Source organism: Erinaceus europaeus, chromosome 5, assembly GCF_950295315.1.
Source record: "Erinaceus europaeus chromosome 5, mEriEur2.1, whole genome shotgun sequence".
NCBI lineage: Eukaryota > Metazoa > Chordata > Mammalia > Eulipotyphla > Erinaceidae > Erinaceus > Erinaceus europaeus.
Genome location: NC_080166.1, coordinates 132,236,836 through 132,308,924, shown reverse-complemented (window position 1 = coordinate 132,308,924; position 72,089 = coordinate 132,236,836). Strand labels below are relative to the sequence as shown.

The window sequence follows — 72,089 nt, the reverse complement described above, 5'->3', positions numbered from 1 at the left end:
GGGTTTCACTGTCCTGAACCAACTTTTTCCAGATAGAAAAGACTTCTTCTTCTTCTAGCGTTTGCCCTTCTTCCGTAGCCAGGCTTTGAAAGTGACTGGTATCCATGTGGATTCAGTCGGCTAGGAAGGATCGTCAGTTTCCCCAATGAATGGGTACTCATGGGATGCACCACGGGAAGGTCGATCCAATGCATCCCGAAAAGACTAAAGGCCAGAGTCAGAGGAGGCAAGATACCACAGTGATGAAGCTTCCTCCATTTTGAAGGGGCCAGCTCAGCCCTGCGTCACATGCCTAGTAAAGTAGACACACTTCCAGGTGTGGTCCTGTCAGCCCATATTGGCTAATCTGTGAAATCCACTACAATTACGATAATGGGACCAACACAAAGCTTCAATGACTTTTCTTTTCTTATCATCTTTTTTCAGTTGAAGGACTCATAGTGGATCTGGATCTGGATGGAAAAATAATTTGTCAGTTTTCAATCTTCTAACCTTTCCTATTAATGAAGTAATCCTTGAGCCAAGTGACACATGTGGATTTTGATGAAATGGTATTGAATTCCCTTTCTGGAACAACTTCACATTCTTGAGTTTTCAAGTTTTTTTTTTAATATTTATTTATTTATTTATTTTCCCTTTTGTTTCCCTTGTTATTTTATTGTTGTAGTCATCATTGGATAGGACAGAGAAAAATGGAGAGAGGAGGGGGAGACAGAGAAGGGAGAGAAAGACAGACACCTGCAGACCTGCTTCACTGTTTGTGAAGCGACTCCCCTGCAGGTAGGGAGCCGGGGGCTCGAACTGGGATCCCTGAGCCGAGTTTTCAAGTTTGTCACCTCTTTTGCCTTTTGATCTGACCAACAAAGTGGAAAGAGGAAATGTCAGGACAACTAAAGAAACAAAAATATAGTCTAAACTGGCCTGAGTATTTCCCCATCCCCTCTAAATTTCTGTTTTTATCTAATAAATAAATAATTAAATCAAATATTTTTAAAGAAATCTGAAAAAGAAAGAAAGGAAAGGAAAAGACCTCAGTTATCCTCACCACGAGACAGTGGTCTCGTTAATCAACAGGTTGCTTCAGCAACTACACCAGACAAGAAGAAGAAAGGATAGGAATATAGACTTCTTCCTTTTGAAAACTCTGCCAAAAGATAGCTCTGCTGCTTCCACTAACACTCTTTTGACCAGAACTAAATTATAATACCAGCCATGAAAATGATCAGTGGACTTATTTTCTATCCTGAGTGTACGTGTGCCTCGCTAGCATTTGGAAGAATGGCGATCAGACAATGAGGGGAGACTTTCATTATCTGTAAGAGAGTTAATTGGATGAATGATTTGAATGATTTCATGACATATGAAATATGGCTGCTTCAGCTTCTAATACCCAGTCCATCCTCACTTCAGTAAGACTTGATTAATTCTTTAGCCCTAAAATAAAAATGCAACAAATATGCAATTGTAAGAAAAATCAATTTGCATTAAAATTCAACAGCACTGAAAAATGCAAATATGGTTGTGGAAGTTATCCCATTGGGTACAGGATATTAATTTATCATAGGTATGGTTGCACTGGAAAAATCATGTCATATCACATTATGCTTAGAATTTCACATAAAAGGGTAGGGGTAGATAGCATACTGGTTATGCAAAGAGACTCTAAAGCTTGAGGCCCTAAAGCCCCAATTTCAGTTCCCTGAACCACCATAAGCCAGAGTTGATCAGAGAAGAAGAAGGAGGAGAAGGATGAGGAAGAGAAGAAGGAGAAGAATAAGAAGGAGAAGGAGAAGGGGAAGGAGAAGGAGAAGGAGTGGAGAAGGAAAAGGAGAAGGAGTGGAGAAGGAGAAGGAGTGGAGAAGGAGAAGGAGTGGAGAAGAAGGAGAAGAGGAAGAGGAGGAGGAAGAAGAAGAAGAAGAAGAAGAAGAAGAAGAAGAAGAAGAAGAAGAAGAAGAAGAAGAAGGGGAGTTGGAGAAGGAATAGAAGGAGGAGGAAGAAGAGGAGAAGGAGAAGGACAAGAAGCAGAGGAAGAGAAAGAAGAAGAGGAGAAGGAAGAAGAGGAGGAGGAATTTCACATAAAAAAACTAATGTGGGTGACTGGGCAGTGGCACACCTGGTTGAGTGCACATGTTACAATGCACAAGGACTCAGGTTCAAGGCCCCAGTCCCCAACTTCAGAGGTTAGGTTTAGCAAGAGATGAAGCAGTACTGAAGATGTCTCTCTCTCTTTCCTTTAAATTTCTCTCTGTCTGTCTCTATCTGGTAAATGAAATGAAATGAAACTGAAGTGTATACTCAAGTTCATGAAAACCAGGCTAGGATTATACACAGTGGTAGTTCAGGACAATTTCATGTCTGCAGCTCAGAGCGCCCCGGTTCAACCCCCAGCACTGCTGTAAGCCAAATTGGAGCAGTACTCTGATCTCTCTCTGTGTCACTATCTCTGTCTCATGAAAACAATCACATATCACATATTTTTAAAGCTCACAAAAGCTGACTGCTAACCCATGAAAATGTGCACCCTGTCTTAACTGCACTTCACCATCAACTGAAGAGTTTGTCTTATTGGCACTGCTATTATTTGCTTTGTTTATCATACATATATATGTATATATATATATACATATATATATGAAATATTGACAATACTATAGGATAAGAGGAGTACATTTTCACACAGTGCCCACCCACAGAGTTACATATCCAATCCCCTCCCTTGATAGCTTCCCTATTTTTTATCCCTCTGGGAGTATGGACCCAGAATCATTTTGGGGTGCAGAAAGTGAGACTTGCTAGCTTTGTTATCTTTTGATAATCCCATTAGCATACACCCAAGGAAAATAACCCAGAAGCTAGAGGTCGTCAAGATGGAAAGGGGGAATCCAGATCTTTCCATCCTTCAAAATCACAGAACCTGACCATAATTATTGCTAATGAAGTCAAAGCATCCAAGCATTCAGCAGCACAGGGCAAGGGCTTTTAATTGCACTCAAGAGTAACGTGCAATTAAGGGAATCTTTGAGGTGATTGATCTTTCTGTATGTGGAAGACTTTCATGCTAAATAAATTCACTCAGGTGAATTAAACACATTTCTGACTTTACTTTAAGAGCAGACACATTTATTTCTTCTGGGTTAATTATATAAAGCAATTGGAAGGATGGAGTGAGCAGTAGCAAAGTACCTTTTCTTTAAGCACAGAAGGAGAGATTAAGGTAACCAAATGATGGGAAATGCAACAAGATGTGGGTAAGATCTTTTATTGGCTTCTTAAAGCTTTCTTTTCTATCTGTGTCTACTGACTAGCTAGATGTTTTAGAGGTACCCACTGCTCTGCTGGCTAGGCAAACTTTTTGGTGAAGACAAATAGGGGCAGAGAGATAAAGCATTTCCCTGGAAAGATAATGAATGTAGAGGTGACATCCTATTATGAGCTAGACTTGAACTCAAATCTATGCCTACCCCTGATCATCACAAGGATTTCCCATAACTCACTCTCCCTATTTAAGCTGCAGGTCTGGGTCTTCTTTCAGCTTCAGAAACCTCACTTTCTGCCTAAGCAGCCATCTGAATTGGAGAGAAAATTACAGATTCAGATTTCCCATCCAAATAATTGCATCAGCCCTTCCCTGACCACGGGTCATACAATATCGCAGAAATAACTAGAGGGGAAATCTTCCATTTGGGCCTCTCCAGTTCCCTTGATGATTCGAACACATTCAGCGCAGGGAAAGTGGTGAGAGAGCAGTCAGGGTTGATGCACATGATACAGAAAACACCTGGCACAAGTTCCTCCTTCTGGGGCCTCAGAGGAGGACCACTGCATTGAGGTCTTGAAACTTTCCAAGAGTATTTATAGATCATGGGATGTAGAAGTCTCCAATGGTCAAAGAAGAAAACCAACTTCAGGATGGGAGGAAGAAGTGTTGAGCTTCCAAGGGGGATAACTTTTACAGGAATCTAGATGCAGAGGGTCGGGGTGGAAAAGAGGACTGGAAAACCAGGAGACAGACTCACGAGTATGAGAAAAATCTGGAATGCATCTCAGTTTCTAGAAAGAGGAGCCAAGGATGCAGTGAGGTTGCCACAACAAGCAGTCCTGGAGATGGACTCAATACACGGGGGGCAGGGGGGTGATTCTGATGAGGGTTACCCACAAACAGGTAAGTGCTTTTGAAAAGAGAAAGCCTGGGGGTTGGGTGGTGGTGCACCCAAATAAGCACTCATAGTACAAAAAGCAAGGATAAGGAACCCGGGTTCAAACCCTCAGCTCCCCACCCACAGGGGACATGCTTCACAGATGGTGAAGTGCTGGGCTAGTGTGAGGGTGTTTCTTCCCGGGCATGTGCTCTCTGCATTGGAGAGAATTCGACTGGAGCCCACCTGGGCTGCTGTTTACTCAGCGATGCAGGAAAAAAAAACCAGGAACTCGTGGCACAGCAGGAACGGAATGTGTCTTTATTGATCAGAGACAACGCTTTCATATATTTTGAACCAGAAGTGGCAAGTTGGAAAAGGAAATGGCTAGGAAAGGGGGTGGAGAAAAAAAGAAAGAGTGGGAATAAAGCTTCCATAGCAACTGTTTCAAAGGTTTTACCAGGTGGGATTAATTAATACCCTGCAGGTAGGGTGGGTCTCAGGCAAAACAATGATTATGTAAATAGACCATAGTATCAGCAATGGAGGATGGAGCATGTGAGGGGGGTGGCTTAGAGCCCCACAGTGAAGCAGGTCTGAAGGTGTCTCTCTTTCTCTCTCCCTCTCTATATTTCCCTCCCCTCTCAATTTCTTTCTGTCCTATCCAATAAACTGGAAAAAAATGGCCACTAGGCATAGTGGATTCATAATGCAGGCACCAATCCCCAGCTATAACCCTGGAGGAAAAGAAAAAGAAAAGAGAAAGTCTGAACTGTAACTCTGGTGACAATAAATAAGAGTAACAACAATAGAAACTTAGTAGCATCCCAGGTTTCTGCCATATTCAGCAATTGGAAAGTAGGAAAATCCTGTGCAATGGGACTTATCTTCTTCAATATCTGCTCTTAGGAACCAACCAAACACCTCTTGTTGATAATACTAATCTCCTTTGTCATAAAAAAGTGAATAAATAAAATAATATATTTCCCAGATAAATTTACAACTTTCAGATACTTGTGAGCATGTTCTTTCTGAGCACAGAGAGGCAACTTCCTCTTCTTTAAACAATGGGAGATAGATACAAAGAGACCAAAATTAGAATGGAGCCAGAGCCCTGACATTTGAGACGCTATCTAAACCACAAAGTGGCACTTAGAAGCAATGAGATACTCTCAGGAGCCAAGCACATCTGCCTCCTGAAGCTGATTAAAGTCTGAAAGGCAGAATTAAGACTCAGCAGTTCCAGATAATGCCTAAAGAATCTCAGATTAGTTGAAGAGAGACAAATAAGAAAATATGATTTTTTTTCCTAGTACAAGAAGCAGCATTGAGGGCCAAACACCTGGTTGTTGGAATAAATGAAAGTCTTGGGGATGTCTTGCAAAGGCTGTGTGAGAGGGGTACATTGACCCCCCTGGTAGGACCAGCTAGAGAAACTCAGCATCATGGCATCCAGCCTTGCACACTGTCACTGTGAGCCTGCTGGAGGGGCAGCAGCAGAAGTGATTTCTCGCACCCCAGAGTAATTTTCATGAAGAAATCCAAAAGCCTTCAGAAGAGCTTCAACACAAGACACCCACCCACTGGGCTTTCAAATCTGTTTTCTTCAAGATGATATGGCAAAGTGGGCTCTCCTCTCTCTATGCCCAGGGGCATGACTCTGACCCATCATAGACCCAAGTGGTCATTAGTTCTAGTGAAGAGCAATTACCAAGTCTGACCATTGCCTCAGCAACACTGGCTTTGGACAGACCAGCAGAGCAAGCACGGCCTCTGAGAGCCGTGATAGTGCAGACAGCAGTGCATAGAGTCACAAGGCAGCCACTAGCAGAGATGTGAAACTATACCACTGCAACAATAACAATCCTATAAATCAGGGGTTGTGGTAGAACACCAGGTTAAGAGCATACATTGCAGTATGCAAGGACCCAGGTTCAAGTCTGAGGTCCCCACTTTCAAGAAGAAAAGTTCAGGAGCAATGAAACATGACTGTAAGTCTCTCTCTCTCTCTCCCTCTACCTCTCTCTCCCTCCCTCCCTCCACCTCCCCTCTCAATTCCTCTCTGTCTCTATTCAGTAATAAATATATAAAAAAATAAAGAAACTAACTTATTTTAAAATCCTATAAATCAACATTCCCTCAGTGATTTTTAAAAAGTTACAAGATCATTGGATTTCAACGGAGTAGACTATAATGAGCTCAATAATAACTGTTCTCTCCCCCACTCTACGCCAGCATTGAAATTCACTGGGAAAACACCACCACCTGTCTACTTATTACAACTTGGTGTAGAGTCACAGACTATTCACAACAATCATTAATGGCTCTGAAACACTGTCCCACTTTCCAAATCCATATCTGTATGATCCATATCTGTGATCTTCAGCTAAAATACTATATCACAGTAGATTCAAAGCAGAACTAAATATGAGGCTCAGTTGTCTTCTATGGAACCAGATAGTAAGAAGATTTGGAAAACATACCAAGTAATGTTGATTTCTTCACTAAAACTTGTCTTAGGAGCCACAGTTATTTCAAATTTAAAAAAAAAATGTTGTTCACATTAATAATAAATAAGTTTATTCTGGGCATTTTAAATGAACCAGTAAAAATGATGTTTTACATTTGATTTTAATTTCTAATGCAGTAAGTATCTATAGCTATAACTTACATTAAAAAAAGAAACTCTTTGGAAAGTAAGAATGTAGTAAAGACCTAACATTAAAAAGCATAACAATTACTGTCTGAGGCTGGAAGTATGGACCAACCTGCCAACATCCATGCTCAGTGAAGAAGCAATTACAGAAGCCAGAACTTCCACCTTCTGCACTCCATAAAGAATTTTGATCCATACTCCCAGAGAGATATAAAATGGAGAGGATGGGACATATAACTCTGGTGATGGAAATGGTAAGTTACTGTACAATCTTGTTGATCATTATTAAGTCACTAATAAAATATTTTTAAAAGAATAAAAATATCTACCATCTGAAATTTAAAAAGGAAAGGAGTAGCATTTGTTAAGGGAGGACTTTTGGTCTTTTCAAAGAATTATCTGAGATTTTCAGAGTACTAAGCAAAATAATACCCCCTAAAAATGTTCAAGTCCTACTTCCGGGAAATGGAGGCACTGTTACTTTTGGTACTAAAGTGGGACTGAGGTTGTAGATGCAATGTTTGCAAATCAGACAATTTTAAAATAGGAGACTAAGCTGCATTATTTATGTAAATAGTTGAGACTAAAGTTCTATTTCTCTCCTACCTCTCCATTTCCCTGGACTCTGATGTACTCGATCAGACCCCTCATAACACCCATGCAAAAAGTTCCCTCGAAAGAATAGGTAGAACATTCTTTAATCTACAGGCTCATAGTTACATCCTCTCCTCTGTTCTGCCTAGCTTTACTCACTGCTCCATGTAAGACCCTAGAAATGTAGCTCATCAATGCAAATAATGATAACCAAAAGATACCACTTCACTCCTGTGTGAATGTTATATATCAGAAATGATAGCAACAACAAATGCTAGAGAGGTTGTGGGGACAAAGGAACCCTCCCACACTGCTGGTGGGAATGCAAATTAGTTCAACTCCTGTGGAAAGCAGTCTGGAGAACTTTCAGAAGGCTAGAAGTAGACCTACTCTATGACCCTGCAATTCCTCTCCTGGGGATATATCCTAAGGAACCCAACACACCATCCAATAACACCTATGTTCACAACAGCACAATTTGTAATAGCCAAAAGCTGGTGTCCAGGGGCAGATGAGTGGCTGACAAAGTTCTGTGATATATGCACAATGGAGTACTACTCGGCTATTAAGAATGATGAATTCACTTTCTTCATCTCATTTTGGATGGAGCTTGAAGGAATCATGTTCAGCGAGGTAAGTCAGAAAGAGAAGGATGAATATGGCAGGATCTCACTCACAGGCGGAAGTTGAAAGACAAGACAAGAACAAAAGGGAAAACACAAAGCAGACTTGGTGTCTTGTACCAAAATAAAGGACTCTGGGGTGCAGGATGGGGGCGGGAGTTGGAGGAGACTGTTCTGGTCCTGGAACATGATGACAGAGGAGGGCCTAGATGAGGGAGGGAGCTTTAGAGTTATGTGGAAAACTGAGAAATGTTACACATGTACCAAATATTATATTTTACTATTGACTGTAAACCATTAATCCCTTCAATAAAGGGGGAAAGAAGAACATACATTTTTCATCTTGCAGGTCTCATGGCCAGAGAGTTATTCCTACTGCCATAGTCTCTTCTCCTCTCCTGCAATAACCCTTCCAAACAAAGCATCTTTTTACCTGACCTAGAGTTGATATTTGATCCCCAACCAAGATGTCTGTTATTTGTGGCAACATGAGTAGAAAGACACTGGCCCCAGCTGACTCTGCTAACAGCCACATCCTACCCTACATCATGTTGGGAGAAGGAAAAGCAAATCCAGAGCTAAACATGCTGTCTTAATTTCCCACTCAAATGGAATTCCCAGCCCAGGATGGTGCTCCTACAAAGATGGGAAGATTTGAGATCAAAGGAGGTCAATGAAAGGAGGATCCTGATCCATAAAAATAAATGATTCTTCAGGGAGTCGGGCGGGTGGAAGCACAGCGGGTTAAGCGCAGGTGGCGCAAAGCTCAAGGACCAGGACCGTGTAAGGATCCTGGTTCAAGCTCCCAGCTCCCGACCTGCAGGGGAGTCACTTCGCAAGTGATGAGGCAGGTCTACTGGTGTCTATCCTTCTCTCCCCCTCTCTATCTTCCCCTCCTCTCTCCACTTCTTTCTGGCCTATCCAACAACGATGACGACAATAATAACCACAACAATAAAACAACAAGGGCAACAAAAGGGAACAAATAAATATTTTTTTTAAAAGTCTTTAAAAAAAAATCAATGATTCTTCCATCTCAAGTGACCTAGCAGAAAGTCTCAAAGAAGAATCTCAAAGTGCTTAGTGAATGGCCCAGAGCCCAGATTTTCATTAAGGAGGTCAGGGTGTGGGGGGGGAAGGTGTGGGTTGGAGGGGTCCTTGACACACGTTTTAAGTTTTTTATTAGCAACTTAATGATTGACAAGACTACAAGATCACAGGGGTACAATTTCATAGTGTTCCTATCATCAGAGTTCCTTATTCCATCCTCTCCACTGGAAGCTTCCCTGTTCTTTCTCCCTCTGGGAGTGTGGACCAAAGATCTTTATGGGATGCAGAAGGTGGAAGGCCTGGCTTCTGTAATCATTTCTCCACTGGACATGGACATTGGCAAGTCAATCCTCTTTCTATCTTTCCATAGTGGGGCCGGGCTCTGGAGAGGTGAGACTTTGGGACACATTGATGAGGTCATCTAGCCAGGGAAATCAGGATGGAATCCTAGTAGCACCTGCAACTTGGTGGCTGAAAGGCAGTCCAAAATGTCTAATAAACAGGAACCTAAAGGTAGGAATAGAGCAGATGAAATTAGGGGTCTTCAGGTGGGAAGAAGTTAGAAAGACTATTTTAGGTATGTTCCAAGGAGCTCATGACTAGTAATTTTTTCAGGACACATTTATTTCCATAACTTCCTACTTCATTTAAAAAGGAAATAAAGGAGGTCAGGCGGTAGCACAGCGGGTTAAGCGCAGGTGGCACAAAGTGCAAGGACTGGCTTGCGAATCGCAGTTAGAGCCCCCCAGCTCCCCACCTACAGGGAAGTCGCTTCACAAACAGTGAAGCAGGTCTGCAGGTGTCTATCTTTCTTTCCCCCTCTTTCTGTCTTCCCTTCCTCTCTCCATTTCTCTCTGTCCTATCCAACAATGAACGACATCAACAACAATAATAACCTCAACAAGGATACAACAACAAGAGCAACAAAAGGGGGAGAAAATGGCCTCCAGGAGCAGTGGATTCATGGTGCAGGCACTGAGCCTCAGCGATAACCCTGGAGGCAAAAAAGAAAAAAGAAAAAAGAAAAAGAAAGAAAGAGGGGAAACGTGGACAATGAAAACCAATCATCCCACCGCGGGGCACGAGAGCACGGGGCAGGGGAGAATATGTAACATGGCGTCTTCTCTCAACCGTAATCCATGGAAGCCTAGAGCAGGGCCCGAGCCTTATAGCACACACTGAGCTGGCCAGGGTGCGCTTTCCACGGCAAAGATTTTGTTTTCCTGACGGTGCGATTTGGAGCAGGGCTGATCGGCTGACATTTTGAAGTTATAAAGTGAGACCCTTTTGCTCTTCAGAAAGAAGCTTTTCTCTCCCAAAAGTCATTCCGATGAGGCAGATGTGGGTGAGATGCCAGGTGCTATTTTAATGTCTGAACTCTTCATTCTTTTTTTAGCTTCAAAGACTTGAAGATGAAGAAGGCAAAAGACCTCACCGGGTTTCCTTAGCAACAGGCAGAACCAAGCTGAGGCATTTCACACACACACACACACACACACACACACACACACACACACACACACAGAGAGAGAGAGAGAAACACTGTGTCCTATCACTCCAAGGCACCCTCCTCCACACCTCCTCAATCTCAAAGACTTTATCTTCCTGGCACACACAGTGCCATCCCTGCAACCGTCCCTGAGGTAATGACACCTGGCACAGGTAACCCCCCTTAGCCATCCCCAACTCTTAGCTTTCATTCCCAAATCTCCAGTTCACCAGTAGGCAGAACTGGAGATTGCAGGCTTATCATCCTATGAAACAAACAGCCGGCAATTTGGGGTATCTCGTAAAAGAAAAAAAAAAAAGTGGAAGTGGGGGAAATCTGCCCGCAGCTGCACTCCTGGTTAGATTTATTAGGACCTGCCTTCCTCCCTGGAGCCTGCAACTGGTCTGCATTCTGTCCCACCCCCAGGCAGGAAATCTCCACGCTGCCTCCCCCAGATGAATGGCCTGGGGCAGGGCCATGGCCCCTCTCCAAGGAGCTCAGCTACAAGGCACACACCACAGGTGCTCTTTGTAACAAGCCACAGACATCCCCCCCCCAAATGTCCCCATGGGGGTGGGAGGACTTGAGGTCTGCAGCATGGAGTGAGAAGAAGCAAAGAGAGAAAGAAAATAAAAGTAGTTTGTGTCTGAGTTGAACTAAGCATGTGTACAGTCTCCCAGGAGGGCTGCACCTCTGATTACTGAGTAGGCAAAGGGTCCCCTGGTCCCCAAGTCCCCAGTGCATTTGGGGGACAGAGGTAACTTCCTATTTGTTAGATGAACAACCGTCTCAGACACATATCTGAGTCCTGTGCCCTCTCACAATAGTTCAGAGGCATCTCAGAGAAACACAGGTGCGGGGCCAGGCAGTGGTGCACCTGACTGAGCACACACACTGCAGCGCACAAAGATCCAGGTTCAAGTCCCCAGCCCCCATGTGCAGGGGAAGGTTTCACGAGTGATAAGGTAGTGCTGCAAGTGTCTCTCTGTCTCTCTCTCTCTCTCTGTGTGTCTCCCCCTCACCTCTCAATTTCTCTCTGTCTTTATCCGGTAATAAATAAATTTAAAATTATATTTCACCAATATGTCCTGGAGCTCTGCTTCCCCAGAGCCCTGACCCACTAGGGAACAAGAGAGGCAGGCTGGGAATACGGATCGACCTGTCAATGCCCATGTTCAGTAGGGAAGCAATTAGAGAAGCTGGACCTTCCGCCTTCTGCACCCCATAATGACCCTGGGTCCATACTCTCAAGGGGTTAAAGAATAGGAAAGATGGGAGGAGGGCGGTAGGGCAGTGGGTTAAAGGCACATGGTGCAAAGCACAAAGAATGGCTCCCCACCTGCAGGGAAGTCGCTTCACAAGTGGTGAGGCAGGTCTGCAGGTATCTGTCTTTCTCTCCCCCTCTCTGTCTTCCCCTCCTCTCTCCATTTCTCTCTGTCCTATCCAACAACAATGACAACAGTAATAACTACAACAATAAAACAACAAGGGCAACAAAAGGGAATAAATAAATAGATATTCAAAAAAAGAATAAGAAAGCTTTCGGGGAGGGGATGGGATACAGAGCTCTGGTGGTGGGAATTGTGGAAATGTAACCCTCTCATCCTATGGTTTTGTTAGTGTTTCCATTTTATAAATAAATAAAATAAAAATATATTATAAAAAAGAAACATAGGTGCATATCACACTCATGTCTAAAGAGGACTGAATTACTTGATATATGTATATGTATATGTATATGTATAATTTACATTCACATGAACATTAATCTGAAAACTTGTGGGTTGGCTAGAGGAATCACATGGAAAGGATGGAAATGCAGTGTGAGGTGAGAACAAATGGAGCCCCCCAACATTAACACAAGGAGACAGGGCACTGTCTTTCCTTCCATCCTGCTGAATTTCTATGGCAGGCCCAGGAGGCAAGACACGTACTCAGTCCTACCTCAAGACTTCATTTAAAACATCTTCTTCTTCTTCTTTCTTTTCTTTCTTTCTTTCTTTCTTTTTTTTTTTTACCAAATAGATCTCAGTAAAAAATGTTTCATATTATGAATTGGTTTCTTTGGGGTCTCCCTCGGCAGAATAGCAGCATTAGAAAGGACATGAATAACTTCTCCGCTAATGGGTTTTCCACGTCTCCAAAGACTCGCCTTACACATTCTAACTTCCTCCCACTTGCCCCCCTGGCTAAATTTCAGTGCCCTTGTAAGACACCTTCAGGGTGCAGTGCTTAAGAAAAAGCCAGGCCTTTAGAGAGATGCCTTCCCCATTCTCCCACAACTGTGCTCACACTGGGGAGAGCTGTCTTTCCAGTGTCATTTTTACAGTCGTCTCACATAATAACTCTCAGTGCCCAGAAAGCCAGAGGGACTCTGACTGCGGGAATTTCTCTTTTTATTGTCCTTGGCCAAGACCCTCTCTAGTCACCTCCATCAGTCTTCAGGGCCAGAGTGTTCAGGGACTCTGTGTACAGCTTTGAATCCTTCAGAAGAAGGAAAGACTCCATCTCGTCGCAGCCCCCTAAGTGTTTTGTTTATAGCTGCAAATAGTTGGTGAGTGTGCCGCTGAGAGAGTGGTAAGCCAGAGACGAGCAGGGTGATCACGAGAGATGATAAAGATCTAGGTGGAATAGTAGATAAGAACATAGATAGAAAATAATCTCACCTGGTCCGGTGTGCACCTTGCCATAAACTAAGCCCTGATTTTTAAACCTGGTACCGCCTGTGAGCACCACAATACAGGAGAGAACTCAACAGATGGTAAGTCAGGACTGTGGTGTCTCTCTCCATCTCTCTCTCCATCTCTCTATCTCTGTCTCTCTCTAACCAGAGCACTGATCAGCTCTGGCTTATGGTGCTGCCAGGGTTCAAAGTGGGTCCTCAGTGCTTTAGGTGTGGGTGTGTCATATGTAAGCCACTATGTCAGCTCTTCTGATCCTCTCTATTTGACATAAAAATGAATGGGAAAAAAAATCAACCTGGCGGGGGGGGGGGGGCGGGCAGGTGGTTGAGTGCACTTGCTATAATGTGCAACGACCCGGGTTCAAGTCCCCGGTCCCCACCTGCAGGGGGAAAGCTTTGCGAGTAGTGAATCCCCACCTGCAGGGGGAAAGCTTTGCAAGTAGTGAAGCAGTGCTGTAGGTATCTCTGTCTCTTCCTCTCTATCACCCCCTTCACTCTAGATTCCTGGATATCTCTATCAAATAAAATAAAAATAATAAAAAAAAACTTTTTTAAACTCAACCTGGGAGTTGTGGGACCACACATGTCCAAAGCCCCAGTGGCATGGGAAAAAAAATAATGTATATAAAACTAGAGATGGGAATAGGATATAGATAATACAGGTTAAATAGATAAAGATCACAAGGATACAGATTAGATAATATGGATCTAGAGAAAGATGGATGAGGCGGGCCAGGTGGTTGAGTACACATGTCACAATGTACAAGGACCCGGGTTCAAGCCCCTGGTCCCCACCTGCAGGGGAAAAGCTTTTGGAGAGTAGTGAAGCAGGTTGTCTCTCTTTCCCCCTTTCTGTCTCCCTCTACCCTCTTGATTTCTGGTTATCTCTATCCAATAAATAAAGATAATTTAAAGAGAGAGAGATGATGTGGACTTAGAGATAAAGAGGTGTGGATATGACATAGGTATACCTGAAACTGATCAATATACATATTTCTATGTTTATATGAACCATATGAGAACACAAATAACATTCTATACATGCAGTACTTACCTAATAACATCAAAACTATTAAAGTCAGACTCTGAATGACCTCAAAAACTGTGACAGCACACAACGTCACCACAAGGGGGCAGGCACCAGCTGGCTCTAATGTGTTACTGGTCTAGTCTGGAAATGCTGGCCCTTTCTGGTTCCAACAGAAGTGAGCCTATGTCTCCACAGCTAGGAAGCAGACTAGTGATTGCGGTCAACCCTCGGAGCTGGCAAGGGGAAATCGAATGCAGATATGAGGAGCAAGGAAGCTTCTGAAGAGACCGGGAGTGACTTACGCACTTGGCAGAATCCACATTACTATCCACAGGGACCTAGGTTTAAGCCCCTGGCTACCCTACAGGAGTCCCTGAAGAGGGGGAAGCTTCATGGGTGGTAGAGAATTGCTGAAGTGTTTCTCATCTCTCCTCTATCTCTATGTCTGACTCTGTGTGTCTGTCTCCCTCTCTATCTTCCTTTCTGTCTCACACCCTCTACTAAATACACACACACACACACACACACACACACACACACATGATTCTTGAAAATGTCATGACACATTTTTGCATAGAAAAATACATCATGGAGCCAGGTGGTAGCACACTCAGTCAAACACACATTAAAATACACAAAGACCCAGGTTCAAGTCCCAGGCCCCTGCCTGCAGTGGGAAAGCTTCACAGTCACTGAAGCAAGTACTAAAAGTGTCTCTCTTTCTCTTTCCCTATATCTAACTCTTCAAAGTTGGTTTCACTCTGAATCTATGCAATAAATGAATAAGTAAATAGTGTGTGTGTGTGATTTAATAATAATCGACAAGATTGTAGGATAAGAGGTATAATACCTTACAGTTCCTACCACCAGAGTCCTATATCCCATCCCCTTCACTGGAAGTTTCCCTATTCTTTATCCCTCTGGGAATATGGACCCAGGATCACTATAGGGTACAGAAGGAGGGAGTTCTGATTTCTGTAATTGCTTCTCCATTAAACATAGACATTTGGCATGTCAATCCATACCCATAGCCTGTTTCTATCTTTCCCTGAGGGGGTAGGACTCTGGGGAGGTGGGGCTCCAGGACATATTGGTGAGGTGGTCTGCCCAGGGAAGTCAGGATGGTGTCATAGTAAATCTGCGACTTGGTAGCAGTAAAATATTTTTTAATAATTTTTAATTTTTTATTATCTTTATTTATTTATTGGATAGAGACAGCCAGAAGTGGAGAGGAAGGGGGCGACAGAGAGGGAAAGAGACAGAGCACCACTTCACCACTTGCAAAGCTTTCCCACTGCAAGTGGGGACCGGGGGCTCAAACCTGGATCCTTGAGCATTGTAACATGTGTGTTCAACCAGGTGCGCCACCACTTGGTCCCAGTAAAAAATTGTTAATGAAATATTTTTAAAAAGAAAAATAGATCATAACATTTCTGTTAGCCTAATATTTTGCACTGACACAAGGTAAACTTTATAAAAGTAGCCACTCATAAAAGATGTTTATGCCCCTTGTTTGGTTTCTATGTACAGCCAACTTTTAATAGTGTGTACTAATAGGTAACAGCATAATTGAAATTAGTGATCCCGTAATGCCATTCTGTTTTCTAAACACTTTGCCTTTTCTCCTTCCCACAGCATCCACCACACTTAGATAACTTAAGTTTTTTCTTAGTGCCCATGTTTATAGATGAAGTACTAATAAGCAGAAAGGAGTCAAAATAGGTCAGCTAGCAGAAAAGAGATGTGTGATGCCCCCCAAATAAATATTCATTCCTCAAATAAAAAAGAATCAAATGCTCTCCCTATTACAAGGATAGAGTAGGAGAAAAAAAATTCACATAGAGCAATTAAAGCAAAATGCCGTCAGATGAAGAAGTAAGAGTCTCTCACAAGGTCAATGAGTCGTTTTAAATTCACGCACTGACTTCGATGGAAGGTGTGTGGGGCTAAGTCACTGTGCTGCAAGGGCTCCAGAAGTGAGGACACAGGCAAGGTCAGTGGTGGGGATGCCCACCCTGTCTAGGCTTTGGGGACTAGCACTATTCACTGTTATGCCCAGAAGTACGAGTCCCGATCTCACGCAAAGAAGACCAGAATCACATGCAACAGCAAGAGCCTTTACTGGGAAGCTTAAACTTCGGCCGCCGACACCCTTCCAAGCAAAGGGAGACTCTGCGACCTCGATCACTTCTCGTCCCACCTTTTTATAGTTATCACAGGGTGGGCACAGGTGGAAACATCCACACGCAACAAGGAACAATTGGCCTTGGGCCAACAACTGCTCTCAATATTTGGGGCCCCTCTCCAACCCCACATTCACCACAAAACACTTCAGTCCTTTACTAACCATCACGCTCAGCTTGTCTTAGAGACAAGCAGAACTTCCATCTCTGGAAAGCAGATTATCACTTACCATCCATGCCCTGCTGCCCAGTTCCACGGACCTGGTGCATGCTGGGGTCTCTCTTTCTCCCTCTCAGAGGAGGACAGCAGGGGTGGGTGAAGCCACACAGAAAGCTGTCCTGGGGAGGAACTTCCAGAAGATGGCCGCTACAAGGTTCCGGAGTTTGTCTCCCTCCTAACGTACTAAATACACATCCTCTGAGAAGGAACTGCCCCCTGAACAGCCCACCCTCATCAAAAGGTAGAAAGGAGACATTTGCCTGGGCAGAAGAAGAAGCAGAGATGCTTGCTATCCGAGATCCCCACCCTCAGAGCAGGGACTCACAGACACTAGCAAGGCCTTACCTACTCCCCTGGGGAGTGAGGGGCCTGAGTTCCACTGAAAAAGGCTCCAGACCTTGGAAGTTGCACCCATTGCAAACTGCCAGGTTTTAAAAAGCAAGGACTGAATAGCTCAGGAGGTGGTGCTGTGGCTATAAAGCACTGGACTCTCAAGCATGAGGTTCTGAGTTTGATCCCCAGTGTCACCTCACCAGAATGGCCTGTGTTCTTTCTGTCTGTCTGTCTATCTCTATCTTTTTCTCAATAATAAATTAAAGACATAAACGGGGAGGCAGACCAGGAGGAGGCTGAATAGTGAAGTTTTGAACTTTCAAGTATGAAGTCACAAATGTGATGTCTATGCACTGCATAGACCAGAGTGCTTCTTGGTTTCTCTCTCTTTCCCTCTCTCTCTCTCTCTCTCTCTCTCTCCTCACTGTAATGAAGTAAGTAAAATAAGTAAAAAAAAAAAAAAAAAACAGCGCCTTAATGAGATGTAGCTCAGCTGGTAGAGTGTATAGCTTACCAAGTGTCGGACCATGGGTAATAGGGGAGCATCATGGATGTGTCATGGGTGTTAGATTGGATGGTACTCAGCTACTTCTCCCTTTTGAAATTTTCTATTAGTGATTTAATAATGATTAACAAGACTGCAAGATAACAGGGGCACGGTTGCACACAGTTCCCTACATTTGACTTCCATGTTCCATCCCCTCCACTGAAAACTTCCCTGTTCTTTTTCTTATTTATTTATTTACTTATTCATGAAAAAGACAGGTGGAGAAAGAGAAAGAACCAGCCATCACCCTGGTACATGTGCTGCCCGGGATTGAACTCAGGATCTCATGGTTGAGAATTCAATGTTTTATCCACTGCGCCACCTCCCGGACCACGCTTCCCTTTTCTTTATCCCTCTGGCAGTATAGAACCAGGATCATTATGGGGAGCAGAAGGTGGGAGTTCTGGCTTCTGTAATTGATTCTCTGCTGGACGTGGGCATTGGCAAGTCAATCCAGACCCCCAGCCTGGAAAAAGAAAAAAATCAGTCCCAGTGGCCGTTTGGTGTTATCAAGCATGCGATTCATGGCCGTTTGTGGTTCCACACAAATTTTTGGACAACTTGATCCAATTTGCTTGGAAAATGCCATTGGGATTTTATAGGGATTGCATTATGACTGTAGATTGGTTTTGGTAGAATGGTCATTTTAATAATGCTTATTCTTCCCAATCAGGAACAAGGAATCCTTCTTTCTTTCAGCAATGTCCTGTAATTTTCACTGTAAAGGTCTTTCACCTCCTTCGTGAGATTCACTCCAAGGTATTTGATTGGGGAGAGGGAAGGGGCTACTGTAAATGGAATTGAGTCTTTTACCTCCCTTTCCTCTGACTCCTTATTCGTATGCGGAAATACCATGGATTTATATGTATTGATTTTTGTATCCTGCCATTCTACTGAATTTATGAAGGACAAAGGGGCAAGAGACAGCTCAGTTGGTAGAACACAAGGTCACAGGTTCAAGCCCCAGAAGGGCCCCTGCTCTCCAGTGCTCTTCCAGCCACCACGTTAAGTCTGTGACTAGGTCCTAAGCACCCATAACACACCCCTCTAAGGATGCAGTGTTTGCTCTCCTCCCACGATCACTCCCACTAGTGATCTCTCCACCAAAAAGTGTGTTCCCCATTCCTTGCCAGTGCTGCTTATCTTATTCACCATAACAAATCCCACTTCCTCTCTGGCCACTACCTCCACATCCTTCCACGCTTGCCTGCATAACATCTAATCTCTTTCCCATCAAACCTGCCTTACAGCCATGGGTCTGTCTCTCTGTGGACCCTCAGCCCATCCGCCTCTACATTCCAATCACCTGCAGATTGAATTTCTCTCCTGCCACCACCCAGTGGAACTAACCTCGAGGGTGAAGGCCACGGTGTCATAGTACCCGCCATGCCTGAAGCTGAGCTTGGCACGCTCAAAACCACTGAGTAAACATTTCTGACATTGAATTGAAGATCGCAGTATGGATAAGCATCCTTTGCTTTTCTAGCTCTTGGAATTTATTTGATTTTGTAAACATTACTGACTCTATCAACTTGATAATTTCTTTTCTCTTATGTTCCTACTACTAGAAATGTATAATGATCGCAGTAGACTGCATACTGAAAGCCAAAAAAAAAGGAAAGGAGAGAGGAAGAGAAAGAAGCTGATATTGCAACTTCATGCTTCATATTTGTAGATCAAATTCCACTAGCACTGAACATTTTCAAATCACCTGCTCTCTGCACTAGTGTAAGGCACCTTGAAGCAAAATAAAATGTAAAAAGCTAGGATATGCTATTATTTCTTGAAACCGCACTTCTCAACATTCCTTTGGTTTATCTCTAACTAGTCTTTCATCCTCATGCAACCTGATGTTCTCTCTTCTTTTATCTTGGAAACAATTCACAAACAGAGAATAATGAAATTAGGTTGCATAATAAGAAAGTCATGAATGCTTATCAAAAGTAAATCACATCCCTTTTACTCCTCCCCCGTTCTTTGCTTCTTGGTCTCTGTGATTTCTGCCTTCTGGATCTGTGCCTTGCAGTGCCTTCAGCTCTAAAAGTTGAGAGTTGAAAAAGAGGAGTAGCCCTTTGGCTAATGAAGACAGCTGGGTATTGTGACTTTGCACTCAATATTTTAAGGACAGAGCTAAAGATGGCTAACTCACAAATTAGCTCAAATAGTTCAAGTATGAACAAGTACATCTGAAAAACAAAAAAGTACTAGTTTTGCTCAAAACCATTTTCACAAGGTCCATCATAGAATGGCATTCATTAGGATGAACACTAAATATTTAGTACAGATCATATGAAAAAATGGATTTTGAAAACTGCCCAAAGTTCTTTTGTTTCCAGATCCTTTAAAGGTAGTGAATTGCTAAACCAAACCAATGAAGATGGGGGGAAAGATCAGAAGAAAGGGAAGGAGACCAGGGGGGATAAAGGTAGGGAGGAAAGATGGAAGGGAAGGAGAGAGAGAGGGAGAGGGAGGGAGGGAGGGAAAAAGGGAGAAAAAAAAGGAGAAAGGGAGAGAGGGTGGGAGAGAGAGAGAGAGAAGGAAAGGGAAAGGCAAGGACAATGCTGGCACTGGAGAGTAAGCACACGCAGTCTTTTGTCAAAAATGGAAAGAGCAAAGCTAACATACACAACAACTGTCAAAGTCCAGGTTTGAGTCCAAAGGAAACAATACAGTCAGCTTCTGTGTTAAAGAGCCCCCAGTAAAATCATTCAAAATGTCTAAATGTGTCTTTATTGTGACTCACGTCTTTCCTGAACCTGGAGTCCTCTCTCTACTCCTCTGTTATACAGCCTGTGACATTCAAGGAGCCTTGCAGGCTCAATGACCGAAAGGCTTAACATCTTAGAAACTCTCTGCCTTGTCTTCTCTACTGCTTCTGTGTTGCAGTCGAGCTAACAAAATGGGCTGAAACATGCTCAGAAACTGGAATCCACCTCTTCATAGAAAACCAACAAGAAAGCAGGGTTATGTTAGTATCACCTACTGCCTTGATTTGCCTTTCCAGCATTCCTACTGACTGATAGCCTTAAATGTTCTTAAAAGCAAAATACAACCATAGTTCGCTCTTTACATTGGACTAAACTCCCTTTGCTTTACTACTCCTCTTACTAAGACTGCCAAATTTAGCAAATAAAAATTCAGAATATCCACTTAGGTTTGACTCTCAGGTAAATAATGATTATTTTCATTGGTGTAAAATCCAATATTAGGAAACCCTAACTAAACAGCAACAAAAAATCCCATTGCTTGTCTTGAATTCAAATGAATTGAACGATAAATCATTGTTAAGTATAAGTATATTCCAAATATTGCATTGGAGATGCTTGTACTGAAAAACTATTTTTTTTGTCTGAAATTCTCCTGTCTGTAGAGGTGGGAGGTAGGAACCGCATTTTGGTTTGCTTCACTTTAACCCGAGTAAGATACCACATGGATTAAATTTAAATTTCCACTGCATGAAAAGTGACTTACATCATTCTGTATGCTTCTCATAGTCACTTAGTCTTCGTACAGTCTCAAAGAATGCCTATGTGCAACTCATTTTATAGCAAACAGAAGGCACAAAATAGTTCAGCAATTTGTCCCACAATCCTTGAATCATAAAGGTAGAATCAATCTTCAAGCCTAAGTACCCTGGCTCCAGAATTCTTTGTTGCCACCCTATAGAGAAGGTGATTTCGCAAACCAAATTGGAATAAGCCCCTGGAATGGCTTTTATATATTTTTATTTTTACTTTTTTTTTAATGTATCTGTTGAATAGAAACTGAGATCAAAAGGGGGAGGGAGGGAGAGAGAGAGAGAGAGACAGAGAAAAAAATGCAGTCCTGGTTTACTGCTCACAAAAACTCCCCTCTGCAGGTTTTTTTTTTCTTCTTTCTTTCTCTCTTTCTTTCTTACTTTCTTTCTTTTTAAGAACCATCCTTTTTAAAATTTTTGTGAGTAAGAGACCACTGCTCTGTCATATGTGGTGCCATGAAAAGGAACTCAGATTCTCCAACAAGCAAGACCTGGCTTTTGACAGATGAGTCACCTTCCTTGTGTTTCTAATTATCCACAAAGGAATTAGCTTCTGAGGAAAGTGACAAAGCAGTAAGAAGATGGATACCTATAACTTACCAGAAGGGGAAGGGATGGGGAAAGGAGACTGATTGGATGGCATGAATAGGAAGGAGTTTAGAGTGTTCTTGAAAAGATTTTCTTATTTAAATATTTTCTTTTTTATTATTTGTTATTTCTATTTATAAAAAGGAAACAAACGCTGACAAAAAAAACATAGGATAAAAGCGGTACAACTCAACACAATTCCCTCCACCAGAACTCCAAATCCCATCCCCTCCCCTGATAGTATTCCTATTCTTTCTTTATCTCTCTGGGAGTATGGACCCAGGGTCATTATGGATGCAGAAGGTGGAAGGACTGGCTTCTGTAATTGCTTCCCCACTGAAAATTAGCATTGACAAGTTGATCCATACTCCCAGCCTGTCTCTCTCTTTCCCTGGTGGGGCAGGGCTCCAGGACACATTGGTGGGGTCATCTACCCAGGGAAGTCCAGCTGGCATCACAGTAGCATCTGGAACCTTGTGGCTGAAAGAAGAGTTAACATATAAAACCAAACAAATTGTTGACTAACCATGACCCTAAAGGCTGGAATATTGCAGATGAAGATTTGGGCGGGGGGTCTCCATTTTGTAGATAGTTAGTAGGCCTACTTTAGTTATATTCCAAAGGGCCCATGACTATACTAGTGTTTGTTTGTTTGTTTGTTTGTTTGTTTTTTGAGCCTGACATCTGATATGCAGGAGAACCCAAGTTATTGTCTGTGTCATGGCTGGAAAAAGGACCAGATATTTTCATGAGAGTGGTAGAATGCCCAGAGTACTGCTCAGCTCTGACTATGGTAGAACCAGAGATTACATCTGAGACTATGGGGCTTTGGGCATGCAAGTCTGCTGCTCTGCTGCTTAACATATCTCTGGCCCCAAAGCTAAGACTTAATTAGTAACTTTGAAGTCTTTTTAACACCTTCAAAGTCAGAAGACAGCTCATAAGTAGGGAATTATGCAAAGGCATGGAACAGTTATATAAATCAAAAATTTCAAAATCACAATTACATCTCGAGTCCCCTTACTCTGGGTAATTTCCCAACATATAAATTAGTATGAACTTCATACATAATGGATAGTAGGATGGCATTTAGAGAAATACAAAATGTCAGCACAGACATCTCCAGTAAACATGTCACAAAAGCCTGTGTTTCTAACAATGCAAGACAAATAGACAGGGGTGGGGGCGAATAATAGAATCTCAGAGGTTGAAAGAACTGTAAAGGTTATCTAGTTGACTCACCACAACTTCTAATATATTTTCTACTATCTAGGCAGTTCCATTATGGTGATGAGTGATTGAACACCATCACCCAGGAGTTCCTGGCCTGTGTCCATGCAAAGTTCATCTCTAAAACCAACTTACTGATCAAGGACAAAGAAACAGGACCAAGATTAAGAAGGGATTTAGGAAGCACTGACTGCCTTTCTCTCCCATAATGTGTACATCTTTACTCTCTTCTATCCACTTCTTCTTGCAGCCTTTAGCAAGAGAATGAGGGTCCTCCGGGAAGCAAGGCTGAGAAAGGAAAAAGCTGGACAGAAGATGTGATACCAATGAGAATCAGGCCAATAGCATGTGCGACTCAGTGGTTAGGAGAACTTCACGCAGCTTTGCCTTGACTGGATCTGGAGAAAGACTAACAATTCATGACTTTTCTTATTTAAATTAAAAATGCGATCACACATATACACAATTCTTCTTCTTCTAGCATTTGCCCTTCTTCCATATACACAATGAAGAGTAGAAACAGGACTGCACAGGATGAAAGACCACATTGGAAAAGGACACAGTATTGAAAATCAAGACAGCCAATAGAGACAAAATAATTGAGAGAATTGGAGGCCACGTTGGGTGAACTGGAAAGAAAGCACAGAGTGAATCAGAGTGCATACATGTTTGACGTTCTTCAGCACATGCCTCCTGTCTCCTGCCTGCCCTCTCCACCCCATGATGTTACCTTTCTTCTTCGCCGCTTTTACGTGCTAATCTCAGACATCAGTAACAACAGTCATGGATGGCTCCATGTGAATTTCATCTACTCAGTAGACTCCTAGCTTCACTCACCTGCTAACAGTCATGTTCAAAGATGAGTCCTCCACCAAGTTGCCATGACTCCATCCTGACCTCCCTGGGCCGATGAACTCGCTAATATGTCTCAGGATCTCACCTTTCCGGAGCCCTGCCCCAGTAGGGAAAGATAGAAACAGGCTGGGGGGCAACACTTCATCTCCACTATTCCAACCTTTGGGTCCATGATTGCTCAACAATTTGTTTGGCTTTGTATGTTAACTTTCTTTTCAGTCACCAGGTTCCAGATGCCATCAGAATGCCGGCCAGGCTTCCCTGGACTGAAGACCCCACCAATGCGTCCTGGAGCTCCGCTTCCCCAGAGACTCACCCTACTAGAGAAAGAGAGAGGCAGACTGGGAGTATGGACCAACCAGTCAACGCCCATGTTCAGTGGGGAAGCAATTCCAGAAGCCAGACCTTCCACCTTCTGCAACCCACAACGACCCTGGGTCCATCCTCCCAGAGGGATAGAGAATGGGAAAGCTATTGGGGAGGAGATGGGATATGGAGACTGGGTGGTGGGAATTGTGTGGAGTTGTACCCCTCCTATCCTATGGTTTTGTTAATGTCTCCTTTCTTAAATAAAAAAAAAAAGAAAGAAAAGAAAAAAAGAAACAGGCTGGGGGTATAGATCGACCTGCCAACCCATGTGCAGTGGAAAAGCAATTACAGAAGACAGACCTTCCACTTTTTGCATCCCAAAAACAATCTCCATACTCCTAGAGAGATAAAGATTAGGGAAGTTTCCAATAAGGGGATGGGGCACAAAACTCTGGTGGTAAGAACTGTGTGAAAGTATACCCTTTTTATCTTAAAATCTTGCAAATCATTACTAAATCGCTAGTAAATAAAATTTAAAAAATATGAGACATGGGGAGTGATCACACAGGTATATGAGTGGTCAGATGGAAGGACTAGTCCTCTAAGGCGATCAGGTCTGGCAGGCCAAGATCAGCTAGGTGGAGTTCAAAATCAGAAAGTAGGCGAGTCAGTGTGTGTGATACCCAATTCTGACCTCTGACTGGGTTTAGTGAATTGTGTAGGTTTTATTTTGTTGTAGTATTTGCAGTTTTTCCTTTGTCAATCATTTTGGTGGCCCTAAGATAAATGACACGCCCCCTAAAAAAAGGGGGAAAGCACAGATAAGATATGGATGCCCAGGCTTCTCAACTCTAGTTTGATCATTAAGTTATAGTAGTACCTTAAGGAGGAAATTGAAATAGGAAGGCAGTAATCTTGTACCCCTCTGAGTTCTTCAGGGGATGGACACATAAGATAGATTTCTACCTCCAAGGAGGACCAAGCCAGTTCCCTGAACAAAACTCAAGTATGCACAAAATGATACTGTACATCTTTTAATGCTGTGTTCTAAGATCTTAACCTAAAACAGCTTGCTCTGTTTATTCAGCCTTGCTTCTATTTGCTCCTAGTTGAACCGCTGACCTTTGTATTCTTGACAAAGGTAGAGAAGAATGTTTTAAGGGGTATCCGGCGATAGCGCAGCGGGTTAAGCGCACGTGGCGCAAAGCACAAGGATCAGCATAAGGATCCCGGTTCGAGCCCCAGGCTCCCCACCAGCAGGGGAGTTGCTTCACAGGCAGTGAAGCAGGTTTGCAGGTGTCTGTCTTTCTCTCCCCCTCTCTGTCTTCCCCCCCTCTCTCCATTTCTCTGTCCTATCTAACAATGATGACATCAGTAACTACAACAACAATGAAAAACAACAAGGGCAACAAAAGGGAAAATAAATATAAAAAAAATTTTAAAAAGAATATTTTAAGGGAGCAGAAAATTGCTACCAACAAGAATATACCTTTGCTTTTAAAAGGTTCAACTGAGGGGCAAGGCCCTGAAGGCAGAACAGACATGACCTTTGAGCAATATTGACTTGTAAATGTCTCTCAACAAAACTGGGAGGGGGTGGGCACCAGGACAGAATGCTAATAAATTGTGGTCAGTTTCAGAAGACCCAAACACTCAAAAAGAGGAGTTGAGAGGGGGCTGAAAGGAGGTAGGGACCCAGTGCCCTGTGATAGAGGGAAATGACAATTTGGTGGTGGGTTAAGAGAGCTGGCACATTTCTAGGGAAAAGATTTGATTATTATTATTTTGTTTTTACCAGAGAACTGCATGGCTCTGACTTATGGTAGTGTCGGGGATTGAACATGCAGCCTCAGTGTCATGAGAGTCTATTTATTTATTTATTTATTTTGATAACCATTATGTTCTTTTCCCCAGCCCTTCCAGGGGACTTATAAAAATATCCCCTTTAAGGTTAGTGAGTGATGTACCCAGTTTAGTGCACATGTTTAACATGTGCAAGGGCCTAGGTTCAATTCCAAATCCCCACTGCAAGGGGAAGTTTCACAAGTGGTGAAGCAAGGCTGCAGATGTCTCGCTGTCTCTTTCCCTTTCTATCTCCCTCACCCCTCTTGATTTCTCTCTGTCTCTATCCAATATATATGAATAAATACCTTTTTAAAATGTGTTCTTGTGGGGAAAAAAGTCAAGTAAATCCGAATCTCCTCAATAAAGTGGGAATATATGTTATCGTAAAGAGAAAATATCTAATCCCTTATCTCTCATCTCTTAGCAGGATAAAGAAGATGCAACTTAAATCCACAAGATTTTATCTTACTAGGGATTTGATTTGTTTTTGCTGACTTCCATAACTGATCTTCCCTTTCTTTTTCCCATTGCCCTAAATCACTTGAAAATGAAGTCTAAGGTTTCATGCTGAGTGACTCAGGTTCTATTCATGTCTACCAGAGATGCAGTGGTATTAGTAAATGTGTTTTCACTCTCCCTCTTCTTAAACTATTTGCTGCTGCTTTGTTTACTCGTGCCCTTAAGAAATCAGAGGAGGGGCCAGGCAGTGGTGTACCTGGTTGAGAACACACATTACAGTGTGCAAGAATACAGATTCAAACCCTTGATCCCCACCTACGGGAGGGACACTTCACAAGTGTTGATGCAGGTCTTCAGGTGTCTCTCTGTCACTCTATCTCTCTACCTCCCCAACCCCTCTCAATTTTTCTCTATTGCTGTTCAGTAATAAATAAATAATATAACTCAGATGAGTGATTTATTTTTTGTCACAACAATGACCTCCAAGAAAATGCATCCTGAAAGAAAGGATTGTTGATCTAATACCAGTTTTGAGAAAACAAGATAAAAGCTGAGTTGTAGGCAAAAACTGGCTCAGACTGTTCTTGTCCCACTTCCTCTCCTTACACCATTACTGTGATTTCTGCAAATCAATGCAGGATTTATAGAGACCTCAAGACTGACTCACTGCTTGACAGAATGATGGAACTCATATAGATGTGTGTGTGCATGCAAACCCATCCTATCATATGTGAAACAAGAATTTAAAAGGCATTGTCAATAGTTGTCTGATATTAAGGCTAATCCTCAGTGAACCCAGTGGAGTACATTACAGTGAACTCTGTAGACTCTTAAGATATCTACTGGGGCTACAGTAACTTTCTTGAGAGTACCAAATTCCATAGGTATGTATGTTCCTCTAGAGATGGCAGATGTTTTTCTTAAAGTTCTTACCACATCTAAAAGTCCTTTCTGTAGGTCCTCAAGAGTCAGAGAGGGCATTCTGATGAACAATTTCCAAATGAATGAGATTTCCTTCTAATTTATGGAAACAAGATACCCCGTAGGAAAATGAAACCCATCTGTGAGTAAACTGTGGTGCCTCCCATCTCTCTGTGGGATTGGACATCCATTGATTGTTGAAAGTATGTGTTTTACCAAAATTCAAGAATGTCTCTAAACAAAAGTTTTTTCACACAATATCCTCAACTTCAGCCACTCTGTAATTAAATTCAATTAACATGCCCCCAGATGCCAGAAGGGTTGACAATAGTGGCAACATTGAGTACAGCTCATGCACCAAAATTACAGCGTTTGCTTTCCATCGAATTGAATTACCTATCATATTTCTCTTTACATCTCTCGTGTCTCTTCTTGGGAAATTTGAGAATTTAATCTTCTTGTGGTGTATCATACACATCAATATATTTTCAAGCCAAGTTTACTATAGACTGCAGAGTATGCAGATAGGATAAAAGCAAGCAGTTCCCATATCCCAAACACTCTTTCCTGTCAACAACATCAAGTAAATTGGATTTCACAGAAGGGATCTTTGTTGAGGGTCAGATCAGTGTGGGTTGCAAAGAGATCTCTCAAGGCAGGTAATAGCAGCCTCCATGTCTATCAAAGATTATTTAAGTAAAATTAAGAACAGCCATGCAGTTACTATTTGGTGACAAGATGAAGTTGAAGTAAAATACAGTGAAAGGTGAAAGACAGAAGGCAGACAGCAATAAACCATAGTGTGCGGCTGGAGATTGTACTTGACTGGTTTAACATCCTGTTGCTTTTTTTTTTTTAAGGTTTGCACATAAATTGCCAGTTTCAAAGTGACTGATTCAGTGCCAGAAATAAATTTCCACATAGCTATTAGTTGATGACAGAGAAAGACAAAAGGGAGGGAAACTAAAGAAACATTGAATGATGCTTCACTAACATAAAATGGCCAAAGTTAACACAGTAACAGCTTTGCTCAACATCTCAAAGAGATGAAAATAGGTGTAATTTTTTTTCATTCTGCATGGCTTTGTTTTTTAATTTTTATTTATAAAAAGGAAACACTGACACAAAACAGGATAAGAGGGGCACAACTCCACACAATTCCCACCACCAGAACTCCTTATCTCATCCTTTCCCCTGATAGCTTTCCTATTCTTTATCCCTTTGGGAGTATGGACCCAGGGTCATTATGGGATGCAGAAGGTGGAAGGACTGGCTTCTGTAATTGCTTCCCTGCTGAACATGGGTGTTGGCAGGTCAATCCATACTCCCAGCTAGCCTCTCTCTTTCCCTAGTGGAACGGGGTTCTGGGAAAGCAGGGCTCCAGGACACATTGGTGGGGTCGTCTGCCCAAAGCTAACCTTATCAAAGTAAGGACTGCAAAAGCAGAATAAGGGCAAAAGACTGGCATACTTTAACAATGACTCTTTAGTCACTATCAGGCCACCCCATCAGCTGGGGCCCTAGTCAGGGAGTCCTGAGATTCCCAAACAGACATGATGGGCCTAGACCTTGAATAGTTCCCTCTCTCCATTGTTACCAGTCATCTCTATCAGTAACAATACAATAGACTCCCTTGTGGGCCCCCATAGGACCTTGCCCTCAACTTGGATCAACAATGGTAGAGAATGTTCCATCCTCTGAAGGAAGGCTGGACAACATACTCTATGTTACACCTGAGGAAGACAGGTCCTAAAATTGGGGCGGCTTGGAACATTCCTACTCATGACCACAGAATGTGAGCTCAGACCTACAGGGATGCAGAGGTCACATAGGCTCCTAAGCTGAATATGGGCCCCAAATCAGGTCAAATCGATGGGGTTTATAGTCAACAGTATTTATATACCTTTCCCATATTTGGGAGCTACTTTCTTCACTGATCCAGTTTTCTGGTCCTTTTTCCAGCCATGACATCATCTCCCCAGACAATAACTTGGATCCACCTGCATATCAGATTTCAGGCTCTGGAAAAAAGAAAAAAAAAAACAAAAACTAGTATATCATAGGCTTTTTGGAATATAACTAGAAGAGTACTACCAACTATAGAAAATGGAGGCACTCCAACTCTTCATCTGAACTATTCCAACCTTTAGGTTCATGATTAGTCAACAATTTATTTGGATTTATATGTTAACTCTTTTTTTTCAGCCACCAGGTTCCAGATGCTACCATGATGCCAACTGGACTTCCCTGGGAAGACGACCCCAACAATGTGTATACTTTTTTTTTTCATTTATCTGCTTAGAGATCTGAGAACTCATAGGAGGAATTGAAGTAATACAAAGAATTTAAATAAGTATGAGAGGATTTTTTTCCTCTGGAACCTACTCTACTTTATGGATTTTTTTTTTTTTTTTTTTTTTTTTTTTTAGTATATCCACAGTTATACAGTTACTGCTCCAGTCAGTTCTAGGATGCTTTTTTTTTTTTTTTTTCCTCCAGGGTTATTGCTGGGCTCTGGTGCCTGCACCATGAATCCACCGCTCCTGGAGGCCATTTTTTCCTCCTTTTTGTTGCCCTAGTTGTTGCAGCCTCGTTGCGGTTATTATTGCCATTGTTGACGTTGCTTTGTTGTTGGATAGGACAGAGAGAAATGGAGAGAGGAGGGGAAGACAGAGAGAGAGGGGAGAGAAAGATAGACACCTGCAGACCTGCTTCACCGCCCGTGAAGCGACTCCCCTGCAGGTGGGGAGCCGGACGCTCAAACCGGGATCCTTACGCAGGTCCTTGCGCTTTGCGCCACGTGCGCTTAACCCACTGCGCCACCGCCCGACTCCCACTACTTTATGGATTTTCAAGAAGAGTCTAATCTTGCCTCACTCACACACCTCAAGTGTCTATGCCCTGTTATCACAGCAGCTGGGAAACAGATTTCTAAATCCTGATGTACAGAAACTACTCTTTTTCTAATCCTGGTTTCTACATGGAAAATTATTTTAATGATATATTTATTACTTTATTTACTAGATAGAGATGGAGAGGAAAGGGGAAAATAAAGAGGGAAAGATACAGAGAGACATCTGCAGCCCTACTTCACCACTTGTGAAGCTGTCTCCCCACAGGTGGGGACCAGGGTCTTGAACCTGGGTCCTTCTGCACTATAATACATATGCTTAACCAGATATGCCACCACCTGGCCTCATGGCAAAATTCTTAATTTTTTGCACACCGTGCTTACTTTGGCTTAGATAATTTCTGATTTTGTTTATTTGCTATATTATCATCATATTGATCTTCATTATTTTATTTTTTTAATTTGTTTTATTGGGGAGAGGGCTAGCGGCTTCCAGTAAAGTAGTTGACACATAGATTTCCCATTTCCATGTGAAAGGGGTTTTCAAAAAACTTTCACTCCCAATTTTTTTCCATCATCATTCACCAGGACCCCAAAATGCCCCCTTTCCCAGCCCCCAGCCCCAGAGTCCTTTACTTTGGTGCAATACATGAAAACCAGTCCAAGGTTCACTTTGTATTTTTGGTGCCTGTCATTGTTTCTTACGTTCTTCATACGAGTGTGATCATCAGGCATTCATCCTTGTCTTTTGCTTTATCTCACTTTAACATTATTCCTTCAAGTTCCATCCAAGATGTGGCAAAGGAGATAACTTCATCATTCTTAACAGCTGAGTGGTATTCCACTGTGCATTGAGATGGCCACTTTCTTAGCCACCCATCTTTCCCTGAACACCTGGATTACCTCCGAGTTCTCTTGATTCTCCTGTAAATTCCACTAGTGTAATTGTCTGTCCATTTCACTTGCTGACATAGCCCATGTCCTAGGCCATGCCTGGTGTGTGATAGATAGAAGGTCAACAAATAAAAACACTTACAAATCGGAAACTAAAAGACAAAGAAGGAAGAAATGTCTGAGAATGCTCACTTCTTTGTTGGCTGGCAGTCACTATTGCATGAAATTCAATGTGCTGGGAGTCGGGCGGTAGCTCAGCAGGTTCAGCGCACGTGGTGCAAAGCGCAAGGACAGGTTAGGATCCCGGTTCAAGCCCCCGGCTCCCCACCTGCAAGGGAGTCGCTTCACAGGCGGTGAAGCAGGTCTGCAGGTGTCTCTGTCTCTCTTCCTCTCTATCTCCCCCTTCTCTCTCAATTTCTCTGTCTCTATCCAATAACAAATAAATAAATAAATTTAAAAAAGAAAAAGGAAACTTAGATCCTTAATAATAAAAAAAAGAAAGAAATTCAATGTGCTGCTAAATGCTGTCAACATCATAAGCTTTCCATAATCTCTCCTCCACACAGTTAGCAGAAGTTTTCCTATTCCTTTATTTGATATTTCTCTGTTGAACTCATCTAGAATAATTTCAATACATCCATTTCTTAAGCGTATGCAAACATGAGCTCTGTCTTGTAAGCTGATCTCTATTTATACTAACAGAAATACACATCTGGATCCAAGTTCACTCAGTTTTAACAAATATTTTTTTATTTTTATTTTTTTTCTATTGGGAACCTGTATTTGAACATGCTTTTATTTCCTTCTCAAGCTTCTTTGCATTATTTGAATTTGATAATAAATATTTATCAGAATTTTTTTTCAATTATAAAGTTAGATTCTCAAGATAAATCCTTTACTGCTTATTGAGGGATCTTTATTTGCATGTTTCTAGCTCTGAGGCTGTTCCATTCTTTTAACTCAGATAGAGAAAGGCAAAAAGAGAGGAGGAGATGCCAGATTATTAGAGTTTCCCCTGGTGCTGTGGCCTCCCCATGTAGGTGGGGAGAGGGAGCTTGAACCCGGGTCCTTGTGCACTGTAATGTGTGTGCTTAACCAGATACGTCACAGCCTGGACATACACCAGGCTTTCTTTTTATTTCAATTTTAAAATTATTATTATTATTTATTTTAAAAAGGAGACATTAGCAAAACTATAGGATAAGAGGGGTACAACTCCACACAATTCCCACCACCAGATCCCATTCCCTCCCATGATAGCTTTCCTATTCTTTAACTTTCTGGGAGTATGGACCCAAGGTCATTGTGGGATGCAGAAGGTGGAAGGTCTGGCTTCTGTAATTGCTTCCCCGCTGAACATGGGCATTGACTGGTTGATCCATACTCCCAGTCTACCTCTCTCTTTCCCTAGTAGGGTGGGGCTCTGGGGAAGTAGAGCTCCAGGACACACTGGTTGTCTGTCCAGGGAAGTCTGGTCGGCATCATGCTGGCATCTGGAACCTGGTGGCTGAAAAGAGAGTTAACATACATTGCCAAACAAATTGCTGAGCAATCATGGACCTAAAGGCTGGAATAGTGCATATGAAGTGTTGGGAGGTCCTCCATGTTGTAGATAGCTAGTAAGCCTATTTTAGTTATATTCCAAAGGGCCACACCAGACTTTCTTAAAGAAAGGTAGGGAATTCTCCAGTATCTCCTTTGCTGTGAAGTCGTCAGCATAATTTTGTAAATGCACATGCATGTACAGTGGGAGTAGGGTGACTGGGAGACAAGATCACAATGACAAGCAGAAGTTGACAAGACAGTGAGAGGTGAGCCACTGAGTTATAAACCAGCCCTGTGCCCAATTTTATCCAAGGCTCCAAGAAGAGAAGTTAATATATGGGAGTGGAATCTTGAGTATCTGAACACCTGAAAGTCTCTCACTTCCCCCTGGGAAATGTGGTGGCAGTGCTATATAGACCATCCTCCTGTTTGTCCATGTGTCGTCAGGGTATGCTTGTTGGGTAATAATTTAAGAATGTCAGATCCTACTCACCTTTAAAAAAAAAAACACCAAATTAAACAGCTGAGGCACCATTTTGTTTTAAATGATTCATCACAGTTTCAGTTTGTGTGATCTGAAAATTCAAATAGAGTATCTGGCAAACCATGCAAAAAGGTTTGGACAGGAACACCAGTGATCCCCGATTTCTTTAAAATTGTGCCATCTTTCAAATCGAATACCGTTTTGAGAGCGCTCAATTTTCTCAAGGGCTGTGTGAAGTTGCTTAGGCTTCCACCACAAAACACCACAGACTGGAGGAGCCTAGACAGCCAACGTGTAGTTTCTCACAGTTCTAAAAGCTGAACGCCCAAGAGAAAGGTGATTTCTTCTGAAACCTGGTTCCGTCTCTTACACATGACCTCTTACTCCGTGTCCTCACACGATACTCTTCTGTGGGTACAAGGCCTCTGCTATTTTTCTTTGTGTCCCAATTTCTTCTCAAGACCTATGTTTGTGAACTTGTTTAACCTAACTCACCTTCTTATTGACTTACCTACCAATATGGTTGGTTGTATTATGAGGTGCTAGAGGTTAAGACTTTGGTGAAATAATTGGAATTAGGAGTGAAAGACTTGACTCAGCTTTTAATAGGGGTCATTTCTATAAAATCAATGCAAACACTTGTCAGATTATGGCAGGTAGGTAAGAGTTTTATTGAGTTGTATTGGATAACAGAAGCCCTTCCCACTCTAACCTTCCTCTGGTACCCGTGGTAAATATCACAAAAGTCTGTTTTCTCTCATAACGATGGCATAACCAGAATAAAGCAGAAGGGTAGAATGTGGTGCAAATACACAGGTAGACTCTTAAGATTTCCTGCATGGAAGCAGACATCATTATCACCAGAATTTACCTGAAGAAAATAATTCCCATGGCCTTGCCAACCAAGCTTCACAGATGGATATGCCCCCTCAATGGGGGAGAACTGAGAGTCAACAGATATGGTACTATAATTCTACCACAGAGGACTGGAAGCAATTAGTGGAGAGTAACAGTGGAGTTTACCTACCACAAGGCATATAGCTTGGCTTCCCTTAAATTATGGTTCACCAAGGCCTTAAAACAAATTTAAATTCCATCAAGTTTTCAAGGGACTACAGGAGACCATAGCCAAATGTGTGAGCCAATTTTACTCCACTTTAAGGTTATAGGTTATGTGTGAGCCCAAAAGGACACAGAGACTGCTTTCTGCCAGGAAGATTTCCTTGAAAGTTATCTATAACTGTTTAACCAAAAAGTACTATTTCAAGTCAAAACAAGTTCACAAAGAACAATGTGTTTAGGCACTAAGAAAATATTTAACTGCATACAACACGATTCCTAAGTCATAGGACAGTTAGCAAGTAAAAACAATCTTAGAATAAAACGAAGACAGACAGAATATGAGACTGCCTCCTAGTCCTTATGGCCCACCCCATCTATCTCTAGTCCTAGTGTCTACCATGAGAACAGAGAATAACCTCTCAAGTCTAGTGTCTCATTTTAGTCTCCTACCTCCCTCAGTGTTCTATGTCAATCTTGAAGTACGTCTTACTTTAGATCCTTTTAAGGCTTTACATTCTCTCTGAGGGAGACAACCACCCTTACTTATAACACCATAAATCAGCTTTCCCTATCAATATGGATCCGAATGGATCCACTTAACTGCTATGTGCTACAATAAGTCAAAATTACTTGCCCATTGTACTCTTGACAGACAACTGAATGGTTTAAAATCTGGGCGTGCTGCGAACCTTCTGACTCATGGTCCTCAGGGAACTCAAATTATGGATTTATTGAGTGCTACAGTTAAGGGCTAGAGTGACCAAGTCTTAAGAAACGTGTGTTTAGCTTCAATCATTTTCCATAGTAGTTGAACTCTTCTCCAGATTCTTCTTATGGTTTCCCATTCAGTCATTAAATCTTGACATCTGGCACTGTAGTATAGCCATGGAAGTGACATTGCAGTAAAGTGCAGGTCCAGAATTCAATCCCCAGTGCTGAATATGACAGATGCTCCTTCTCTCTCTCTCTCTCTCTCTCTCTCTCTCTCCTTTCTTCTCTTCTCTTCTCTTCTCCTCTCTTCTCTCTCCTTCTCCCTCCTCTTTCATTCTCTCTGTCCTTCTTTCCCTCCCTCTCTCTCCCTCTCCCTCCTCTCTCTCTCTCTCTTTCTCCTTCCTTTCCTTCTTCATTCTGCCTCCTTCTCTCTCTACATCATAAACAAATCTTTAAACAGTTGGCACAGTATTTCAAAAAAGACGAGATGTAAACCTCAGATCTTTCTATACCATGTTCAGTGCCTTTACAGCCAGTGGTTTCTAGATTCTTCCACACAACTCTCCCCTCTCCAATAGCTTGCTGCCTTTTACATTTAACACCACTGAGATGAATAAAAAATGTTTGGTCTGTGGAGTTTGGTCTTCCCTCCAGTGTCTGTTGACTTCAAAGAGGGTCAGTGGAAATCACTACTCAAATTCTGGGACTTGTCATTTTCACAAGAGTTGAGTCCTCGGGAAGAAATGAAATAAAAAGAAAAGAAAAGAGAGTTTCTGACAAAAGGGACCATTGGACACAGTCTCTCAAAACTCCAATAATTATGAATAAAGCCAGACCTGATGAGACACCATAGGAAATAAAAAGTATGTCTCTTGTAGATGAACTTCAGGGGCAAATACATTGAGAGTCTGTTAAACTCTCACATCTACGCAGTCATGGGTAGAAACTAAAGGAAAACTTGAACCAAAGAAACAATCCACAACCCAAGGAAATCTGCCATCAGTTTCCTGAATCACACCTGTACCTGAGTCCAGGATATTAAAAAAATTTAAAAAACTGAACATGAATAGTTAAAGTCATTATATACACATATACACAATAGAAGGTTACAAAGCTGTAACAGATAACCACATATTCTCCTCTAATAACTCACACACAGATCTGGAATCATGTTGAGCCAAATAAATCAGAAGGAGTTAAGATGAATACCAATGGTCTCACTCACAAATGGACTCTAAGAAGCAAAGCAAAGGGGGCTAAGCAGTGGCACATCCAGTTAAGCACACATCGTATGCACACAAGGACCCACACAAGGATCTGGGTCCAAGTCGCTGGCTCCCCACCTTCACAGGGGAAGCTTCACAAGTTTCTCTTGCAAATTGTCTCTGTAATATCCAATAAAATGGGGGGAAAATGTCTGCCAAGAGCAATGGATTTGCAGGGCCAGCACTGAGCCTCAGTGAAAACACTGGAGACAAAACAGAAGAAGAAGAAGAAGAAGAAGAAGAAGAAGAAGAAGAAGAAGAAGAAGAAGAAGGAGAAGGAGAAGGAGAAGGAGAAGGAGAAGGAGAAGGAGAGGGAGAGGGAGAGGGAGAGGGAGAGGGAGAGGGAGAGGGAGAGGGAGAGGGAGAGGGAGAGGGAGAGGGAGAGGGAGAGGGAGAGGGAGAGGGAGAGGGAGAGGGAGAGGAGGAGGAGGAGGAGGAGGAGGAGGAGGAGGAAGAAGAGGAGGAAGAAGGAGGAGAAGAAGGAGGAGGAGAAGAAGAGGAGGAAGAAGAAGGAGGAAGAGGAGGAGGAGAAGAAGAATGAAAGCAAGGACAATGACATGGTGAATCTTCAATGGATTACAGTCTATTGTAGCAGATGTGGGGACTCAGAAGGGGGAAGGGAGCAGCATTCAAAGGAGGTTGGTGAACAAAGTCCCTATGGTGGAACAAGATGAGAGGTTGGTTAATGGTGAAGTATACTAATGCCTCTCTTGCGAAAATGTGCATATGTACCCTTGTGACAACAACAATTCTTTAATTCAACATTTCCTCCATAAAGTGATAGTGGAGTTAGAGAAAAGAAAAAAAAATGAGCAAGAAAGATTGAGAAAGAGAACAATGGAAATGAAATCCCAGTCTCCAACAGCCCACTCCAGTGTGCCTCTGTCCCCAGTTCTGGTGTGTAATTAAAAACATGATATGTATCTGTTTAGATATTTCCATTCAAGCCAATGGTACTAATTAATTGTGAATAGCTCCAATACTTGAATATTAGGCCTCTTGAGTCCCATGTGCAAATGTATGTAAAAAACTATGTGAAAATCAGAAATGCACTGCCACATTTTTTAAAAACCAGAACTGTAGCGCTCTGTCTAGTCAGACTGCTCATTTGCACGTTGTCTTTATGCAAAGCATTCTGCCCCTGGGATCCTAAATCTTCTTAGCAAGTCAGCTGGAATTTGAGGAGCTCTTCCTTGGGAATCTCTTTGTTGCTCTCCTCCCTACTTTTGTGTGGACAGGGGAGAAGTAGGTATTTGATCTGACCACAAGCAACAAGCCTAGCCCAGAACCAGAAGTTCACCCTGGGAGTCCACTAGAGACAAAGCTAAGTACATTTTATTTTTTTATTATTGGATAGAGACAAAAAGAGATTGAGAGAGGAGAGGGGAAGATAAAGAGGGAGAGAGAGACAGAGAGACACCTTCAGCCAGACTTCACCAATCCTGAAGCTTTCCCCCTGCAGGTGGGGACCAGGGTCTTGAATCCAGGTCTTCAGGCACTATAATGTGAGCCCTTAACAAGGTGTACACCACCTGGCCCTCTGAATTTTGTTTTTTTAATCTTTTATTTTTTATTTTATTTATATATTATTGGATAGAGACAGAGCGAAATTGAGATAGGAGGGGGAGATAGAGAGGGAGAGAGACAGAGAGATACCTGCAGCCCTGCTTCACCACTTGTGAAGCTTTCCCCCTGCAGGTGGGGACCAGGGGCTTGAACCTGGGTCCTTGTGCACTCTAATGTGTGCATTTAACCAGGTACGCCACCACCTAGCCCTACCTGAATTTTGTTTTTAATCAATGTGGCACAGCCGCAGTATTGCTAAGATTTTAGGGGTAGGGGTCAGGCAGTGGTGCACATGGTTTTGTGCACATATTATAGTCACAAAGGACCCAGGTTCAAGTCCCTGGTCCCCACTCACTGGAGGAAAGCTTCCCAAGTGGTGAGGCAGGGCTGCAGGTGTCTCTCTTTCCCTCTCTATCTTCCCCTCCCCTTTCATTTCTCTATCTCTATTCAATAATAAATAACTAAAATAACTAAATACATAACATTTCTAAATTAGGTGTGTAATTTCATATATCTGTGTGTATATACTTACAACCCTCAAAGTCTCCCTTCCAGTTCACTAAAGAGAACCCTATATTGGCCCCCTCCTTCCCCTCCTCTACCCTCCAATAACCACTGTAGTTTTCACAATGTCTAACAGTCTTGCTATTATTTTTTAAATAGTTTTATTTAATAATTACTGGATAGAGACAGATAGAAATTGAGAGACAGAGAAAAATTGAGAGGGGAGAGGGAGGACGAGAGACACAGACAGACAGACACAGATACCAGCAGCTCTGCTTCACCATTCTCAAAGCTTCCCTACCCACCTCCCACTCCCCCACAGGTGGGGACCAGGAGCCTGAACCTAGGTCCTTGTGCCCTGTAATGTGAGTGCTTAGCCAGGTGTGCCACTTCCTGGGGGCCCTGTCTTGCTATTATTAAGTTCATTATATTTAGTTACACATATCACACACACAAGTGAAACCATCCCTCTTTGATTTCCTTATTTATTTCACTTATATCATCAGTGTCTGGTTCCATCTACTTTGGTACAAAAAGCATGATGTGATCTTTTTAAATGGCAGAATAATATCCCATTGCATAAAAGAGCTTCTTTGTTTAGTCATCTGGTAACGAATATTCAGGTTTATTCTGTATGTTGCCTCTTGTACACAGTGTTGGTATGAACATGAGGGTCTCTGGGTTCTTTTTTTTTTCCCCAAGTTCTTTCTTTTTTTCTTCCCAGAGCTGAAGTCTCAGCACTACAAGGCCAGCGTGTCATTCAGAGAGAGACACAGACGGAGAGAGGGAGAAACACCACAGCACTAGAGATTTCTTAGAGAGTTTAACATCTCCCATGTGGCATCAGGGGTCAAACCCAGGTTGTACAGAGAACAAGACACACATGTTCAGCTGGGTGAACAATCTCTCTGGCCCATATGTAGTTTCAGATTAATGTTTCCGATAATTATAATAATTAAAGAAACTGGAACTGACATTGCAAGGTGTTTCTCTTTTCGCTTTTAAGACTTCTCTGTTCCGTTTTCTTTTTTTTATAAGATGCAAGAATGTTTGTTTATCTAGATAGAGGAGAGAGAGAGAGAGAGAAAGAGAGAGATCCAATAGGGAAAGCACTAGTTTTGTACTTCCACAGCTGCACACAGAGTTCCTTTCCCCTATAAGGGAGGAAGAAAGGCCTTCTCAGACAAACTACACTGAACTGGGGGGGGGGGGGGGGGGTCTGCCACCACTAGACCTTCCTCACAAGAGTAAATCAGAGGAGGCCACAAGAAAAAAAGAGACAAAGGAGCATATCCCCTGAGCAAGAAGATAAACCAAAGCAGAATCAGAAACCTGCACACAACAGTGAAATGAGATGATGAGGACACAGCAATGGGAGGAAGAATCCAGCAGAAGAAGTCACACGCAGGCACACACACACACACACACACACACACACACCCAGTAGCCCTGTGCAAGTTGCAAACCTAAATAAGCAAGAGGCCCTACGCAGGCAGCTCCTGGTTTCCACACTGGTGGTTGTTTGAGGTTCAAGTCCAGCAGCTGCTCTGGAAACTGCAGCTGACTGTGGTCTGCTGTCTGGTGTCACAGAAAGCCAGATGCTGTCACACCAGTTTTTGCAGGAAGAGAAAAATGCTCGATTATAGCCATTTGAACTCCCAAGAGAAGCAGCAGTTATTTCTCAAAGCAAACGTCTGCCCTCCCAAGAGAGCAGTATTTTACAGGTGAAGCAGGGAGGGCTGGAAAGCCAGGGGCTGGGGCTCAGGACAAGCAGGGAGTCGGGTGGACAGGGTTAGACTTTCTGATTTTCCTGCCTCCTGGGTCATGATGGGCAGCTCCTTCTAGTTCTTCCTGTAACAAAAATTATTTGGGGGGCCATGTAGTGGTGCACCCACTTGAGCTCATGTTACCATGCAGAAAAGACCTGGGCTCAAGCCTCAAGTCTCCACTTGAAAGGAAGGATCTTCACAAATGGTGAAGCTGGACTGCAGGTCTTTTTATTATTAATATTTTAAAATTATCTTTATTTACTACTGAAGAGAGACAGCCATAAATTGAGAGGGAAGAAGGAGATAGAGAAGAAGAAGCAAAGAGACACCTGCAACCCTGTTTCAACGCTTGTGAAGCTTTCCCCTTGCAGGAGGGGACCAGGGGCTCGAACCTGGGCCCTTGCACATTGTGACATATGTGCTCAACCAGATATGCCAGCATCTGGCCCCAGCAGCGCTCTCTCTCTCTCTCTCTCTCTCTCTCTCTCCCTCTCTCTCTCTCCCTCCCTCCCTTTCCTCTTCCCCTCCCCCTTCCTCTCCCTCTCTCACTCTCTCTCTCCCCTCTTCTCCCTCCCTCTCTGTCTCCCACTTCCCCTCAATTTTTCTGTCTCATCAAATAAAACAAGAAGAAAAAAGGAAGAAATGGCTGCTGGGAGAGGAAGATTCATGTGTAGGCACTGAGCCCCAGTGATAACCCTTGTTGTAGCTAGTCTGCATTATTTGCTTTGTCTTTTAAGTCTTTTTTATTTATCCATTTCCAAGAGAGGGGCAGAGAGGACCAGAGCACTGCTCAACTCTGGCATATGATGGTGTCAGGAATTGAACCTGGGGCCTCAGGGACTTCAGCTAAGCAATTAGGTTTGACTATCTCTGAGTCCTTCTTTGTTATTTTGATGGGCCAAAGCAAATGAGTGGGGGGATGGAGCAGGGACAGTTGAGTCTGCAATAATGACCCTATTGTTTGCAAACTGGGTTTTGGTTTTGGTTTTGCATGCTCACTACTGAGGTTAAATGCAGCCTAACTGCTCCATCTTGGTTCCTTTTCCGTCTCCCCACCCACCCCACACATACACACACACACACACACACACACACACACACAGCAGGGTCCTTTCAGGCATCCCAGACCTTTGGGGGCCCCAACTTCAGCACTTACTTGTCTGGTCAAGGCAGCAACTCCAACAGGTACAAACACAGCAGCAGAGGGAGCCCTCAACCCTCCTCCTCCAGCTGGCTGCCTCCCAAGCTAGAATATAGGTCAGAGGTCAGGACCCAGATTCCTGAGGGGGCCAGCTGGGTGGGGCTCAGCCTCACTACACACAGTGGGGTGGGGAGGGCAGGGGACACCTGGATAATCATTTAGCAGCCAGTCCAGAAGGTGGACAGGAGCAAGGAGGTTAACCCAGGAGCCCAGACATGCAGAGCTCAGAGCAATCCACCCACAGGAGGACAGACAGACCAAGGAGCATGGGCAGCCAAAGAAAAGACTGCTGGGGCTCCCAGACCTTCACCCAGCCACAGCTGTCAGTCATCAGTCCTTGAATCATCCTTGAAGAACCAGGAACCACATTCAGCAGCTCAAAACACAGAGACCTGGGCCAGGTGGTGGCACACCTGGTTAAGTGCATGTATTACAATGCACAAGGGCCTAGGTTCGAGCCCCTGGTACCCATCTGCAAGGGGAAAGCTTTGTGAGTGGTGAAGCAGGGCTGCAGGTGTCTTTCTGTCTCTCCCTCTCTATCACCCCCTTTCATCTTGATTTCTGGCTGTCTCTATCCAATAAATAAATATAATTTTAAAAAAAATTTAAAAAAACAACACAGAGACCATTTCAGAAAAGAACTGTGCTTTGTCACAAGACACAGGTTCAGAACATATATCATTCTCAAGAATAAGACAGGGGAGAAAAAAATTAAAAATTTAGGGTAGACCTAGTTTTGTCAAAATTTAAAACTCACCTGACATTAATGGACTTCATACTTATTTTAATGAGAGTTCCTACTTGATCATGTGAGAATATTCTAGCAATTTACTGGGGAAGCTTAGGCTGTGAAATTGATCTGCAAAAATGGAGGGGAAAGGTCATCAAGGATAATAGGGTTTAAATCCAAGTCCTTAGACTAGGGAAGTGGCTTAGTGGCAAAGTGTCTGCTTTGCATGTGAGGCTCTGGGTTTGATCCCATGAACCATGTCAACTCCATAAAGATAAAAACCGGAAGGACAGAAGTGATGGAGGGATACACTGGACACACTCTCTTCTCACTCTCCACATGCACACACGACAAAAATAACAGTAGCAGTGCGTAAACCAATGTCCATTCTGGGTAGGGACCTACAAAGGTTGGACTAGGAATGTGAGGACTATGGCGTCTCTTCTCACACAGAGAAAGAAGGATTGATACCAACAAGGAAATTGCCCTTTACATTCATTTCTAGAGAAGTCACCTAGTTAGTTTTCAAGTGTGAGTCAATTTGTCCTCCTGTATATCTTACCACCTTTCAGCCACCAGACTATAGATGTTACCATGACACCATCCTGACTTCCCTGGGCAGATGACCTCACCAATGTGTCCCAGAACCTCACCTCCCCAGAGCCCTGCCCCACTAGGGACATGCTGGGAAATTGTGCCGATGCAGTCACATCTGCCATGTTGTCCCCTCAGGCTATTGCTAGTTCCCACGAGAGTTGGGACACTCTCACAGCACCTGTTCCGCCATGTTGTGCCCCCAGGGCATTGTCAATTCCCCCACGATATTTGGAGTGCTTTAGTTACTCCTCCCCCTTCCCATTCTTGAGAGAGCTATTCCCATAAAAGCCCTTCTTCTTCTGCCCCTCACTCTCTTGCCCACCTTTCACTTCAGTGATTAGACGCAGGGAAGGTGGCTGCATGAGGCGGCCATTTTTTGCTACCTCCACGTGGCCCAAACTGCTGCTCTCTCACCCAACTCTGAGGTGCCAGCGCGAATAAAGGATTGTGTCCCCTTTCTGCTCCAAACCTCCTTTTTCTGCATCCCGCTGCCACCACCACCAAGCGACAGGGAAAGATAGAAACAGGCTTGGGGTATAGATCTACTTGTCAATGCCCATGTGCAGGGAAACAATTACAGAAGCCAGAACTCCCACCCTCTGCTCCCCATAAAGAATTTTGGTCCATACTCCCAGAGGAAGAAAGAATAGGGAAGTTTCTAGTGGAGGACATGGAACTCCAGTGGTGGAAACTGTATGAAATTGTATGAAATTTTACCCCTGTTATCTTACAATCTTGTTAATCATTATTAAATCACTAGCAAATAATTTTAAATTAAAATAGTTTTCCTCATAACTGCATATAAATGACAATGCCATGATCAGTCTTTTGTGAGAAATAAGTAAATCTACCATGAGAGCCCTAATGATGATAAATATGAAAACACATTTATATGTTTTTCATAGATAATAATCTATGTTAAAGATACATGATTCTTTGCACCCCAGTGACTGTAACATTTGATTTTGTTTGCTCCCATGCTTAGCAATCCACTCTGTTTCCCAAACCAGGTTTCCTCAAATTATGTAAAAAGTCACCTCCCACACACTAAGCTATCCATCCAATGTAGTTTTTCTAATGGGGTCACTCTTCACGATCTGGAGTCTAAACATCAAGCGTCAGTGTCTAAGATGTCCATATCACTCCTGAATGTCAGTATTGGATTGCTTGCCATTGGAAGGCCAGTGTCTGAGAGACCAAAGGTGATCAGGGGAAAAATAATTTTATTCAGGTACTAGTAACCTGAGAGGATGGCAGACTACTGGGACAAAAAATAATAATAAATCTCATTATCAGGTCAGGTTCTAAGGTTTATATACAGAAGCAAAGAGTAGAATTCAGTGAAAGACAAAGAAAAAAAAAAAAGGAAGGGGGTGGTCCAGCTACTGGTTTCACTAATCTGACAAATCGCGTTGGCACAAGCACCAGGTGGGTCAATGCAAAGTCATGTCAGGTCAGCCTCCACAATCTCTCCAGTGGAACTGGGTGATGCCTTCGTGTTTGTCCCTCCCCATGCATCTGTGTCCGGCGGCCCTGAGACACGGGCTATATGAGGAAAGACCTTCATCATGGAGCATGACACCAAGCAAGACGGTAACTGGGAGACCGGAATCACGGAGAACAAGATGCAGATTTTGATGCCTGCTCGCTTACACTTTGCCAGTATGGTCCAGCACCTTAACGACCAAGGTTGCGCTTGGCAGAGGTGCAGGCGCAGGGGCTCACTAGACTTGCAGCATCAGCACTTTATGCTTCAAAATGTTGGCTGGGGGGGGGCAGCTTAAAAAAAGCAGCATTCCCCCCCCCCCCTGCCCCAGCCTGCATGAAGCCAGGAGAAGGCCCAGAGACAGAGCTAGAAGCCCCTTGTGTCTGCATATCCTGCTCTGGCTCCCTCCCGCCCTGGCTCCAGAGGGCATGACATGCACTTAGACGCAGGTGTGACAACTGCAGCCAGAGGCTGAAGGAAGCACATTCCCTGAGGGCCCTACCCTGCCCCAGAAAGCATTATAAAGCTTGGAAGGCCAGGAGGCCAGGGCCTCCTCCCCTTCCCCTTCCCCCTCCTTCTCCCGCTCCCCTCCTCCCCCTCCCCAACCCCTCCCCCTCCTCCTCCTCTTCCTCCTCCTCCTCCTTCTTCTTCTCTCTCTCTCTCTCTCTCTCCCCCTCTCTCCCTCTCTCTCTCTCTCTCTCTGGTGTCTACATGTCTACACCACTTTTACTTTCTCCCTGAAAATAAATACTCATCTTCTCCCTGAAGCATGATTGGCTCTCTGTGATTCTTCCATGTAGAAGTCAGTCTAGAAACCCATGGGAGGGAATTGGGGGGTGAGCCCAGTTAGTTTCTAAAAACCCCCCAGAGGATTTCTGTGCCCCCTGAGTGCTCAGAAGCTCTGTGCTAAGGGATCCCTCTAATTCTCTACCAAATCAAACCGAGATTCAGTATTTACATTTTCGGCTGGATGAGCTAGAATGAAGCCAGTTGTCTCCTGGACCCTTGTTGAATCCTAAATGAAATCATCAGCCCGAGGTTTCCCAGTCAGTTGTGAGTCATGGTCAAGATATCTGATTTCATTTTCATTTTGTATCATTTCTTAGAAGGCCCTGAGGTCTCTCACTGGCAACTCACAGCTAAGTGATGCCCTCAGGGAATTTTTTTTTCCCAGAGAGAGGAGACAGCATTCCCTTATTATCTAAAGAGGCTTTCCAGTGCTGTTGATGGTGGTACCAAGACTCAAACAGAGAACTTCACTCACCATAAGGCATGTGCCCTACCAGGTGAGCGATGTCCCAGACCCCTCTGTTTCATTCACACCCAGAAACCTGGCCCAATCATTGACTTGCAACCTGCTACAAATAGAAATAATCTCTCCTCTCCCTCACCGGTGCCCCCTGTACACAGTACATGTCCTCTATCCAGAGTTCACCCTTGTGTGCATAATTAAGTTTGACTGTTTACAAAAATCAAGCTCCTTCAAAGTCGTCAATAAATGCCTACCCCCACCAAAACAACAACCACAACAAACTTCTATTTCAATTCCTGACTCCAACAACTGTTGTCACTTTGACCTGAACCTCCGAGGGGTCACCGCTTCTGAATAATTGTATTGCCTCTAGCTATAAAGCACTTGGTTACCATGGCAATGGGCATAATTGCACGGATAAGTCCTTGAGGGTGACTTTGCCAGCTGAGTGAGCTGCAGCCTTGTCCCACCAGACAACAAAGAAAACTGCCTACCCTCCCTCACTTCACTCTGCTACAGCTTTGCTCTGAGGTCCTAGAAGTCTCTGGAACTTATATAGACCTCAACATGCCAAGAGACAGTCGGAGGAGGAAATTGGAAGTCTGGGTTCCCGTGCAAAACGTGATAGGAGTTAACAACTTAATCTGACATGGAGGCACTTGTTTTCCAGGGATCAGTCCTCCCCCTTTAAAGGGATTGAGTACACCACCTATTTCCTGTATCACCACCCCACCAACATTCCGTAAGTCCCTGAACTGATTTCTAAGTGTCACTTCACCAAGATTATTTGACAGAACTCCCAGCATTAAACATTAACACGGCTCTCTTTCAGATGGCATGATTCCTTCTCTTGCCAATAAATGATTAATTCCATTTACTGTCCCGACCAATACTTTGACAGGCCTTGTATGATTCATAACGCGTGCTGCCTTGTTATGCTATAACCTCTGTAAACGGACACGGGCTCATTTATGGGGTTTTTTATTGCCGCTGAGAGATGACTTTGGAAGGAGACAGCAAGTGACACGTTTGGGAAGGGTTTAAAAGTTTGACTTGATGGGAAGAGGCATTACTTCTCCCACAGGAAGAGAAGACTCAGGCTTCTCAGGGACCTCAGACATTAACGGAGCCACAGGCCCCAGCCATGAATAGTGCAACAGGTTGCCCGCCAGAAGCCACCGTGTGTGATGGTGACTCCTGCGTGCTCCCTGAAAGTAACTATAATGCCATCCTCAGCACGGTCCTCAGCACCGTCCTCACCATCCTGCTGGCCCTGGTGATGTTTTCCATGGGCTGCAACGTGGAGATCAAGAAATTCCTGGGCCACTTAAGGAGGCCCTGGGGCATATTCGTGGGCTTCCTCTGTCAGTTTGGAATCATGCCCCTCACGGGGTTCATCCTGTCGGTGGCCTTTGGCATCCTCCCTCTCCAAGCTGTGGTGGTGCTTATCATGGGATGCTGCCCTGGAGGGACGGCCTCCAACATCTTGGCGTACTGGGTGGATGGAGACATGGATCTGAGGTAAACTCTCCTCCTGCTGCTCTTCCTCCTCCTCTTCCTGCTCCTTCTCCCATTCTTTCTTCCTCCTCCTCTTGCTCCTTCTCCTCTTCTTTCTCTTCTTCCTCCTCCTGCTCTTCCTCCTCCTTTTCTTCCTCCTTCTCCTCTTCCTCCTCCTCCTTCCCCTCTTCCTCCTCCTCATACTCCCCTTCTTCCTCCTCTTTCTCCTTCTCCTCCAGTTCCTCCTCCTCCTGCTCCTTCTCTTTTTCCTCTTCCTTCTCCTCCTGCTCTTCTTCTTCCTCCTCCTCTTCCTTCTCCCTTTCCTTCTCCTCCTCCTGCTCCTCTTCTTCCTCCTCTTCCTCCCCGTCTTCTGCTCCTTCTCCTCTTCTTCCTCCTCTTCCTCCCCTTCTTCTGCTCCTTCTCCCCTTCTTCCTCCTCTTCCTCCTCCTCCTCCTTCTCAGCCTAACTGCCAGTCACATCCAAAGCATCTTTCTTGCCTTGAATGTTCCCCTGTGGTTGGTCTTGGGAACAGCCAAGGCATGAAGCTCCTTCAAGGGCCTGCCCCCTCCAGAACACTGGCTTACATCATAGGAATTGGGAGTTTGTGTGCTGTGTTTGGGTTGTTTTACTTTGTTTCTCAATCTTGCTTGGCTAGCAGGGAGTTGAGATAATTGCTGTTTCTCTTTGGAATGAGATCTAAAGAGTCTTCAAACAAGAAAATCTCTCCAAACCACAAGCTGCTGCAGCTGAGAAAGTTTCCCTAGCTGTATGGAGAGGGGGAATTCCCCTATGGTGCTAGGGTACTTTGAGTGAATGGAGTTAAACTGTTCAGGGGGGAAGGAAGGAGCCGATAGTTCAGCAGATAGCATGCACATCCTGTGTGTGTGTCACACTCTGGCTTCCCACCCTGGCACTGCATGAGAGCATCATATCAGGCACATGGAGTGTCCACGGATGGTGATGGGGGTTATAGAGTCTTTTCTCTCTGTGTCTGTCTCTTGCATCCTCCTCTTTCTCAGAAAAATAAAGAATAGAAAACCAGGCCAGGGAGACAGCTCAGTCTTATCACTAGGACACTAGTACTGAACCATGACCTCACTTCCTGGAACCACATCAAAATAAAAAAAAAAAAAAAAAAGAAAATCAGACCATGTATTAAATATTAAATTCACTGACGAGACAGCTGCCAAACACAGCCAATTCTGTTAGCATGATTTTTTAAAATTATGCTTACTTTACTAAAAAAAAAAAAAATGTGGATTCTCTGTTCCCCACAGAGTAATCCTAACAGCTGTGCTTGCCCAATCCATCCTGTATCAGTCTGAATAGAGAAGAAGAAAGAGACAGAGGGGAAGAGAGGAAGGATGCTAACAGAATCAAGATGAAGCATTAATGCGGCGAGAGTGAGAATTTTAAAGCTGCAAGTCAGGCAGACAAGTGTCTTCTTCCTTACCTTCCTGTCCATCATTTCCTGAGCAAGGTATGCATTTCTGCAAACCAGCCAGGTGGAGACAGAGCATGTGCTTACTGAACACTGGATGGAAGGCAATCAGCTCTGCAAATCACTAGCGGTGAGCCTCAGAAGACAAAAGCTGCAGGGTGAGAAGTGTAAGCGCTGCAGAACCTAAAATTGAGTTCCAGCCTCAGCCAGTGCCTCCCAAGTGGTTGCGGCCCTGTTGCCTCCTCTTGGTGGTGGCCGCAGCTTCCAGAAGCTGGGAAGATCCACCCCACTACCCTCCTTGGCCTCACAGCATTCTTCACAGGAGGATATATGGTGTCTTCCTCCCAGTTGATTCCTTTTTCTTCTTTTTGATTGGCTTAGCACTGGTTTTTTTGATACTGTAAGGATTTCAGGAACTGATGAGATAGAAATAGCTTACCTGGGAGGGCACCTACATGTCACAAAGGTGACCCGGGTTCAAGCCCTGAATCCCATGATAATACTGGAGCAGTGAGGGGAAGCTTCAGTGCTGTGGTGTCTCTCTCTGTCCCTGTCTCTGTCTCTGTCATTCTCTCTCTATCTGAAAAAGTCAGTTCAGAGCAGCGAGCAGTGTAGTGATACTTCAACAAGGCTCTGTTGACATACATACACAGATACATAATATATAGGCTACATATGTCATCTATATTCATTCATCCATATATTTATGTATATATGCATTCCTACATATTCATATATATCCATATATAGTATATCACATATATGCATCCACATATATTCATATATATATATTACATATATATCCATATAGATTCATTCATAAACATTCACATATATCCGTGTTCATTCATATGCATTTATTCAAATAGAGACATGAATTCCCTCATATAAATAGAGACACAGCTACAAAGCTACAGATGCATATAATACTCACCATGCCCGTCGCCAAAGTCCCAATGCTATCTCACCAAAAGCATTCCTCTAGTCTACCCTACCTCCCCCTCTCCAATCCCTTCATCCCACAACCTCCATAGTCATCATGATAAAGTCTGTTACTATTGTTTTGCTGACGTCCCTTTGTATTAGCCAGGTGCCAGAGATAAGTAAAACCAGTCAGTAATTGTCTTTCTTAACATTTTACTCATGGCACCAAGCATTATCCTTTCTATTCACACCTGCTTTGTCCTAAAAGACACAGTGACATGTTTCTACTGGCAGAGTAGTATTCCACTAAGTACATCCATGACTTTTTCCACAAGGGGAATTACTGTCAATGGCTATTCAGGGTTATCGGATCTGTGAATTACCAGACAGAAGGCATAACTTTTAGCTAGCTGCCCACTTACTTTGGCCTAGACCTCAGCACACAGAGTGAGGGTAAAGCAACACTGGCACTCTCTAATCTGAGGGGAGTGAATTAAGCTGTATACAAGGCTCTCGCTTTCACTAAGTATCCTTTATACAATCCATCCAATTTCTCAATAGAGAAGAAAAATCTTATATTTCAGCATAATGTCTCACAGAATCCTTTTGTAAGACAGAAAACCATGTGTCTTGCTCACATGTTTAGATATTGAATTGGATTTCCTTCTGTGAACCAAAACCATAAACCACTCATCTAGACACTTCAATACCCACTTTTCCTGTGGTCTTGAAGATCTTTTTCCTCTTGAAACAGGCAAGAATTCTGTAATTTTATATGCCTTCTCTAACAATGTGGAGAGAAAAAAATATTAAGCAATAAATGCTTTAAATATATATATATATTCAATATGGAGGAAAATATTAATAAATCAATGCTTTTAAATATATTCAATGTGGATGGAAATATTAAGAAACAAATTATATATTAGGAAATAAGATCCCACAAAAGAAAAATGACTAAAGTCCCAAACTGTAATTTGAAATGGCAAGGATCCAGTTGAACCTACATTCTTCCAGTCAGAATAAACCCTATTGTGGGACTTTGGCACTGGAAACATTCTAGAAAGTTTGGATGTCACAGATACCCCCATCTTGTCTTGCAAAGAAGTCAACCTCTGTCCAGACCTTACTCAACTCTCTAACAATCTCTCTTACCAGGACTCAGACAAGACCCAGGAAAAGGCATCACATGCCTCAAATAAATCTCAAGGAATCTCATAAACATTTCTCCCACTGAAACCTCCTTAGTCTCTTAATGCTAAAACTTTCTTGTACCATTTTTCAGCACAGAGAATGGGAAACAAGAAGTAGGGAGGTACTGTAAGTCTGTGATTCCAAAAGCTTGGCCTCCAGGGACTTCTGCATTCTAGCCAAGCCAGTAAGAAAACCCCTCATAGTGTTCCACAGTGCCCCTGAAAGAAGATTGGAGCCTGTAAGGTCCATCACATGATATTTAGAGGGAAAGCCACTCAGATATTTCTTGAAAGAAAATTGAAAGTAACTTGCAGCTATTGAGTAACAGCCTTCAACACACTCTCCTCCTCCGGAGTGATCCTTGAATAGCTCCAGCCTCGTGACGCCTTACGTTGCTATTTCTGATCTCCTGTAACATAGTCAACCTGCCCTTTTCCACCACAGTGTAAGCAGCAACACTCAAGCTATGGCACCAGTGCTCATTAAACAGCGACCCCCAACCCCACCACACACACACCATCCCCCCCACACACACACACACACACCTGCAGTGCTAGCAATGCAATTTCCCTCCGGTATTAGCTTTTTTCTTTCTCTCTCTTTCTGTCTATCTATCTATCTATCTCTATCTCTCAATCTCTTTCTCTCTCTATCTCTCTATCTCTCTTTTTTTCTCTCTCAATCTCTCTTTTTCTCTCTCTATCTCTCTCCTTCTCTCTCTATCTATCTCTCTCTTTCTCTGTCTCTCTATCTCTCTCTTTCTCTCTCTCTCTCTTTCACCTGCTCATGTCTTCCAAAACTGGAAAGCCATTGCATGCTGCAACCTCTTAGCGAAGTAGCCTAAGAATAATAACAGAGAGTTAATGTATAACACCAAACAAGTTGTTGACTAGTCATGAAACTAAAGGCTGGAGTAGTGCAGATAAAGAGTTTAGGGGGGGGGGTCTCCATTTTGTAGATAGCTACTAGGCATATTTTTTGGTTATATTCCAAAGGGCCAGATGCCAGCATGATGCCGACCAGACTTCCCTGGACAAACAACACCACCAATGTGTCCTGGAGCTCCAACTCCCCAGAGCCCTTCCCCACTAGGGAGAGAGAGAGACAGGCTGGGAGTATGGATCCACCTGTCAACAACCATGTTCAGTGAGGAAGCAATTACAGAAGCCAGACCTTCCACCTTCTGCATCCCACAATGACCTTGGGTCCATGCTCCCAGAGGGTTAAAGAATAACAAAGCTATCAGGGAAGGGGAGGGGATACAGAGTTCTGGTGGTGGGAATTGTGTGGAGTTGTACCCCTCTTATCCTACTGTTTTTTCAGTGTTTCCTTTTTATGAGTAAAATAAAAAGAATAATAACAGAAACCTTTGACAAAAGAACACTGCCTGCCCACTGAAGTATCATGTCTCCTATGACCATCCTGTCTAGAAAAATTGTGAACCTGGGGCCAGGACGTGGCAGACCTGGCTGAATGCATAAGTTACAACGCTCAAGGACCCAGGTTCAAACCCTCGGCACCCATCTGCAGGGGAAAGCTTCACAAGTAGTGAGGCAAGGCTACAGGAGTCCCTTCTTTTTTTCTCCCTCTCTTTCTCCCCTTCCCTCTAGATTTCTCTCTGTCTCTATTCAATAAATAAAATAATTAAAATTAAAAAGAAGAAAATTGTGAACTGAGCTGGTTCTATAAAAGGTTTTCATGCTTGAGGCTCCAAAGTCACAGGTTCAACCACCGGAACTACAATAAGCCAGAGCTGAGCAGGGCTCTGGCCTCTTTTCCTCTCACTTTCTAACTAATATCTATAATTAATTTTTTTTTGCCAGAGTACTACTTAGCTCTGGCTTATGGTGTTGCTGGGGATTGAACCTGGGACTTTGGAGCCTCAGGCATGAGAGTCTCTTTGCATAACCATTTCCCTATCCACCTCCTACCTAATTTTTTTTTTTTTTTTATCAAGTGTGAGGATCTGATAGATGCACAAGTGTCTTTACCTAAGTTGTCCTATGCTCAGGACAGGATATGCACCACACGTGCCAAGGACACATGAAGGTGACATTTTGGGTGGGTCTGAAATCATGACTGCCACCCCCAACTGGGGCACCTATCTCCTCTTGGCAGTTTATTCCTCCCCACTCCCACCCCCCCACAACACTGTTCTCAAGTCTTTCCTTCCTAACAATGACCCCAATACACTAGTGAGGATATTTTTTCTTTCTTTGATATATTTAGGGATTCCCTACTCATGTTCCCTTTCCTTGGCCACCTCCCTGCCTTAAGCTCCCATTTACTTTTTATTTAATTTTTCATTATCTTATTTATTTATTGGAGACAGACAGCCAGATATTGGGAGGGAAGGGGGAGATAGGGAGACCTCTGCATCCCTGCTTCACCACTCGTGAAGCTTCCCCCCTGCAGGTGGGGACAGGGACTCGAACCCAGGTCTTTACGCACTGCAGTGTGTGCACTTAGCCCGGTGTGCCACTGCCTGCCCCCTGATTCACCCCTTTCAAAGCTTTCTACCTGCAGGTGGGACCAGGGGCTCGAACCTGGGTCCTTGCCCATTGTAACATGTGCTCTCAACCAGGTGTGTCACAAGTCAAACAACCGTTTACTATTTCTGCACTCTCCTATTACTTTCCAGATTTAACCATTTCTAGATTTTCTTCCTACTGGCCAGATACTGTTCCATATTTCTCATCTCCCAGCTTAGGATCCGCTTCTATTTTTATTTTTCCTCCAGGGTTGTCTCTGGAACTCTGTGACTGCACTATGAATCCACTGCTCCTGGAGGCCATTTTTTTCCCCTTTTGTTGCCCTTGTTGTTCATCGTTGCTATTGTTATTATTGTTGTCCTTGCTGTCATTGTTGTTGGATAGGACAGAGAGAAGTGGAGAGAGGAGGGAAGACAGAGAGGGGGAGAGAAAGATAGACACCTGCAGACCTGCTTCACTGCCTGTGAAGCTACCCCCCTGCAGGCGGGGAGCCGGGGGCTCGAACCAGGATCCTTACGCCTGTCCTTGCGCTGCTCATCATGTGCGCTTAACCTGCTAAGCTACCACCCTGCCCCTGGGATTCATTTCTTCTTAAAGTTCAGACTCACCGACGACGTAGCATGACTTTCACACTACCTTTCTCCTTTCAACCACACACAGTCATCTCCTCTCTAAGTACTAACCCTAACGCTCTTCCATCTTTCTTTTCTTTGCCTTCAAAATCACCAGGCTGGTTTTCTTGTTGTTGTTGCTTTATTTTGTTTTGTTTTGTTTCTTCGTGCCACATCTGCCTTGTATCTTCCCGGCTCCTATTGATGAAGCGCAATGCCACACTATTGTCCTTCCTCTTCATAGTCACCAGCCTTTGTTCCTCCCGAGGTACTGACATTAGACACAATTATGTGCACTCCTAGTAGAAGTGCTCCCCGAGAAACAGCCCTCTCTAAGATCAATGCCATCATTGATTGTCTGCGTTTAACAGAGCAGGAAATACAAGCTCATAAAACATGCAAAGATGATGTCATGGCTAGAAAAAGGACCCGAAAGCTGATCAGGGAAGAGAGTAGCTCCCAAATACGGGAAAGGTGTATAAATATTGTTGACTGAAAACCCCATTGATTTGATGTGATCTGGGGCCCATATTTGTTGGTGTTCCCTTTTTATAAACAAAAAATTAAAAAATTTAAAGATGTGAAATGCCTGTGCACCAGTCAGATCCTAGCGAACCAGCCCTCCCCTCTCCCCTCTCCCCTCTCCCCTGTGTCTGGAACTTCAGCCTTGCTCCAGGCCATCTCTCTCCCTTATCAGGTCTACTCAGCACCTGCAGTTACCTCCTCTGAGGCTTCCAGCAATCATGACTGTTTCACTTTTAATACAAGAACCATCTTCTGTAGCCCACATCTGGGGCTTGACCAATTGCCTCAGCATTTACCCGTCTCCTGCACTCATTTATTTCCATGGCTGACATATGTGCTCTTTACAGAACCTGAGAATCTTTTTTTCCACCTACAAAACAGAGTTTTCTTTTGCTCATGTATTCTGTGCATTGCTTCTTCTCCTCTTGTTCTCCTCCTCCTCCTCCTTCTTCTTCTCCTCCTCCTCCTTCTCCTCCTTCTTCTCCTCCTCCTCCTCCTTCTTCTCCTCCTCCTCCTTCTCCTCCTTCTCCTCCTCCTCCTCCTTCTCCTCCTCCTCCTCCTTCTTCTCCTCCTCCTCCTCTTCCACCTTTTCCTCCTCCTTCTTTTTCTTCTTCTTCTCCTTCTTATTCTTCCCCCTGTTTCTTTCTTTCTTTTTTGGCCTTTCCAGCACATTTTTTTCTTCTTTTAATTATTTTTTAGGGTTTTTTTTAATTGGGGAGATTAATGGTTTATAGTATGCAGTAAGCACAGCTGTTGATACACGTGTAGAATTCCTCAGTTTCCTGTGAAAGCACTCTTTACCCCCAGCCTAGGCCCTCCTCCACCATCAGATTTGAAACTGCCCCCCCATCCCAGAGTCCATTACTTTGGTGGATATATCAACTCCAGTCCAAGTTCTGTTTTGGTTTTCCCCTTCTGTTATTATTTCTCAACTTCTGTCCATGAGTGAGATAACCCCATATCCACCCTTCTCTTTCTGGCTGATCTCACTTCACAGGTACATTGTTTTTTAAAGCAACTTGCCTGTGAACTTGTTTTTCATCTCTCTCTCTCTCTCTCTCTCTCCCTCCCTCCCTCCCTCCCTCCAATTGAGAGAGGTTTGAAGCTAAGTCTTACTTATTCAAAAGGCAAGCTCTCCCAGCACTTCCTTCCCTTGTCCTTATGCAATGTCTCCCCCCAGCAAGGGGAAGCCCCCCTCAATTGCTCCTCCCTCCACCCAGTCTCTAAGACACAAACTCAGACCCGTGAAGCAGCTTCTAAAGTTACGCCAGTGGTACTGTGCATTTGAAGTTCACATCAAAAACTGCAAAAGAAAAAGTAAGGGAAGAGACAGACTTCCCCCTGAAAGTTGTTCTCATAGTTTAACATACTCAGGCTTTCTTGGTCTTCCTCCCTGCTAAGATCCAGATACTAAACATCTCAACATTAACTGTTGTCCTCTTCACTCTAGAGACATATCAAATTCTCTGACAAAAATGTAATTTTATTATGGGTCTGACTTCACAGTCATTACCATTTCTTCTGGGTTTTTTTTGTTGTTGTTGTTGTTGTTTGTTTGTTTGTTTGTTTTTAAATTTATCTAGGGATAATAAAAGAGAAGAACCTAGAAAGTAAAGGAGAAAGAGGAAAGAGGAAGATCATTGACAAATTTCAGAACTTTAATTACCCACAAGAAAAAGCATTACATAGAACAAATTAAATCATTATTCAAGTTAAGACATGGCGTTAGACTTGTTCACCTGCCATCAAAATACATTGAACTTGTAAGAGATGGTGAAGCACTTGTCATTGTTAAACTATTTGAACACTACTAAAATAAGTTTTTTTTTTTCCTAAATCTTATACACATGTTTTAAGGGCGGTCATTCCTGTTTTATCTTACTTTTAACTAGGAAACTGAAGTTTTATAATAAACTCCTCCCTACCACCCTTTATTTTGCCTGAAGTGTGTTTAGCTAAGTTCATTAAAAACTTTCTTAGCATTGTAAAGCTTTGTTTTTATAGGAAGTGGGTGGTATATATAACTTAGCATTTTCCTTAAAGTTTGTGTGAAATTCCACTAAGACCTACTATTATTGTCTCAATTCTACAGCCACTGGAGAAAGAACATTTCAGGGGGGAAAAAACTCATTTCCAATTCCATTTTCTCTTTTATTTTTCCCCTGCAAGAAAACTTTATTTAAGTGTTTATTTTTTTCAAAAAAATTTTTTCACTTCAGTATCACTCTATTGAGGGTATGTTGGTTTATAGGATTATTATTGTCATGGGGCTGCAATTCCATTTCCCCAAAATTGATGTCTGTACAGCTCACCCTCCACAAAACATGGTTTTCTTCCACTACTGGCCTTTGATCCCCAATTCTGACTCTATTTTCTGTTACAACACTGAACACATGCAAAAGCAGTCACTTTCCGTTATAACTTTTTAATTATGTTTATGTATTTGATAGAGACAACCAAAAGTAAAGATAAAGAGGAATAGAGATAGAGACAGAGACAGAAACAGAGAGACACCAGCAGCCCAGCTTCACCACTTAAAGAGATTTTCCTCCTGCAGGTGGGGAACGGGGGCTTGAATCTGGGTCATTGGTCTTTGCAACATGTACGCTTAATCAGGTGCACCACCACCTGGCTTCAAAGCAGCCAACTCTTTAAAGAACATCCTGCATGATCTACAGTCATTAGCTCTTTCAGCCCTCACAATCTGTAGTGATTCCTATCCTCCTGGTCCAATTACGAAAATCGATCAAGAGAAGTCAACTCCATTAGCCAGAGTCACATAGTGAGAGCCAAGCGTCTGGTTGTGTCTACTCTCAGAGTGCTTCAGATGTATACCTGCCCCACTCCTGGCACAGAATGTGTCTTTTTGCCTAGGATGCTTTGAAGGGACCAGAAGATGCCCTACTCAAACCTCCCTGCCATCCACTATCATGGCACATGATTCCATGACACACAACACCATCTTATTTTCCTTTTCCCAGTTCCAATGCCAAGTCAGGTCAACTTACTCTAACACAGATGCTTTCCAAAGGAATGGAACCAGATAATACTCCTTCTCAGCATCCATTCCATAAATTCACAACAGCCCATTCATTCAGGCCCTATGAATTCATGCCTACTTTACCTGCTACCATGTTTCTTGGACTTTAAAAACCTGCCTCCTCTTCTTTCCTCAAGTTGTGGGCATCTGAGCAACCATTTGTCTGCTTTAAGAGAAGACATCGAATCTTCCCTCCTTGGGCTTATATTATCTTCTGAAGGCTAGGGAGACCTCTTCCATCCCATCATGGACTGACAAGATGAAACTCATGACTGGTATACATGTGATAGCTATTATCTGATGAGATATAGGAAGGCTGGAAATGCAACAACTCACCTAGGAAGGCCTAGTGGACCTATCAACCTGCCCCTTTCCTTTCAGTGTCAGTATGACCACATGCTCCACACTGCTTGCCCTGGGAATGATGCCACTGTGCCTCTTCATTTATACCAAAATGTGGACTGACATGGGGAGCCTCGTCATTCCTTATGATAGCATAGGTAAGTCGCTCCTTTGCCAGACGTCTGTATGTCACCTTCCTCTTCTCTCCTTCTGCCTATCAAGGTCAGACCTAAAGGGTTCACCCTGAAAGGATTTTCCTGGGAGACTCTTTACATGTGGCTATATTTCCCTTACTCTTTTTTTCCTTTCACTCTTTTTTTAAATATTGATCTCCTTAAGTCACTTCTCAATCCTATTGACTAATTCCTGGGGAAATATAATTGGTAGCAGTAGAAGATAAATCCAGGTGCCACTTACCTCTGGCACAATTATGATTGCACTACAAGTCACTCCTATGTAATTGTTGGAAGAACGATCCTTGACCAAACCTTGATCCTAGGGGAGAGTCTGCTTTTTCCTCCATGGGAATCAACAAGGAGGGAGGGGAGACTTACAAGGTCCATAAAACATCCATCTGGACCTGAGAAAACTGAAAGTGGTGGTATATAGGGGAGGTTTCATCTATTTCTTAACTCAGAATGCAACTAGTTCATAAGACTAAGAATTTGCACTCAGACATTAACATTGAATAAGCACTGAGTACATCCCACTAATGACTGAAAAACAGAGCACTGCTACTCAGGTAGCACTCTTGAGTATGGCCAGAGGAAGCCAACAGGTAAAGCATGGAGTTGATAGCACTCAACTGTGAATTTCATCCTTATTCAAAAACTTACTTGCAGGCACCATTGATATCTTACGTCCCTGGGGGCCAAATTTGCTGTAGTGGCACCACTCCTACTCATGTCTATTCCCAGAGTCATACCCTACCCCAAAGAGGTTGTTTTCTGCTTCGTGGGAAACAGTGATGGTGAGAGGTAAAGTTGGTGGTATGATAAGGAGTCAAGGATGAATTAGATACCTCTTGGTCTAATCAAATTAGACAAGTCTCATAAGAGATGAGATGCAAGTGAAATTAGTACTTGTTTGCAGGAACATTACAGGATAGTCATTTAAATCTGACCTCAGAGACAAATGTCACCCCAATGGGCTGCCCAGAGAAAAAGTAGGTTTCCTATCCTAAGCAATATGTGGTCCAAACCTACACTGTAGTTTAGAGGAACAGTTGTGGGGACGTGAACCTGGTTAAGTGCACACGTTACAATGAGCAAGGACCCAGGTTTAAGCCCCTGGTGCCCTCTTGTAGGGGGAAGCTTCACAAGTGGTGAAGCAGGGCTGCAGGTGTCTCTCTGTCTCTCTCTTTCTTTATCTGCTCTTCTCTCTCCTCTCAATTTCTCTCTGTCTCTATCTATCCAAAAATAAATTAAAAGATTTAAAAGAGAGAGAGAGAGAGAGAGAGAGAGAAACAATTGCCAAGAGGATTCCTGTTTGATAGCTAGTTGGCATCTAAAAATCCCATTCAGTTCTTTTAAAAAAGTGTTTTAGTGGTAAATTATGGTGCAGGGCATCCACAACTAGATTAGAAGACTTCAGATCACTCACCTGTCAGTGACAATTTGCATGGAGATGTTTGTACAGTCTTTTCTCTCTTACACTTCGACCATGTCTTGTGGCCTTGAGACTATAATGAAAATGGTGCTACTGCTGACACACCCAGTTGGACATGGAATTTCCCTGAGCAAGGGTCTCCTACTGAGTCTGGGGAATTCCTTCACCTCAGATATAATCTTCTGAAGACAGGACTACATGACCTTCCACAGCCAAGGCTTTGGGTTATTTAGCTCTCAAATCTGCTCCCCAAAAAAGACACCTTCCTTTGAAGTAAAGAATGGAGCTTCCTTGAATGGTGTCCATTGCAAATTTCTGAAAGACCTGCCTGTTGACGGAGGAGTCGCCATTTTATGCAACTCATTATCTTATAAAGTAACTTACTTATTAAAATAGTCTTCTGAGAGTCCCTCCTTTTCAGGGGAAATAGTCCATGAAGATATTGAATGAGGAACTCCGAGGTTGGCACACACATGCCTGATTAAAGGGTACATGTTACCATGCACAAGGACCTGGGTTTGAGTCCCCAGTCCCCACCTGCAGGGAGAATACTTCACAAGTAGTGAAGCAGGTCTACAGAGGTCTATCTTTCTCTCTCCTCCCTCTCTATCTTTCTTTCTTCTACCAATTTTTCCTTTCCCGTCTAATAAAAAAATAGAAGTGAAAAAAAAGAAAAAAGCATGGCTGCCAGGAACAGTGGATTTGTAGTGTCAGCACCAAGCCCCAGCAATAACCCCAATGACAAATATGTATTTATTGAATGATTATAGTTATGATGTAGAGGAATTCCATCACATCCTTTAATTTTAGTAGATTTTGAAAAAAGAAAAGAGAGAAAGAGAATTTCACAACATCTCAATGGAAGAAAAGATTATCTTGAAAGAATTAGGGTTTGGGGGAGATGAACAAATTTTCATGATGGTTTGAAAGATAAAGAAATATTCAAAGTATATTTACTCACCATATCAAGCTGGACTATTTTCCAACCAAATCTTGCTCTTGACTTTGTCTATCCATTAGTGTAGAAAAACAAGGACCGGTGCTAGGTGGTGGCCCACCTGATTGGGCGCACATGTTACAATGCACAAGGACCCAAGTTTGAGCCCCCCGTCCCCACCTGCAGGAGGAAAGCTTCACAAGGGGTAAAGCAGGGCTGCCAGTGTCTCTCTGTCTCTCTCATCTATTTCCCCCTTCTCTCTTGATTTCTGGCTGTTTCTATCCAATAAATAAATAAATATATATTTTTAAAAATGTAAAAAAAGAAAAGAAGAACAAGGACCTGATTGCTCCACTAGACATTATATCAACTTTTTTAGATGAGGATGCCAAAGCGCAGGGTATCTGCTTAATTAGTCCAAGGTAGCCAAGGGTATGGACAGACCCCCCCCCCCCCCCCCCCCCCCCCCCCCCCCCGCCTCATTCCCACAGGCACACACTAAGCTCTGCCAGCTAAGTAAACACCTGCATAGTCCTAGCAGACACTATGGACACATGGATAAAGGAAGACACAGTGGTACAGCCCATTAAGAAAACACTGCAGCAGTTCCTGCTCCTATAACTCTCATTTGAGAGTGAGTGGCTAGTGCTACCAACTCGACGGGCACTTAATTCACTATGAGGCACGAATCATGGTTCCCGTTCGCTTATGGGAAAGCTGAGTCTCAGGGGCTGCATGTTCTGCACAATTTCCACATTGGTGAATAAAGCTCATCTCCAACTTCAACTCTCCACAAGCTCCAGCATGTGATCCATAAGCCACTTTCCCCTTCTCTTTGTCTCTTTCTCTCTCTCTCTCTCTCTCTCTCTCTCTCTCCCTCCCTCCCTCTCTTTTTCTACCTCTCTCTCCCCCTTTATTTTCTCCTTTCTTTTTTTCTTTCTTCCCTTCTTTCTTTCTCTCTTCAAATACCTACTGTAAAACTTCATTGGGAGTCGGGCGGTGGCGCAGCGGGTCAAGCGCACGTGGCGCAAAGCGCAAGGACCAATGTAAGGATCCGGGTTTGAGCCCCCGGCTCCCCACCTGCAGGGGAGTCGCTTCACAGGCGGTGAAGCAGGTCTGCGGGTGTCTGTCTTTCTCTCCCCCTCTCTGTCTTTCCCTCCTCTCTCCATTTCTCTCTGTCCTGTCCAACAATGACGACATCAGCAGTATTAACTACAACAACAATAAAAACAAGGGCAACAAAAAGGAAAATAAATAAATATGTTTTTTAAATAATAATATTAATTAATTTAAAAAATAATTTTAAAAACTTGATTAAAGATCAAACTGGGGGAGGCGGAGTGGTGGTGCACCTGCTTGAGTGCAAGGACCCAGGTTCAAGCCCCTGCTCCCCACCTTCCGAAGGAAAGTTTCATGAGTGGTGAAGCAGGGCTACAGGTGTCTCTCTGTCTCTCTCCCTCTCTAGCTCCCCCTACCCTCTCAATTTTCTGACTTTCTCTATTCAATAAATAAAGTTAAAAAAAAAAAAAAAAGATCAAGCTGGGATTCAAATGGTGTGATTGTAAGCAGATGTGTCCTGACCCAAATAGTGAGGTATTTGACAGAGAGAGCATGGGTTTATGGGAAATCAGGAAACAAACAGAGCCTGGGAGAAGGTAAGAGCCCCCCACAGGCTGTAAAGAGTTGAAACAATTCTTCTGTCTTCTCTCCACTTGGAAAGTGCACACTCTTGAGTGTGAACAAGGAGAAGTGTCTTCTCCAGTCAACTCCTAGCCCAACAATAGCTTGATCTGGTCTCCTGTGATCACGAGAGAAAAACACACTTGAGTCCTATATTTCTGCAAGTGGTCTTGCTTAAGAGTTTCCCATGTCTCCATGAAGTGAGAAAGACCAACCTGAGGGGGCAGGAACTTCTTTTTACAGCTCCTACACATTTAAGAAATATTACTAAAACATAAGTACACTCACATTCTAAGACTGACACTGAGGGGGGGCAGGCAGTGGCATTACACAGTTGAATACAACCACATGTTACCGTGATGAGGGGCCCAAGTTTGAATCCTTGCATGATGCTTCACAAATTTTTTTAATTTTATTTATTTATTCCCTTTTGTTGCCCTTGTTGTTTTATTGTTGTAGTTATTATTGTTGTTGTCGTTGTTGAATAGGACAGAGAGAAATGGAGAGAGGAGGGGAAGACAGAGAGGAGGAGAGAAAGACAGACACCTGCAGACCTGCTGCACCGCCTGTGAGGCGACTCCCCTGCAGGTGGGGACCCGGGGTTCGAACTGGGATCCTTATGCCGGTCCTTGTGCTTTGCGCCACCTGCGCTTAACCCGCTGCGCTACAGCCCGACTCCCGCTTCACAAGTTTTGAAGCAGGGGCAGGTGTCTCTCTTTCTCTCCCCACCCATTAATTTCTCTCCAGCCTATAAAAATAAAATAAAAAAATCAAATAAAAAAAATGGAATAGGAAAAAAAGAGGAACTAAGGGAGCAGTGGATTCATATTGGCAATAATAACGAAAAAAATGTCTGGCATCTAGGTTTAAAATACCATAGTCTAATCAGCTTTTAAGATGGGCATTAATTGAAAGCCCAGAAATCTTACACAATGTAAAGTACCATCTAAAAGTCCAGGGCAGGATTGTTACTTTACAAAGTATCAGGGCTTAGTTCTACCCAAAGGAGGTTTTTATAGGTTTTTTAAACTAGGGAATCTATCATGAACTTTTGCCCATATCTGAAATTCTGCCCTTTTTCTTTCTTTCTTTTTAGTCATTACCTTTCCTATTTTTTTAATACTACATCTCAGTCTTGACCTCATTTCATTGAGTGTTTTCTGGAGAAAAGTAATTTTCAGGAGAGCAAAAGGGCTACAAAAAACTACCTCTCCATCACTATTACATTTGTTTTAAACTTACACGTAGAGCTGAAAGTCTAGAACCCATTTTCCAATCCTACTTTAGTCTTCTACAGATTACTGACACCCATTCTCAGAATTTCTTGATAAAACCTACTTCCTCTTATTGCTTTCAAACAATAAGATGTTTGGAAAGGAAACAGCCCAGAAGAAGCTAGAAGATGTTGATGATATACTATGCAAGTCCAGCTATTGGGCCAATGAATGCTAAATAAAACGGAGAAGCAAACCACAGTCCCTTCAGAACGGCAGTAAATTGAACACAGTGAAACTGAAGTATGACTCTTTTATCTGACTGGGTGACCATGTTCCTACAAAGAATCATAATTGTTTAAGAGGACACCAACCATATGATCTCAGGGAAAATTTAATGCGTGCTTTTTTTTTCTTCCCCGCAACTTATCCTCTCACTTCTGTGATATAAATTTGAACGACCCAAGTCATACTAACCTGAACTCATTAGCTTTCAAAATGCCTAGAGAATTTTGAACGTTTTTCTTTTAGTTCGATTACCATAAAATAACAGACAGAGGGGGTCGGGCGGTGGCGCAGTGGGTTAAGCGCATGTGGCGCAAAGCTCAGGGACCAGTGTAAGGATCCCGGTTCGAGCCCCCGGCTCCCCACCTGCAGGAGAGTCGCTTCACAGGCAGTGAAGCAGGTCTGCAGGTGTCTATCTTTCTCCCCCTCTCTCTGTCTTCCCCTCCTCTCTCCATTTCTCTCTGTCCTATCCAACAATGAACAACATCAACAATGGCAATAATAACCACAACGAGGCTACAACAACAGGGCAACAAAAAGCGGGGGAAAATGGCCTCCAGGAGCGGTGGATTCATGGTGCAGGCACCGAGCCCAGCAATAACCCTGGAGGGAAAAAAAAAAAAAAAAAAACAATAACAGACAGATATAAAATATCTGTGTGGACCACAAGAATACATGCACTCTCAACCTTTGAGAAACCTTTGTACTGGGCTCTAAAACAAACAACAACAACAACAAAATCCAAAAACTAAGTAAGCCTGAATTCTGACAAGCTTAACCTAAAAGACAAAGATAGGCCAGATAAGGTCTAAAAGCTTAGCTCAGGAAATAGAGGAAGGGGTTGTGGTATCAAAAGTATCCATTCTCCACCAAAAGCAGTAACTCATTTACTAATAAGGGCTAAGCAGTGTTTGTTGTTGTTGCTGTTTGTTTGTTTTCTCTAGTCTGTTTCCAATGTTCAAGAAGTAACTTGAGGTCGTTCAAGTCCTGTTTCCTTCCTCTTTCCTGTGTTACAAGTTCTCTTATCAGCTGACTCTTCCTTCACCTTCAGGCACGTCTTTGGTAGCCCTTGTTATCCCCGTCTCCATTGGGATGTTCGTGAATCACAAATGGCCTGCGAAAGCCAAGATCATCCTTAAGGTACGTTTCTCATGCTCTGGGCTACAAATGACGCTTCTCCCTGTCCACCCAGCTGGTCTTTCTTACTACTTCACAACACAACCTCCCTCCCAAGAGGTTAAAGTTATTAAACAGGCAGCCCATCTCTTCCAGAATGTTCTTCTGTCTTCTAGGCCCAGGCTCGGTTTCAACCCATCCTTTAAGATGCTGAAAATGTCATTCCTTGTTTTTTCTCTACTCTGTGTGTTGGTATGCATGAGACCCCTTCTGTTTCATTTGGTTTAAATCCCCCCTGCTTAACACTATTCTATTTACATAACCACTGCATTCTATTTACATAACCACTGTTAACAAGCACCACCCTCCCTCCAGGGCATTGGTGGTTCAGTGATAGGATTCTCGCCTGCTCCGCCCCCTCCTTGTCACACTCTGATTTTCACCAGTCACTTTTCTCTCCACCCTCTCTATGTCACATCCTGTTTCCACCCTACTTGGCAAGTATATATAAAGACAGCATTGTGAGTTTTAGGGTACTTGAATTTAGCTTAGCTCGTCTTAGATTGTGCTGCGTCCTGCATGAATAAAGAGATACTGCCTACAGCTCAACCATGAGTCCCTGGTCGTCTGCTACCCGCCCGTGAAGCCAGCCCGGTGAAAACAACATAACCCGTCGAAAACATCATCTCTGCAATGTTAGCACGTTGTTCTTGCCTTTTATGTGGGTTTGTGTCATAAAATGTATCTAGACAGTTTGTTGGAAATTTGATCATATTCTTCTCATCCCTGTATCTATATGGTCAGTTCAGTGAAATGGATAGATTTTACACCTATAGAAAGGAGATACACAGTGAGAGAGAAATAATGGTATGGATTATATATAAAATATGGCATATTGTATTAGATATAATATCTATATGTACATATGATATGTAAAATCATCAACCATATATCCCCCTCACCAACTAGGCATATTCCATAAAGATGGTATAGTTATAGACACAGATAAGAAGATAAATGATAGATATATTAATATAAATTAATACAGACATAGACATAACCCATTAACTGGGGTCATAACAAGCTACTTGGTGTTCTTTGTTCTCTAGGAAAAACATAAAGTTACGATCACTAATATTTTTTCATGGGAAAAGGGGAAAACAATAACTTTCATATGTTTGGTCTTTTTTTCTTAAAAGGATAATTTTTAGATCTGCTTTCTCATAATCCTAACAATCACAAAAGATATCCAGGGCAAGATTTTATCTCCCATGACAGAAGAAGAAAGGAAGGTGTCAGAGATAATTCAAGATTTGCCACCAGGACCACAGAGCATGACGGGAGTTGGGTTTCTTCCTCTCCATCAAGGATAGTTTGGGAGCTAGAACATCCGCAGGCTAAATCCAGGCACTCCGTGTCCTGCTGTTTTCTCAAATGTTGGGAAGGGACACAAGCACAGCGTTTGGGGAGGGCTGATGGAGACCTGCAGGACAGGAATGCAGAGAGGTCACTTCTCAAGGCCTCCCCAGAAGAGAAGAGATCCCCCAGGCTCCTCCCTTTTCTCTAACTCCCACGTTTGGGTGTCTTGTGTCTTTCTCCCCTAGATCGGGTCCGTTGCAGGGGCCATCCTCATCGTGCTCATAGCTGTAGTTGGAGGTGTCCTCTACCAAAGTGCCTGGATCATTGAACCCAAACTGTGGGTTATCGGGACTCTGTTTCCAATGGCTGGTTACTCCCTGGGATTTGTTCTGGCCAGGATAGCAGGGCAGCCCTGGCACAGGTATGTAGCTCTGCCAAGTCAGACGGGGATGTCCTTCTACCACTCATGGAGCATGACACAAATCAATCTACTCCCATGCATATGTATGTATATGTCTGTGTCTGTGTCTGTGTCTGTGTCTGTGACTATGTCTATGTCTATGACTATGTCTATGTCTATGTCTATGTCTATGTCTATGACTATGTCTATGTCTATGTCTATGACTATGTCTATGTCTATGTCTATGTAATATGTATGTATGTGTATATATATGTCTATGTCTATGACTATGTCTATGACTATGTCTATGTCTATGACTATGTCTATGTCTATGACTATGTCTATGACTATGTCTATGTCTATGACTATGTATATGTAATATGTATGTATGTGTATATATATGTCTATGTCTATGACTATGTCTATGACTATGTCTATGTCTATGACTATGTCTATGTCTATGACTATGTCTATGTCTATGACTATGTCTATGTCTATGTCTATGTCTGTGACTATATCTATGTCTATGACTGTATCTATGTCTATGACTATGTCTATTTCTATGTCTATGACTATGTCTATGTCTATGTAATATGTATGTATGTATGTATATATATATGTCTATGACTATGTCTATGTCTATGACTATATCTATGACTATATCTATGTCTATGTCTATGTCTATGACTATGATAATGTCTATGACTGTCTATGTCTATGTCTATGACTATGTCTATGTCTATGACTATATCTATGTCTATGTAATATGTATGTATGTATATATATATATATATATGTCTATGTCTATGACTATGTCTATGTCTATGTCTATGTCTATGACTGTCTATGTCTATGACTGTGTCTATGACTATGTCTATGATGTCTATGTCTATGTCTATGACTATGTCTATGTCTATGACTATGTCTATGTAATATGTATGTATATATATATATATATTAGTTGACCTATATGCCTGCCTTTTTCCTATAATTTTATTGGAGAGGACTAATGGTATATGTTACAGCTGTTGACACCTGATTATGATTTCTTATCTCTCTTTGATAGGATCACTACTCTGTGCTCATTATTCTTCCAGGAAAATAATAACAATGTAATGAGCGCCAATTCATTAATATGAAAAGGAGACAATGGGAGTGATTTTTGTTTCTAGACACTTTCTTAGTCTTTATAAAATTGTTTTATATTCTCATTATCAATATGGTCATCAGTGGTGTCCATGACAAGATATAGATGTATGTATTCACAGAGATGTCTATGGCGTAGATGACCATTATTTCTAGTATACATATTGCACAGTAATATAAAGTAGTAAGATATACTTGTGCACTGCAGATATGATCATGTTCTGAGTAGGTACAGGCATTAAAGCCAAGTGGGAAACTGTACATGGGAAAGCCTCAACTTTGACTGTTCTCCAACAGCAAGGCACACCAGTAACCAGGGTCCACTCCCCCTCTGTGGCAGGTGCAGGACCGTGGCTCTGGAGACAGGCATGCAGAACACCCAGCTGTGCTCTACCATCGTGCAGCTGTCCTTCACACCCGAGGAGCTCAACCTGGTGTTCACTTTCCCCCTCATCTACAGCATCTTTCAGCTGGCCTTTGCGGGGATATTCTTGGGACGTAAGAAACGATGCCCCTCCCTCTCTTTCCAGCGTTTCTTTTCTGAGAAGCCCAAGAGTGGCCAGTATGGTCTGACTGACTCCCTGTTCTGTGCTTCTCTTACTTTCTTCTTGTCTGGCAGTGAATTCCCTAAAGTCAGCTAAATTGCCTTTCTCCTGGCAATCAAATATGTGAGTGGAAGAAGCCCTAACACTTTTGTGACTTCCCAGATGCTGTCGGGAAGATCACAGTTTAGCCCCAAGGTTCTGATGCAGATGATGGTTGTTTTTGAAATATCTCTTTTTTATTATTTATTCATTATTAGATAGAGACAGAGAGAAGTTGAGATGCCAGTCCCTGTTCAGGGTGCCATTATGCCGGGCTAGCTTCGTTGGAGGGAGAGAGAGATGACCAGGGACTCATGGCTGAGTAGTACACAGTTCAGTCTTTATTCATGTGGAACGCAGCACAATCTAAGCTATCTCTAATCACAATCCTGTCCTTAAATTTCCTGAGGCGGAAATATGGGGTGGGGAGAAGGAAAAAGCATGCAAAACAGTGGGGATTAAACCAATGCCCTGGAGGCAGGGTGGTGCTTAGTTAACAGTGGTTATGTAAATAGAATACAGTGTTAAGCAGGGGTGATTAGACCAATGAAACAGAAGGAGTCTTAGAAGCAGAATTTGGAAGCAGACCAACATTGAGAGAAGAGGGAGAGGTGGAGAGGGAGAGAGACAGAGAGATACCTGCAGCTCTGCTTCACCACTCATGAAGCTCTCCCCTTGCTGGTGGGGACCAGGGGCTTAAATCCAGGTCCCTATGCACTGTAATGTGTGCACTTAACCAGGGTTGCCACCACCTGGCCCTGGAGATAATTTTGTAAGTGAGAAAGAATTGCAGGCTGATTCTCTCCATTAGTTCTTTTTCCCTCAGTAATCATGGAGGTCTGTCAACCTGCCAGGACCATTTTATTGTGAGCATTCTACCTGCTTCCAGAAGCCCTGGCATGGGCATTTTTTTTGTTGTTTGGTTGGTTGGTTGGCTTTGTTTTGTTTTTCAAAATAGGGTCTTAATATGCCTTGCATATGTAAGAAAATTAATTAGAAAACTCACGTAAAGTGGATATTTATCAAGCTATGTTGTATTAGAAGGTAGATATGTGGGAGCCGGGCGGTAGCACAACGGGTTAAGCGCATGTGGTGCAAAGCGCAAGGACAGGCGTAAGGATCCCGGTTCGAGCCCCCTGCTCCCCATCTGCCAGAGAGTCGCTTCACAGACTGTGAAGCAGGTCTGCAGGTGTCTATCTTTCTCTCCCTCCCCCTCTCTGACTTCCCCCCCCTCTCCATTTCTCTCTGTCCTATCTAACAATGACAACAAGAATAATAACTACAACAACAATGAAAAACAATAAGGGCAACAAAAGGGAAAATAAATAAATATAAAAAAATTTTTAAAAAGAAGGTAGATATGCTCCTGTGCACATATGTGTACATACATGCACAAATATCTAGTATTTGTATATTTGAAAGAGTTGAAGCAGGTATGTAGCTTATTTCACGTTTTCAGAATAACTAACCCAATTTTACTATGTGGTATACTGAATACATTATGATTCAATAGTCTCCATATTCATTCAGTATAGAATACTTATTTATCCAATAGCAACAGCACCTTAATATAAATAAAAATGATAACATGTACACTAGCTTTCTCTGCCGTGAAAACATCCTCTTAACCATAAATCATTCTGGAAATGAAAAGCACGAAGTTCACAGAAAATGCAAACCACTCAGGAGCCCTAAATTCAAATCACTGCCCAGGGAAGTTTACAACGTATTATTGGGGCACTCTTGACTGAATCCCTTGTGTATTGTTTTCTAGTTTATGTGGCATACAAGAAATGCTATGGAAAAAACAAGGCAGAACTTCCAGAGACTTTAGAGAATGACACAGCGTCAGGGGCATCATTCTGCCAGTCAAATGAAGGGTTTGAGCCAGAAAAAAAGTAGCCATGAAGACACAAGGCAAGAGTGGCGTCAGCTACTGGAGTGCTCAGCGACTTGAGTTTGGACAGGCTACCTGGCAGAAAAGAAGTTCAGGTGAACATTTCCAGTACAGTTGGTTTTTTGTGCTAAGTGACTTGTGTGCCAGTTTTTAAAGTCACAAATATTTATATGTGTGTAGATACATGTGTATGTATGTGTATGTGTATGTATATGTACTGCCTTTGCAATGTGGTTCCCAATATGCTCATATGCACTGGGATTCAGAGCTACTGAGATCTTTGTAACTCCTGAACTGAATTCTTGCCCCAAACCTCATAACCCAGAGACGAACTGCCATATTTTGTATGTTAAAATGGACAAAATGAATCATTACGATGAAGTTCTCACAGTCTTCTCTACTATTTACGATTGTTTAAAAAAAATTGCCATGAACACCTTCTACAGACATTCTTAAGAAAATTGCAGCCTAGCAGAATGGGTGGCGATGTGCCTGGTTGAGTACACACGTGTGCAAGGACCCAGGTTCAAGGCCCCACACCCTACATGCAGGTGGGGCACATCATGAGTGGGGAAGCAGGTCTGCAAGGGTCTTTATTTCTCCTTTTCTGTCTCCCCTCTCAATTCAATTTCTCTCTGTCCTATCAAATAAAGTAGAAAATTGGGGGGGGGGGGTGGAACAAAAAGAGAAAAAAGTGGCCGCTCAGAGAAATGGATTCATAGTCCTGGCACCAAGCCCCAGTGGTAACCCTGGTGGCAATAGAAAAATAAATAAATAAAAACATCGCAACCTATTTATTTATACATAACACTGTATCGTAACACTAGCAATAAATTTTATTTCCTGTATGTGATAAAAAAAAATTTCACCAGTGACTATTTATGAGAGACAGAAAGAGATGGGGCAGGGGGGAATACTAAGTAGAATTCAATAACCAAATCAGAATGCTGCCCATAACTTGTGAGAGATGTGGTTGGTACACGGGTCGATTTGCCATTACATTGTACAGGAAAGACAAGAAAGTCTCCAATGGTATGGATTTGGCAAAAAGTTCTTCAGACCCTAGGGAGCAAATTCCTTGCACAAAGGCTGCTTATTCAAGCAGCATCCAGAGGGGCTCGTAGGCCAGCTACTGGGTTCACTTGAATCCCAGGCAGTAGACATCTTAAAGCAGCACTGACAAAAGGCACAACGCCAGCAGAGTTGTTGGCAGAAATACCAAGACTCTAGTGTGTGAAATCATGAGACGTGGACAGAAATGCACAAATAACAGAGCCCCTTGGAGGTGCATAAGTAGAGGCAATCAGAAGGTCAGGGGCAAGTAGCAGAGAGAAGAATAACGTCAGACAGGATGGGGGAAGTGAGTATGAAACAGTGTCTGTGGAGGAGGAAGTCACTTTGTCCAACCTGGAAACAGGAAGTGCATTGTGGTGTTGAGTAGCTGAGATTCTGCAAAGAGTATCAAAGGAGAAGAAAGGAGAAATGGAGCAGTGACAACAGGGCCATATAGCCAAGCGCTGGGTGCTTGACTGGGCAGTCTTCTTTAGTTACCTTTGCCTCGTTTTGCAGCTGGAAATTGCTGTCTTCTTACCTCATTAGTAATGCTTAATGTTCATTTTCCAGCTGGACCTTCTCAGGGTCTCAGAGATTCTCCTAGATGTTTTGCCCAGTGTGAATCCATATCCTGCCATGCACTCAGCCTTACACAGACAGGGAGCTCAGCTTGGCCACTGTCAGCTATCTAGAACAAGGTTTAGATTTACAGTTGAGTAAGGGAGCCATGGTTTTCCAGTACACAGACATATTCAGAGGTATGGGGGATTTTATTATTATTATTATCATTAAGAAGAACAAGGGAAGAGGCAGGAAGGGCAGGCTTTCCCATTAAGAGGTGTCAGAGAGTATTTTTTCCAACAAGAAGACTTGAAATCTTTGTGTGAGGAACTTCCCAGAAGCCTCACCTCTCAGCAAGCAGGCAGGTGTACAAAGGCAAACTGCAAATCCATAACATTATTTCAGCACAAAGTCAGGGGTCTGGGTGCCAGCAGCTGCAGCAAACAGGTTGTTAATTTCCCTGTTGACCAAGATGTGAGTGACAAAGGACTTGGCTTCCTTACATGATGTGGGATCTTGTGAGAGAGTATGTGTGTGTGTGTGCGTGCGTGCGTGTTTGCGTGCGTGCGTGCGTGTGTGTGTGTGTGTGTGTGTGTGTGTCTATTTTCTAATGTGCTAGAGGGGAGAAAAAGAGCTGAGCTTTTTAAAATGAGGGCTCTCTATTTTTAAATGACTTTGAAAAGCAGATTAAATTATGTATTTTATTGCCTCTGTGAGCATCTTGCTAAATGAATATTTTATTGCAGTGACTAGAATAAATGAAAATGTTTGTAACATTTCGCCTGTCTGAGTCTTTGTGACAAGTGCCAAGATTTCTTTACTGTTCTTGATCCTAGAGATGTAAACAAGGTCATCTCAAATATTCAAGTGTTCCTTGAAAAGTACGGGAAAGACAACCAATAAAATTTGAATAATTAGTGTCACACTGACCCAGATTAAAGTTGTTCCCAAGAAAACTTACTGGGGTGTCATTCCTTAATGTTAATGACTTTAAAATG

The 72,089-nt window shown here is 43.0% G+C and overlaps 1 protein-coding gene across 2 annotated transcripts; it reads left to right on the top strand.

Annotated features, from left to right (window-relative positions):
- Nucleotides 1-46,129: 46,129 nt before the first annotated feature.
- SLC10A2 (solute carrier family 10 member 2) lies at nucleotides 46,130-71,867 on the top strand. 2 transcript variants are annotated; one of them, XM_060191843.1, is made up of 6 exons: nucleotides 46,130-46,706; nucleotides 57,291-57,409; nucleotides 64,027-64,115; nucleotides 65,696-65,871; nucleotides 67,337-67,494; nucleotides 69,355-71,867. In XM_060191843.1, the coding sequence occupies exons 1-6, from the start codon at nucleotides 46,330-46,332 to the stop codon at nucleotides 69,480-69,482; spliced, it is 1,047 nt and encodes a 348-aa protein (XP_060047826.1). In that variant the 5' UTR covers nucleotides 46,130-46,329; the 3' UTR covers nucleotides 69,483-71,867. The 2 variants fall into 2 exon arrangements, with proteins under 2 accessions (XP_060047826.1, XP_060047825.1); XM_060191842.1 differs by lacking the exon at nucleotides 69,355-71,867 and having other exon boundaries at nucleotides 67,337-67,935.
- The last annotated feature ends 222 nt before the right edge of the window (nucleotides 71,868-72,089 follow it).

Coding starts and splice junctions, on each gene's coding strand:
- SLC10A2 (XM_060191842.1), top strand. CDS start 46,330: ATGAATAGTGCAACAGGTTGCCCGCCAGAAGCCACCGTGTGTGATGGT. Junction 46,707..57,290: donor GATGGAGACATGGATCTGAG/GTAAACTCTCCT, acceptor CTTTCCTTTCAG/TGTCAGTATGACCACATGCT. Junction 64,116..65,695: donor AAGCCAAGATCATCCTTAAG/GTACGTTTCTCA, acceptor TTTCTCCCCTAG/ATCGGGTCCGTTGCAGGGGC.